This window comes from Triticum urartu, chromosome 6A (assembly GCF_056163025.1).
Source record: "Triticum urartu cultivar PI428250 chromosome 6A, HENAU_Tu73, whole genome shotgun sequence".
Lineage (NCBI taxonomy): Eukaryota > Viridiplantae > Streptophyta > Magnoliopsida > Poales > Poaceae > Triticum > Triticum urartu.
In genome coordinates, this window is record NC_141878.1 from 189333285 (window position 1) to 189405373 (window position 72089).

At 49.3% G+C, this 72089-nt stretch overlaps 2 protein-coding genes and 1 pseudogene across 2 annotated transcripts; 1 reads left to right on the top strand and 2 right to left on the bottom strand.

The window, feature by feature from the left end:
- Positions 1–19682: 19682 nt before the first annotated feature.
- Positions 19683–23447, top strand: LOC125517522 (putative cinnamyl alcohol dehydrogenase). Its single transcript, XM_048682724.2, has 4 exons — positions 19683–19893; positions 21076–21189; positions 21586–21813; positions 22541–23447. The coding sequence occupies exons 1-4, from the start codon at positions 19802–19804 to the stop codon at positions 23187–23189; spliced, it is 1083 nt and encodes a 360-aa protein (XP_048538681.1). The 5' UTR covers positions 19683–19801; the 3' UTR covers positions 23190–23447.
- Positions 23448–28261: 4814 nt separating this feature from the next.
- LOC147964695 (uncharacterized) lies at positions 28262–28708 on the bottom strand. Its single transcript, XM_087530113.1, has one exon. It carries the CDS (start codon positions 28706–28708, stop codon positions 28262–28264), a length of 447 nt encoding a protein of 148 aa, XP_087386239.1.
- Positions 28709–36125: 7417 nt separating this feature from the next.
- Positions 36126–52112, bottom strand: LOC147964696 (flotillin-like protein 2; annotated as a pseudogene).
- Positions 52113–72089: the final 19977 nt, after the last annotated feature.

Here is a 72089-nt window from a genome sequence, read left to right on the forward strand (position 1 = left end):
CTTTTCTTCGTTGTCGAGCACTTTGTTCCACCTGCTGTTGAGCATATTTTGTTTGGCCTTAAGCCTTTGCTTCTGCTTCTTCAGACTCCTCGCTGTGGCAATAAGCCTTCTGCAGAGGTTCTCTTGCTCCAAGTGCGTTTCCAGGATGATGTGTGCATCTTCGTCCGGACAGTTTTCCTCCCCAGAGGGGGTTTGATGAAGTTTATCCTCGGCATCGCCATGTTCGAACGTCGGATCTGTACTATGTTCGCCGTTTGCAACTTCATCGTGCTCTGCCGCCGGGGCAATATGGTCGTCGTTTCCTCTGGAGTCGACTGGAGTGTTATTTTCTCTTGCGTTGTTATCGCTGTTTTTGCCGAGGCGGGATCTGGAGCGGCGCCTACGCTGACGCTTTGTTTGCTTCTTGGAGGGTTCATCCTCCGCTGTCTCCTCTCGTTCCTCGTCATCGTTTTCTTTGGGTGTATCCACCATGTATATATCATGTGATGAAGTGGTTGTCCAGTGCCCTGTGGGCACTAGTTCCTGTCCTCTCCTGCATCGTCGTCCATGCCGTCGATGTTTGCGGAGTCGAAATCAAGCATGTCGGTTAAATCGTCGACAGAGGCTACTAAGTGGGTGGTGGGTGGGCAGCGAATTTCTTCGTCGTCCGCATCCCATTCTAGCCAGACATAGTTCGGCCAAGGATCTCCTGACAAGTAGAGAGACCTTAATGAATTTAGCACGTCACCGAAAGGTGAGTGCTGAAAGATATCCGCGGGAGGTGAACTCCATGATCGGCGCCCAATCTGATTTGATAGGCACGGACGCAAGCGACTCGGAGCCCGTGGCCGGAGATGAATCCAATGGTTCAGCAACACGGCTCTCGTAAGGGGTGGAGTCAGTATCCGGCTCCATCGCCACTGAGAGTGCGGCCTCCATGGCGGGGTCTATCCCTCAGTCCTCGGATGGCGCAATTTGCTCCGGATTGAAGGCCGGAGTAGTTGTAGGTGTGATCTCCCGAACATTGTCCGACGGTAGAGCTAAATCATGCTCATCATGATCGTGCGGCGCACCTGACATGGGCTCAAATCCGTCGAAGATCAAGTCTCCGCGGATGTCGGCAGTGTAGTTTAAGTTTCCAAACCTGACCTGATGTCCAGGGGCGTAGCTCTCGATCTTCTCCAGATGGCCAAGCGAATTGGCCCGCAGTGCGAAGCCGCCGAATATGAAGATCTGTCCGGGGAGGAAAACCTCACCCTGGACCGCATCGTTACCGATGATCGAAGGGGCCATCGAGCCTTATGGTGAAGGCACAGTGGAACTCTCAATGAAAGCACCAATGTCGGTGTCAAAACCGGCGGATCTCGGGTAGGGGGTCCCGAACTGTGCGTCTAAGGCGGATGGTAACAGGAGGCAGGGGACACGATGTTTACCCAGGTTCGGGCCCTCTCCATGGAGGTAATACCCTACGTCATGCTTGATTGATCTTGATGATATGAGTATTACAAGAGTTGATCTACCACGAGATCGTAGAGGCTAAACCCTAGAAGCTAGCCTATGTTATCATTATCTATTGTCCTATGTACTAAACCCTCCGGTTTATATAGACACCGGAGGGGGCTAGGGTTACACAGAGTTGGTCACAATGGAGGAGATCTACATATCCATATTGCCAAGCTTGCCTTCCACACCAAGCAAAGTCCCATCCGGACACGGGACGAAGTCTTTAATCTTGTATCTTCATAGTCCAACAGTCCAGCCAAAGGATTAGTCCGGCTGTCCGGAGACCCCCTAATCCAGGACACCTTCAAAGGGGCACCTCGCGAGGCCCGCGTGACGTGAGCCATGACGACCAAGGCCAAGTGGGTGCCAGCGGGGGCAGGGTGCCAGTTTCCTTTTTGGTGCTAAATGGGTAGGCTCAGGTGAGGAGTCCCGAAGCATCAGGCAAAGGTTTCCATATCAGTGCAACAAGACCAAGCCAGCAGGACGGCAGAACGGAGGTCACCGCGGAGCCTGCGGCGGCGTCACCACCGGAGCCTTTGGCAGTCGAAGACCACCTTTTGTCAGGATAACTTGTACTAGTTGTATCCCTTCGAAATTGGCCATTGTGGGATCCCTTCCTGCCTAAACATTTGGGAAGAGGACCAGGGCCTCTATAAATAGGACTAGCGACCACCGTAGTGAAGGATCGGCTCATCTTGGATCGGATCCACTCCACCAAGGCCATCTCACCAGCTCATCAAGCTCAAGAACACCTCTCCTCAGGAGGCTGTTCATCCACTGTACTAGTTCATCCTCAGCCCACGAGGCAATCCACAACACCACACTGGAGTAGGGTATTACACCCTAACGGTGGACCGAACCAGTATAAACTCTCGTGTCACTTGTTCCTTGGGTTCGGTGAGCTAGGCCTTGAGATCGTTGCGAGAGTGAGCTAGGGAGAGAGAGATCTTCAAGCGCACCCCAGTGTTCGAACCTCAAGGGTTTTCCGCAACTTGAAATCCGACATTTGGCGCACCAGGTAGGGGTGCGCTGAAGCCTTTCTTCCATTGTTCACGCTCCATTGCTCCACGGCATCCATGTCCGACGCTCGCGGAGCCCGTGCTGAGCGCCGGGCCTCCCTCGCCGCCCGCATCGCTCAGACGGCGCCCGTTGGTGGACCTCCCCGCCATTCTCCATCTCACGCTGCCAATGCCGCCACCGGCCCGGCAGCAAACGAGCAACAAGCTTCATTGTTGCACCCCACCGTGCAGCGGGACGGATGTACCGCCACCCCGTCGCTGACTCTGTCCGGCTCGTCGTCCCACACTCGTCGCATGCCCACGGACGCGCAGGCCGCGCTGCTCATGGCACGCGAACTCTTGCGTTACCGCTCGGTCGACGACCTTTATGACGACTGGCTGGACCGCATCGCCGAACTCGTCAGTGCTGCCGGGGGCTCTCCTGCATCATCCCTCTCGCTGCCTCGCCCACCTCCAGCTGTGGGCAACGTGGCTCACGGAGCACCTCTGCCGCCTCCGCATCAAGATGGCGCCCTCACACCAAGACACGCGGCTCACGGAGCGCCTCCGCGTCAAGACGGCGCCCTCGCACCATGACACGCGGTCCCGCGACGTGGCCTGCCACGCCGGGCGCCCGTGCACAAACAAGGAAGCTGCCAAGAAGTCCCGAGGCCACAAGAAAATGCTCATGTGCTCCTAGCACCATTGCGTCTAGACCACACGCCGCCTGCGGCGGTGGTGCATGGATATCAGGATCAGGCTCCGCCACCGCGACGGGCTCCGGTGACCACAGCAGGCTGACATTCCTTTACTCCTGAGCTGCGCACCATCGTCTGGCCAGGCAAGTTCAAGCCAGACCTGCCTCCGCGCTATGACGGCACCCCCGACCCCGCAGAGTTCTTGTAGCTCTACGAGCTAAGCATCGAGGCAGCCAACGGAGATGAGAAGGTCATGACGAACTGGTTTCCCATGGCCCTCAAGGACTTGCCCGTGGGATCGATCTCCTCTTGGGGCGATATGCGCGAGCATTTCATGGCACTTGCGACCCCCGCCGGCCACGGGCGACCTGCGGCGCATCAAGCAGCAACCAGGGGAAACCCTGCAGAAGTACATCCAGCGCTTCAACAGCGTCTGCCTCAAGATCCCCAAGGTGACGGATGAGGTCATCATCTCCGAGTTCTCCGATGGCGTCTGCGACGTCAAGATGAAGGAGGAGCTTGCTATCCACGAGGAGCTATGCTCGGCCCTGGAGATGTTCAATATGGCAACCAAGTGTGCAAGGGTTGAGGAAGGGCGCCTTTCCCTTCTCGAGCTCCCAGTTGCTGACCAGGAGGACAAGAAGGCAAAGATCAAGGACGTGAAGCACAAGGGGGCTGCCGTGCCCGCGGCGGAGCCAGAGATGAAGTGCAGCCGCGACCACCCCGAATCATCCAGGGCCAACCGCCCATTCTACGCCTTCCACAATGTTCACAGCCACAACACCAGCGACTGTCAGGAGCTCAGGGCCATCCGAGCGCAACGACCGAGGCTACGGCCGAGGAGGTGGACAAAGTGGAGGACGTTGGGACGATCGCGGCCCCCACTAGGAGTGGCGTGATCAGCATCGTGAGGACCACTGGTAGGACCAGCCTCGCGAGGGCCCCTGGAGGGAGCAGCCTCGTGAGGACCACCCTTAGGGCAATGCTGGCCTCCCTCCGCTGCCGCCACCACCAAGGAGAAACGACGACCATCATCAGGACGAGGGGGCTGGGGGCTTTCAGGAGCCACGTGCCATCACCTGCACCTTGGGTGGTGCTCAAGCCCCAGCCTCTCGGCGTGTCTTCAAGCAGTTTGCTCGCGAGATGAACGCGGCCCTTCCCAGGCTCGAGGCCACGCGCACGCTCAGATGGTCCAAATGCGCCATCACCTTTAGCTCGGCAGACCAGCTCAAGTGCGCGGTGACTGCCGGCGCCCTCCTGATGCTCTTCTCACCTGTCATCTGCAATGTTCAAGTCACCAAGACCCTCATCGACAGCGGCGCAGGGCTCAATGTCCTGTCCGTCGAGACATTCGACAGCCTTCAGGTGCCATACGATCAGCTATAGCCTACCAAGCCCTTCTCAGGAGTGACCTACGGCTCCACCACCCCAATAGGGCAGGTCCGCCTCCCTGTCACCTTCGGCTAGCGTGACAACTACCGCACCGAGCTCATCGACTTTGACGTCGCCCACATCCGCCTGCCGTACAACGCCATCCTTGGGTATCCAGCCTTGGCTAAGTTTATGGCAGTGACCCACCATGGCTATAGCGTCCTCAAGATGCCATGGAGTGGCGGCGTCATCTCGGTCACCTACGAGGAGAGAGATGCGGTGTGCTCCCTCGAGCGCGCTTACCAAGCTACAGCGGCCGAAGACCCCGACAATGAAGGCACCCTGTACCCTCCTGAGGCCAACCCCAAGAAGAAGATGCAGCTACTCCGACAAGGGCATCAGGAGGGCAGCGTCTCTAGCGGCACCACCTCAGGACCTGCGCCCGCAGATGGGGCGCCTCCTTCCCTCACATAGGAAGGCGCGCCCGGCGCCCTCCTCGAGCTGGGCTTGGGGGCTCTCTTCTAGAGGGCCCCAGACCTAGCCATCATCACGAGGGAGGCGCTCAGGCACCATGTGGAGGAAGGAGAGGCAAGGACCATACGTGGCGACTGTCGCCCACCACCATGCGCAGCTCCACACCCTGGCGAGGGCGACAGGCTGCGTGTCTGTGTCGACATTCCAGGGCTCAACAGGGCCGCATCTCAGGGGCATTTCTGGCCTTCGCGCGTTGGGCGGTGCGAGGGTCCCCCTCACAGCTACGTTTGCATGCCTCTCGACCTGCCGAACGTGGTTGGCACCTTCCAGCGCCACCCGTGGAGCATTCTGGCGGCTCCGGAGGCCAGGCATCACGCTGTCCTGGCAGAGATCGTGATAGTTCTTCAGGAGCCACCTGGGCCTGCGGAGCCTCCCGAGGCTCAGGACCCTGGCGGCTCGTGAGGAGAAGCTTCTCCTGTGCGCATCTTCAGCTGCCCCGACACCACTCCAGCACGGTATCAGGTGATTCTTTCTAGTTCATTCAGTGAGGGGCGCCCTTCGGGCAGCATTATCCCCAAGTCGCATGGGCATGTCCCTGCGGCGTGTATCCTTTTGCATCTTTAGCTTACTCTGTTGGGAGCGCCTCATGGGCTGCATCATCCCCAGGCCGCTCGGGTCCGTCCCAGTGGCATGTATCGTTCTTGCATCTATCTGAACCAGCTTACCCTCTTGCATGAATTTCCTTATGATTATCACCTGCCTGTCTAGTACTTCGATACCATGAACGTTGCAAGCCCACCCACGACCACCCCATGATTAAGGACTGGCACGGCGTCTGTGCTCGGGTCCATCCCTGCAGCGTCGCCAAACCCAAGAGGCTGAGCTCTGGCTCGCGGGCCCACTCCCGTGTACGTCACCTCCCATGGCCCTTGGTGCCTTGTTCTCACATGGGCTAATCATAGACGGACAAGCCAGGGCGCGCGACCCGGTGCCCCGCCACCACGGGAGCCGCGTGCTGGCCGTCTTTCTTTAGGATTTTCGCATGAGAAGACTAGGCACGGCGTCTATGCTCGGGTCCGTCCTTGCAGCGTCGATAAACCCAACGACTGAGCTCTGTCTAGCGGGCCGGCCCCGTTCACGCCACCTCCTGGGGTCATTGGTGTTTGGCCTTCTCATGTGATCGCCTCAGGAGATTCATCCGACATAGGTTGCCTAACCATCTCGTAGGGCCACCGCAGCCATCAAGAATCAAGATCAGGCGCAACCCGCCTTGAGGAAGGGCCTCGTGAGTCCCGCTCTGGCTCACGAGTGCCCAGATACACCTCGTCTAGCCCTGTCGTGCAAGCCATGTGTCAGGGCGGGGCTGTACACGCCTGGGGGCTCCACTCAGAGGGAGCCCTCACCCACGCACCAGTGGAAGCACCATGCTCTGTGCTGGCAGTCGACATGGTCGAGGAGCGGCTATGCAAGTGCGGAAGCGCTATGCTCCGCGCTAGTGATAAACAACTGAGGGCGTCCCCGTGGCCGCATCAACCTCAGGGAGCCACCCAGCTCAGTGTCCAACCTCACCGCAATGCTTTCCCCTCGGGAGAGTCGCGCGAGGGGGCTGGCCAACGGGGCTACGCTCAGGTCACGCCTAGCGTACGCCGCCCTACTAGGTCCCTTAGACCTGGTCATCGTGCGCCCCTCCCGAGCGGGACCTCGGTGAGGACATGTATGAAGGTATGTTTGCACGTCAAGGGGGGACTCCTGAGCATCGTGACTCAGGAGCCTAACTGGCCATGTAGCCCCTCACCCCTTGGTCCCGTCCTAGTGATCCGAACAGTCGAACGGCGGCTGAGGTATGCCGGGGTCGGGCTCTGATGACATAGAACACTAAGGCCTACTTTGGATCTCCTCTTCGCGGGCTGTTTGCGCGTCAAGGGGGACTCCTGAGCATCGCGACTCAGGAGCCTAATTGGCCACGTAGCCCCTCACCCCTTGGTCCCGTCCTGGTGATCCGGACGGTCCAACGGTGGCTGAGGTATGCGCGTGGTCGGGTCCTCGAAGTCGCGGAATCTTAACAAGATAGTGCTAAACATGTTGTTCCTTAAACACCAAACAAGAGTTTTAACGCCTCCATGAGGCACGTCGCATGTTGTAGGAAAGTTTGCATTGGAGTAAAAGTAGGAAGGAGCACCATCGTCTACGAGTGAGCCTCCTCTTCAGCCTTGGACACCGTCGTCCGGAAGCGCCCGCTCGTCGGCAGCGTCGCCGTCACCCATGCCGTCGGCCTTGGTCGAGGGATCGGCGCACCATCAGCTGGAGGCGCGGAGTCGGTGGCAAGGAACTTCTTCAGCAAGGCCTCCACCTGGCCCTTCACGGCCTTTGCAGCGGCTTTGTGGCGCCCCTCATCCACAGGCTCGAGCGGGACACCAAGGTCGGCGTTGGGGTCGCGAAGGTGAAGGTGGCTGAGGATGCGCGTTAGCGCCGATGAGGAAAGCGCACGCGCTTCCCCATCCACCATGGGGCTGATTCCGTCAACGACATCCTCGAGCGCCGTGAGGAGCTGAGGAAGTAGTTGGGCGGGGCCGTCGTCATCAGTCACCAAAGACTTCTCCAAACCCTTCTCGTAGAGCCCCTGCAGAGCCTTGCGGGACCTCTCCTCAAGAGACTTGAAGGCCTTGCGATCCTCGGCAAGCACCTTCGCCTTAATTTCCAGATGGGCCCTCTTTGCTTCCACCTCCTCCTCTAGCTTTTTCAGGCGGTCGCGCTCCGCGGCCTTCGCCTGCACCTGCTACTCCAGCTCAGCATCACGACCGGCGACCGCGTCCTCTCAGGCCTTCATCTTCTCCTCCTCCACTTTGCAATGCGAGCCTCGGCCACGCGCTCATTGCGCATGGTCTCCAGCTCGGCCTCCATCACCCGACAACGCTCCTTGGTGGCTTCGGCATCCTTCAACGCCGCCTCGCGGACGACCCGCTTGCCCTCCTCGGAAATCGCCATGGCCTGACCCTAGGCCGCCCTCATGGACGCGTCGGACCGTAGCCACCCCGAGATCAACTCCAGGCGTCCTGATGCCAAACGACGGTCGGCGCCTCGAAGGTCACCCCGAAGTTGGGTCATCACGACAAGAGCCTCCTCTAGAGCATCTGGTGAAGCAGTTGGATCGCGGACCGACTCTATGACGGGAGGAGGAGGAGGCAGAATCACCGCCTACGAGTCAGCGGCAGCAGAAGAAGGGGCCGGGGGCTCCTGAGCCTTTGGGACCTCGGCCGGCGAGTTGGGGGCGGACGCCTCCGGAGCTGGCTGGGCCGGTGAGGCCGTTTTCTCCTAAGGATGATCCTCTGCGCCTCGCGAGGACAACCGGGCCAAAGAGGCACGGACACCGTCGTTGCTTCTCCGCACCAGAGGGGGTGCGATCGCTCCCTCTCTCTTCTTCTTCACCGCCAGCGTCGGCCTGATGGCGCAAAAGAAGAGCATCAAGAAGCAGCGGCAGAAGTAGGAGCGAAATCAAGGTAAGGTACTTACTGGTCCACGGTGGCGTAATCCCTCGGCCTATTCAAAAGCACGGATCCCGGAGGCCTCGCAGCCCGGGGCACCGGCCCGCGAGTCCCAGGAGCGGACGAGGTCACGACAGCCGGCCCTGCAGCAGGACCAGTCGACGCCAGAACAGGGGCGCCACCTCTAGAGACCAGCGCTGGCCTGCTCTTTGTCGGGACCCCGTCCGACAGTTTCTTTGGGGGTGGGGTGCCCCTGGACCTCGTCGTGACTCCGGCAAGGGCCTGGGACTCCCTCACCAAATGGTCGCCGGCCTCATCATCGTGAGGGAGGGCTCAGAGGAGATCCACCGCAAGAGGAGAAGTCTCCCATTCCCCCTCCAGGGTCGCCTTCGAGTCAGGCCTCTCCTCCTCGTCAGAATCACCAGAAGACACCAGTACTGGGGTCACCTCCTCCGTGGCCTCAGAAGGCACTGGCGGCACGAGCCCACGCCCATCGAAGATAGGCATGGTGGCAGCTGCCTTCGCCCCATCTGGGCGGCGGTAGAGAGGAAGATGGGAGTCTGGCGGGTACCCCAAATCGTCCCCGACCAGGAGACGAATGGCCGCACCTAGCTCCTCCTTGGACAGCGCATCCGGGCGCAGACGGAGGTCGTCCCCCTCATCCCCGTGCTTCCACAGGGGGCGTAAGCGCGCCTGGAGCGGGGCCACGCGCTGTGCCAGGAACTCCTTCACGAGCATGGCCCCCATCAGCTTCTCTGCCCTCGGGTCATCAGGCTTCAGGTCAGCGGTCATCTTCTCCAGCACCAGCTTCGCCCGAGGGTCAGTAAGCTTTGCGCGAAGCCAACTATCGTGAGGCGAGGGCATCTCTGTCGGCAGCACCAACCTTAGGTGGACACACTTGGCATCCATCATGACCCACTTGCTCCTGAAGCCCTTGGCATTCTTCCCGGCCTTCGAGATCGTGTTGGTCCCGTTGGCCGCAATGAAGTTGGCGCACCCTGAGCAATGGCCCTCCTTGAGCCGGAGGTAGAAGAAGTGGCGAAGCAACGCCACGGATGGCATCACCCGCACAAATGCCTCGCAATAGAAGGCAAAGATCGACAGGAGGAGGACGGAGTTGGGATGGAGATGAAGGGCATGCAGCTTGTAGTGGCTGAGGACGACATAAAAGAAGTTGGAGAAAGGAGGGACCAGCCCCGCGACGACGCTGTTCATAAAGAAGGGATAGAAGGTACTGCCTGAGGGCTCCGCCTCGTCGGAGCCAGCCCAAAGCATGGTCTTTCCCCCCTTGTTGGTGGTGTCCGTCGTCATCAGGACCATGGCGGCGAGGTTCTTCTCCGAGATGCTAGGCGCGCTCAAGGCCGACTCGTACCAGGAAGGCGAGTTTACGGCCTTCACCTTGTCAGACGCCATTGACTGCAGGCTCGGAGAGGGGTTCGCGTGGATCTGGAGTCTCTCGGGGTGACAAATAGAAATGGGATCTGGAGCAAGGAGAAGGAAGGTAATGAAAGACCTACGGCGCGCGCCAGCCTTTTGTCAGCCAAGGACAGTTGCTAAGGCAGCATGGGGAAGCGGAGGCGCCCACAACCTATCAATCGCCATGCGTCAACCGAGGCCGCAGGCGGTTGGGGCCCGCGGCGCTCCACACTTGCCCTTTGGCTTCACCTCGAAGCCAAGTCCGAGCGCGCCTTAGGCCCGGGGGCTATTGTTGGCGTCCTGGGAACGGGGGTACCCAGACTTGCCTGCGTGCGGCTCAGGGCGTGGCTCCACCAACGGCCTGGTACGGCCCATCTTCATCAGCAACCACTCAAGACCCTCACGAGGGGCCAAGCCTCGCGAGGCGGATGACACCAAGACCTCCTCTGGGGCGGCCTCGCTAGGCTGGCTCCCGAGGAGCGGAGATATCTATGCAAGGGGCACCTCACGAGGTGCGCGTGACATGAGCCATGACGACCAAGGCTAGGCGAGCGCCAGTGGGCGCAGGGTGCCAGTTTCCTCTTTGGTGCTAAAGGGGCAGGCGCGGGCGAGGAGTCCCGAGGCATCAGGCAAAGGTTTCCATATCAGTGCAACAAGACCAAGACCAGTAGGACGTCAGGATGGAGGTCACGGCGGAGCCTGTGGCGGCATCACCACCAGAGCCTTTGGCAGGCGTGCTACATCTTGAGCATGCGATGGTTTTCCCTTGAAGAGGAAAGGGTGATGCAGCAAAGTAGCGTAAGTATTTCCCTTAGTTTTTGAGAACCAAGGTATCAATCCAGTAGGAGACTACATGCAAATCGCCTAGTACCTGCACAAACAATCAAGAACCTTGCAACCAACGCGATAAAGGGGTTGTAAATCCCTTCACGGCCACTTGCAAAAGTGAGATATGATAAAGATAATAAGATAAATATTTTTTGGTATTTTTGTTATATAGATTGAAAAGTAAAGATTGCAAAATAAATAGTAAACTAGAATTATAGACCGGAAACTTATATGAAGTAAAGTAGACCCGGGGCCATAGGTTTCACTAGTGGCTTCTCTCAAGATAGCATATATTACGGTGGGTGAACAAATTACTGCCGAGCAATTGATAGAAACCGCATAGTTATGCGAATATCTAGGCATGATCATGAACATAGGCATCACGTCTGTGTCAAGTAGACCAAAACGATTCTGCATCTACTACTATTACTCCACACATCGACCGCTATCCAGCATGCATCTAGAGTACTAAGTTCATAAGAATAGAGTAATGCATTAGGCAAGATGACATGATGTAGAGGGATAAACTCAAGCAATATGATATAAACCCCATGTTTTTATCCTCGATGGCAACAATACAATATGTGTCGGTTCCATTTATGTCACTGGGATCGAGCACCGCAAGATTGAACCCAAAGCTAAGCACTTCTCCCATTGCAAGAAAGATCAATCTAGTAGGCCAAATTAAACCGATAATTCGAAGAGACTTGCAAAGATATCAAATCATGCATATAAGAATACAGAGAAGAATCAAATATTGTTCATAGATAATCTTGATCAGAAACCCACAATTCACCAGATCTCGGCAAACACACCACAAAAAGTATTACATTGAATAGATCTCCAAGAACATCGAGGAGAACTTTGTATTGAGAACCAAAGAGAGAGAAGAAGCCATCTAGCTAATAACTATGGACCCAAAGGTCTGTGGTAAACTACTCACACATCATCGGAGAGGCTATGGTGTTGATGTAGAAGCCCTCCATGATCGAATCCCCCTCCGACAGATCGCCGAAAAATGCCCCAAGATGGGATCTCACGGGTACAGAAGGTTGCGGCGGTGGAAAAGTGGTTTTGTGGCTCTCCTGGATGTTTTCAGGGTATAAGAGTATATATAGGCGAAAGAAGTAGGTCGATGGAGCTACGAGGGGCCCATGAGGGTGGGGGGCACGCCTACCCCCTAGGCACGGCCTCCTGCCTCGTGGCCGCCTCATTGCGTCTCTGACTTCCACTCTAAGTCTCCTAGATTGCGTTTGTTCCAAGAAAGATCCTCGCAAATGTTTCGTTCCGTTTCGATTCCATTTGATATTCCTTTTCTGAGGAACACTGAAATAGGCAAAAAAATAGCAATTTGCACTAGGCCTTCGGTTAATAGGTTAGTCCCAAAAATAATATAAAAGAGTATATTAAAGCCCATTAAACATCCAAAATAGATAATATAATAGCATGGAACAATCAAAAATTATAGATAAGTTGGAGACGTATCAGCATCCCCTAGCTTAATTCTTGCTCGTCCTCGAGTAGGTAAATGATAAAAACAGAATTTTTGATGTGGAATGCTACCTAACATAATTTTAAATGTAATTCTCTTTATTGCAGCATGAATGTTTAGATCCAAAAGATTCTAGACAAAAGTTTAATATTGACATAAAATAATAATACTTCAAGCATGCTAACCAAGCAATTATGTCTTATCAAAGTAACAGAGCCAAAGAAAGTGTATCCCTACAAAATCATATAGTTTGGCCATGCTTCATTTTCGTCACACAAAATGCTCCCATCATGCACAACCCTGATGACAAGCCATGCAATTGTTTCATACTTAGCCTTTTCAAACTCTTTCAACTTTCACGCAATATATGAGCGCGAGCCATGGACATAGCACTATGGGTGGAATAGAATATGTTGATGGAGGTTGTGTGAGAAGACAGAAAAAGGAGAAAGTCTCACATTGACGCGGCTAGTCAACGGGCTATGGAGATGCCCATAAATTGATGTCAATGCAAGGAGTAGGGATTGCCATGCAACGGATGCACTAGAGCTATAAATATATGAAAGCTCAACAAAAGAAACTAAGTGGTTGTGCATCCAACTTGCTTGCTCACGAAGACCTAGGGTATTTTGACTAAGCCCATCGTTGGAATATACAAGCCAAGTTCTATAATGAAAATTTTCCACTAGTATATGAAAGTGACAAAATAAGAGACTCTCTATCATGAAGATCATGGTGCTACTTTGAAGCACAAGTGTGGAAAAAGGATAGTAACATTGCCCCTTCTCTCTTTTTCTCTCATTTTTTTATTTGGTCCTTTTTTCTCTTTTTTATGGCCTCTTTTTTTGGGCTTCTTTGGCCTCTTTTATGTTATTATTATTTTCGTCTGGAATCTCATCCCGACTTGTGGGGAAATCATAGTCTCCATCATCCTTTCCTCACATGGGACAATGCTCTAATAATGAAAATCATCACACTTTTATTTACTTACAACTCAAGAATTACAACTCGATACTTAGAACAAAATATGACTCTATGTGAATGCCTCCGGCGGTGTACTGAGATGTGCAATGAATCAAGAGTGACATGTATGAAAGAATTATGAAGGTGGCTTTGCCACAAATACGATGTCAACTTCATGATCATGCAAAGCAATATGACAATGATGGAGCGTGTCATAATAAACGGAACGGTGGAAAGTTGCATGGCAATATATCTCGAAATGGCTATGGAAATGCCATAATAGGTAGGTATGGTGGCTGTTTTGAGGAAGATATAAGGAGGCTTATGTGTGATAGAGTGTATCATATCACGAGGCTTGGATGCACCGGCGAAGTTTTCACCAACTCCTGAGGTGAGAAAGGGCAATGCACGGTACCGAAGAGGCTAGCAATGATGGAAGGGTGAGAGTGCGTATAATCCATGGAATCAACATTAGTCATAAAGAACTCACATACTTATTGCAAAAATCTACAAGTCATCAAAACCAAGAACTACGCGCATGCTCCTAGGGGGATAGATTGGTAGGAAAAGACCATCGCTCGTCCCCAACTGCCACTCATAAGGAAAGCAATCAAAGAACACCTCATGCTTCAAATTTGTCACACAACGTTTATCATACGTGCATGCTACGGGGCTTGCAAACTTCAACACAAGTATTTCTCAATTCCACAATTACTCAACTAGCACGACTCTAATATTACCATCTTTGTATCTCAAAACAACTATCAAGTATCAAACTTCTTATAGTATTTAATGCACTCTATATGAAAGTTTTTATTATACCCATCCTGGATGCCTATCATATTAAGACTAAATTTATAGCCAAAGCAAATTACCATGTTGTTCTAAAAGACTCTCAAAATAATATAAGTGAATCATGAGAGATTAATAATTTCTATAAAATGAAACCACCACTATGCTCTAAAAAGGTATAAGTGAAGCACCAGAGCAAAATTATCTAGCTCGGAAGATATAAGTGAAGCACATAGAGTATTCTTATAAATCCCGATTCATGTGTGTCTCTCCAAAAGGTGTGTACAACAAGGATGATTGTAGTAAACTAAAAGGCAAAGAATCAAATCATACAAGACACTCCAAGCAAAACACATATCATGTGGTGAATAGAAATATAGCCTCAAGTAAAGTTACCGATAGACGAAGACGAAAGAGGGGATGCCTTCCGGGGCATCCCCAAGCTTAGGCTTTTGGTTGTCCTTGAATTTTACCTTGGGGTGCCTTGGGCATCCCGAAGATTAGGCTCTTGCCACTCTTTATTCCAAAATCCATCAAATCTTTATCCAAAAACTTGAAAACTTCACAACACAAATCTTAAACAGAAAATCTCATGAGCTCCGTTGTGTAAGAAAATAAACCACCACTTTAAGGTACTGTAATGAACTCATTTTTTTATATTGGTGTTAAACCTACTGTATTCCAACTTCTCTATGGTTCATACCCCCCGATACTAGCCATAGATGCATCAAAATAAGCAAACAACGCCCGGAAAACAGAATCTGTCAAAAACAGAACAGTGTGCAGCAATCTGGAGGTTGAAATACTTCTGTAACTCCAAAACTTCTGAAAAATTAGGAAGACCTAAATAATTTGTATATTGATTTACTGCAGTTGGAATTGGTATTTTATTGCTCCCTGGCAAAAAATGAAAATTATTCTCGTGAGCGCATACTTTCTGTTTTTTAGCAAGATCAAACAACAATCACTCAAGAATATCCTAAAGGCTTTACTTGGCACAAACACTAATTAAAACATAAAAAACACAATCATAACAGAGTATAGATGATTTATTTATTACTAAACAGGAACAAAAATAAAATTAGGTTGCCTCCCAACAAGCGCTATCGTTTAACGCCCCTAGCTAGGCATCTAAATTTTTAATGATGCTCACATGAAAGGTAGCAGTTGAAACACGAAGGGAGCATCATGAAGCATATGAAAATCACATCTAAGTCTAACATACCTCCTATGCATAGGTATCTTATAGGCAAACAAATTATCATAGCAAGCAAAAACTAGTATATGCAAGGAAGCGGAAAGAAACAATAGCAATCTCAACATAACGACAGGTAATTTAGTAACATGAAAATTTCTACAATCATATTTTCCTCTCTCATAATAATTACATATGGGATCATAAGCAAATTCAACAAAATAGCTATCACATAAAATATTTTCAACACGATCCACATGCATGCAAAGTTGACACTCTTCCAAAATAGTGGGATTAACATTAACTAAAGTCATGACCTCTCCAAACCCACTTTTATCGAAAATTACATAAGATTGAACATTCTCCAAATACGTGGGATCTAAAGTTGACACTCTTCCAAACCCACTTTCAATATTGCAAACATTATTATCAATCTTATATTCATCATGGGGATTAAATAAATTTTCAAGATCATAAGAAGAATCACCCCAATCATGATCATTGCAACAAGTAGTGGACATAGCAAAACTAGCATCCCCAAGCTTAGGTTTTTGCATATTATTATCACAATTGACATTCATAGAATTTATAATAACATCATTGCAATCATGCTTTTTATTCAAAGATCTATTGTGATTCACTTTATAAAACACTTCATCACAATTTTCAGATTCACGGATTTCAAGCAAAACTCCATAAAGATAATCTAGTGCACTCAACTCACTAGCAATTGGTTCATCATAATTGGATATCTTAAAAAGATTAGCAAGAGGATGAGGATCCATAACAATAGATATTTAGCAAGCGAAGATGCAAGCTAATAGAAGGCACATGGTAACATGAGCAAACAGAAGGACGAACGGAAGAGGGTGAATAAAACGGAAAAGGTGAAGTGGGGGAGAGGAAAACGAGAGGCAAATGGCAAATAATGTAATACGAGGGAGAAGAGTTTATGATGGGTACTTGGTATGTCTTGACTTGAGCGTAGATCTCCCCGGCAACGGTGCCAGAAATCCTTCTTGCTACCTCTTGAGCATGCGTTGGTTTTCCCTTGAAGAGGAAAGGGTGATGCAGCAAAGTAGCATAAGTATTTTCCTCAGTTTTTGAGAACCAAGGTATCAATCCAGTAGGAGACTACACGCAAATCGCCTCGTACCTGCACAAACAATCAAGAACGTTGCAACCAACGTGATAAAGGGGTTGTCAATCCCTTCACGGTGACTTGCAAAAGTGAGATCTGATAAAAGATAGTACGATAAATATTTTTTGGTGTTTTTGTTGTATAGATTGAAAAGTAAAGATTGCAAAATAAATAGTAAACTAGAATTATGGACCGGAAACTTATATGATATAAAGTAGACCCAGGGGCCATAGGTTTCACTAGTGGCTTCTCTCAAGATAGCATATGTTACGGTGGGTGAACAAATTACTACCGAGCAATTGATAGAAAAGCGCATAGTTATGAGAATATCTAGGCATGATCATGAACATAGGCATCATGTCCGTGTCAAGTAGACTGAAACGATTCTACATCTACTACTATTACTCCACACATCGACCGCTATCCAGCATGCACCTAGAGTATTAAGTTCATAAAAACAGAGTAACGCATTAGGCAAGATGACATGATGTAGAGGGATAAACTCAAGCAATATGATATAAAACCCATCTTTTTATCCTCGATGGAAACAATACAATACGTGACGGTTCCCTTTCTGTCACTGGGATCGAGCACTGCAATATAGAACCCAAAGCTAAGCACTTCTCCCATTGCATGAAACATCAATCTAGTAGGCCAAACTAAACCGATAATTCGAAGAGACTTGCAAAGATATAAAATTATGCATATAAGAACTCAGAGAAGAATCAAATATTGTTCATAGATAATCTCGATCAGAAATCCACAATTCACCGGATCTCGGCAAACACACTGCAAAAAGTATTACATCGAATAGATCTCCAAGAACATCGAGGAGAACTTTGTATTGAGAACCAAAGAGAGAGAAGAAGCCATCTAGCTAATAACTATGGACCCGAAGGTCTGTGGTAAACTACTCACACATCATCGCAGAGGCTATGGTGTTGATGTAGAAGCCCTCGGTGATCGAATCCCCCTCCGGCAGGTCGTCGAAAAAGGCCCCAAGATGGGATCTCACGGGTACAGAAATTTGCGGCGGTGGAAAAGTGGTTTCGTGGCTCTCCTGGATGTTTTCAGTGTATAAGAGTATATATAGGCGAAAGAAGTAGGTCGGTGGAGCTACGAAGGGCCCACGAGGGTGGGGGCGCGCCCTCCTACCTCATGGCCGCCTCGTTGCGTTTTTGACTTCCACTCCAAGTCTCCTGGATTGCGTTTGTTCCAAGAAAGATTCTCGCGAAGGTTTCGTTCCGTTTGGATTCCGTTTGATATTCCTTTTCTGCGAAACACTGAAATAGGCAAAAAAACAGCAATTTGCACCGGGCTTTCGGTTAATAGATTAGTCCCAAAAATAATATAAAAGAGTATATTAAAGCCCATTAAACATCCAAAACAGATAATATAATAGCATGAAACAATCAAAAATTATAGATACACTAGAGAAGTATCAAGGCGAAGACCATATTTTATCAGGATAACTTGTACTAGTTGTCTCCCTTCGAAATCGGCCCTTGTGGGATCCCTTCCCGCCTAAACATTTAGGGAGAGGACCAGGGCCTCTATAAATAGGACTACCCACCACCGTAGTGAAGGATCGGCTCATCTTGGATCGGATCCACTCCACCAAGGCCATCTCACCAGCTCATCGAGCTCAAGAACACCTCTTCTCAGGAGGCTGTTCATCCACTGTACTAGTTCATCCTCAGCCCATGAGGCAATCCACCACATCACACTGGAGTAGGGTATTACACCACAACGGTGGCTCGAACCAGTATAAATTCTCGTGTTACTTGTTTCTTGGGTTCGCGAGTTAGGCCTTGAGATTGTTGCGAGAGCGAGCTAGGGAGAGAGAAATCTTCGTGCGCACCGAGTGTTCGAACCTTATAGTTTTGCCGGAACCCGCAATCCGACAAACACTTATTTGGTAAGCACCTATTTGCTTATCAAAGAAAACATAATTTTATTTCATAAATTAATAAAAGGTAGGGCAGTTAAGGCGGTTTTCAGGTAAAACTGAGGGGGCGGTTCATATATAGAAGGATTTTTCTTTTCAAAACAGAGATAGGAAAAGAGGAATGATACTTACGGCTGGACGAATGTGGAGGTGAACGACAGAACGTCATGTTCGTTTCAAAGTAGGAGAGATAGCTCGTAATTTTACCTGCCTATTTTAATATTTCGATGTAAATAGGTGTTTACTAAATATAAATACCTGCCCGTGATTTACTTACCTAAATAAAATCTAATTTTTTTGGTAAGCATTTATTGGCTTATCACAGAAAATATAATTTTATCTCTTTTTTGAAGCTAAATATAATTTTATCTTGTAAATCACTGAAGGATAGGTCAGTTAAGGCACTGGTTTTTCATGTAAAATCGATGAAAAATATCAGATATAAATGGGACTTAAAAACAGATAGAGAAAGACAAACATATATTTTTAAAACATAATACAGACACATACACTTATATATACGTCCATACATTCATCTTTATAAACACACGACACTTTCGAGAGACTAAGCCGACATATCATCTTGAGATTAACAAAGTCACCATAAACGCATCGTAATCGACGGAACGTCTCCTCCGACTTAACGCGCATCAGCGAAAATCCTGAAATAAATCTAGGAATATTGCGAGCATCAGGATTTGAAACTTGATGGGTTGAGGATACCACCGTCTTCTTAACCGTCCAACCATCAATTGGTTCACGATGGGCATAGTTAAGGGATCAGGCTTGCCTGCTTCCTTCCCGTGCTCCCATCCGTGCTCCCACCTCATCCAATGGCCGTTTTTTTTCTTTTTTTTCCAATCTAATCATCTCCCCCCCTGATTTTAAGGGGGTGGGACCGGGCCTTATTTTGTTCCAATCAAATCAAGCATGGATGGGCATACGGGAGGGGAGCAGGCAAGTCTCGTCCATAGTTAAGGTTGGACGAATGAGGTGACGGACAACAAATAAATGACGTTCTTTAGGAAAGTATCTTTAGGAAAGATGAAAACCCACACAAATATACTACAGTGTTTAATAAATATTGGCACATAAGATCTTGCTTATTTCATACTAGTATTGCACATTTATTTGTTTCTGGAATCCTGAGAATCTTCTTTAATATTAAAGAAAAAAATGGTCCTGTGAGTCAAACAAGCACGGAATTAAGCTCTGTGCTGCGTCAACTATGAGGTGGCATCTGTAAACTATCGAACGGCAGGCATTTAAATGAAAGAAGCAAAAAACGAAAAGAGAGAGGCAGAAGTATAGCCACAGAAGATCGTTCCGCAGTGTCCTTCCTGGCAAGTGGCAACCCACCCCACCAACTCTCGCCATCGGCGGCCCTATATAGCTCCGCAACCCTTCCATCCCTCCCGTACCACTATCGAGTATCCAGGCGAAGGAAGCAAGTGCAAGTCACTCTTTCCCTTCCCAAATCCACCCACCCGCGTCTCCTCCCGTTGCCGCACGAGCAAGAGAATGGGCAGCGTCGACGCCTCCGAGACGACGGTCACCGGGTGGGCCGCCAGGGACGCCACCGGCCACCTCTCCCCCTACACATACACTCTCAGGTACGTGCGATCGTCCGCCCGAATCGACCCTCTGGATCTACCGTTCCTCCCCGCATCCTCTGCTCTCGGTGTTCTCTCCGGCGGAATCTGTTCCTCCTCTTCTTCCATGTTGTGCGGCATGCATGTAATTGCATCGGCCGTATGCCGATATGCGATGAGGTTCTGAAGAGCGGCGGTGGGATTTCAGTTCCCTGCCCGAGAACCCGATGCGTAGAGCTCTGAAAGATCGATCTCGACAGTGCCTCCTGCTCGGCCCACCCGGTGGATGGGCCGAAACCGCATGATGAACGCGCTGCGCTTTTTTGCCGTTACGCTTTATGCACCACTTCGGTTCGGAGGGCCCGCGTCTGATAGCCGATGCTTTTTACCCGCGTGTTTGTTGTGTGTACGGTGCATGTTCTTGTTCTCCTCCGTAGGATTGCCGTCTGTGTGTGTTGCAAGTTGTTCGGTCGCGCGTGTAAATGCATAGAGTACGGGTCAGCTAAATTTAGCGAAGCAAATGAAACATGTACGGTTATTTTTAAAGAGCTGGTGTGTTTTGCCTCGTACTAGATCTTAGTCACGTTTTGAAGTTTCTTGCTTGACATATCCTTATTTCCATATTACTAGATGTTAAGCTAAAATTGTGCAGTTTTTAGGTGACAGTGATTTACGAAGATATTGGTAACCAAAAAAACATTTTATTCCTGTTTTGGTGATTCACAATCACTTGAAATTATGGGTTTCCACAGTTTGGGCTCCGCTCATCCGTCTGAATTTGACACCTGTAAAATAGATGCTCCAATGTTTTGCAACAAGTACAGTTACAATGACAGCACCAATATACGCCAATATTTCACAGCGTTTATGGCTCAGGGTTCGTCTATCTGCATGCGTATACGCGCACGTGCCTGCTCTGTATTTGCACTTGCACAAGTAGACACCACTAGATACAAGTAGTAGTCTTATTTTCGCAAAAAAAAAGAGTAGTAGTACTTGTTGAAATTAACTAGTCAGTTTCGGGAGTGACGAATGCTCTGAATGGCACTGGCGGCAGAATAGTCAGCCAATTTCTCGTGTCCTCTTGTGCCGAGGAATCTTGTGTTTTGCCATGGAATAACTGAGTAAGCATCTTCTTCAAGACAGGAATCAAGAGCTAATAATTTTTTACCTTTGTGTTTTGCCATGCTGTGGCAACAACAGGAAAACAGGCCCTGAAGATGTGGTGTTGAAGGTTAAGTACTGCGGCATCTGCCACACTGACATCCACCAGGTCAAGAACGACCTCGGTGCTTCCAAGTACCCCATGGTCCCAGGGTAAGCAACCACAACTACGTTAAATAGACAGACGGTCATGCTAATGTAGATTTATTGATTAATCCAAAAGTATAATTGAAGATAAAACCTGTAATTTTGCAACACAAAGTACGTCTTAGATGAGTGACAACAGAACCATTAAGGTGGGGCGCACACTAGGAATTTGGTGTGTGCTGCCGTCAGACTTCCAGAAGCAACGGAGCACTGAGATAGAGCGTGCGTCACTTTTAGCATTATTTTTTGCCTGTCATAGTAGGTAGAGACGTAGACACTGAATAAGCGCCATCAGTTCGGAGAAAAAAAATTGCGTAAAAAGGACTCCATCAACTATCATCATCACCTTCTAGTCCGGATTGATAATGTCTTCTTAGTGGCTGACAAAATGATACTATGCAGGCATGAGGTGGTTGGCGAGGTGGTGGAGGTCGGGCCGGAGGTGAGCAAGTTCCGCGCCGGCGACGTGGTCGGAGTGGGCGTGATCGTGGGGTGCTGCCGCGACTGCCGGCCGTGCAAGGCCAACGTCGAGCAGTACTGCAACAAGAAGATCTGGTCGTACAACGACGTCTACACCGACGGCAAGCCGACGCAGGGCGGCTTCGCCTCCGCCATGGTCGTCGATCAGAAGTGAGTTCTGTTTTACTACTACTACTACTAGTACTATTCTTGCTAGCAAAGCCATTGCACCCATCAGTGTCATCTGTTAGATCTACCGAAAAGGACATATGGTGGTAGGACTTTTTCGATGTGGTTGGATCAAATCACTGTCGAGAAATGGTTGTAGTGGAAAAGAAGGATGCGAGGCTGCTATCTGAAACTTAAAAAGGTGTGGCGCGTGCGGAGAGAATCAGATAAGGGTTGGTGTGCATGCTGTGCTTGGGCTACTTTTCCTTGTGGGATTGTGAGCAGCCAGCGGCAGTGCGATGAGAAAAGGACGTACTAGTATGTTTTCGTTTCTTTGAAGCAGACTAGCGTGCTCATGATTCGTCAGTCATCACCTGCTGGGAGAATCGCTTGGCTACTTCTACGTTCTACCCATGCAGTTTGATCCATAGCGACGTTGCTTTGACACCGATGGTAATGACACCTTAGGGAGTTGGTATACGTAGCATTCTAAGAGTATCTACCGTGTCAAAGTCTGATCGGTTCAGCTCAGTGTCGTCCGTCCAAGTTGGTAGCATTCTAAGAGTATCTACCGTGTCAAAGTCTGATCGGTTCAGCTCAGTGTCGTCCGTCCAAGTTGGTGGCCAACACTTACGTCGGCGTGATGTAACGATATTGGCATTGGAATCAGTCAAGTGAACGCATATATTTATGAAAATTATTAAGTTGTGTTGCATTTGGTCGTGTGCAGGTTCGTGGTGAAGATCCCGGCCGGGCTGGCGCCGGAGCAGGCGGCGCCGCTGCTGTGCGCGGGCGTGACGGTGTACAGCCCGCTGAAGCACTTCGGGCTCATGACCCCCGGCCTCCGCGGCGGCATCCTGGGCCTGGGCGGCGTGGGCCACATGGGCGTGAAGGTGGCCAAGTCCATGGGCCACCACGTGACGGTGATCAGCTCGTCCAACAAGAAGCGGGCCGAGGCCATGGACGACCTGGGCGCCGACGCGTACCTCGTCAGCTCCGACGCCGACCAGATGGCCGCCGCCGCCGACTCGCTGGACTACATCATCGACACGGTGCCCGCGAAGCACCCGCTGGAGCCCTACCTGGCGCTGCTCAAGATGGACGGCAAGCTGGTGCTGATGGGCGTGATCGCGGAGCCGCTCAGCTTCGTGTCCCCCATGGTGATGCTGGGGAGGAAGACCATCACGGGGAGCTTCATCGGGAGCATGGACGAGACGGAGGAGGTGCTCCAGTTCTGCGTCGACAAGGGGCTCACCTCGCAGATCGAGGTCGTCAAGATGGACTACGTCAACCAGGCGTTCGAGAGGCTCGAGCGCAACGACGTCCGCTACCGCTTCGTCGTCGACGTCGGCGGGAGCAACATCGAGGACGCCGCCTGATCGATGACGGCCGGGAAAAAGAGAGAGCTAGACCGAGCGGCGAGTGCAATGACAGTATCATGTGTGCCCGTGCCATTTGCCTGTACTTGATGCAGTACATGTTCGTGACCTGTTTCCGTTTTCTATCAGAGTTGCGCGCGTTCGTTTCCGTGGAGATGCATGTTTTGCTGTGAATCCGGCCTTAAGGACTATGATATGTGTATGGAGTTATCTCTATTTTTAATGTCTGAATTGGTTGAATAGTACGGTTTATTTTTATCCCATCACTTTCAACCGCTTTATTTCGTTGGTTTTTTTGTCCCTCACCTCACCTCATCGGTTTAGTTTTGTGTGACCTTCTCACACAACGAAAAAATCTAAACGGATTAGAACTTTTCATGTTTCGCGTCACCGGTTCAGTAATTACTTTATATGAAAGAATCAATCACAATCAATCTTTAAAGATCAAATCTAAATTAATTAGACTTACCTTAAATCGCTCAATCACATTAATTAGAAAACAAATGATTGATTTTAAGAAAACTAGTCGAATGCCCGTGCGTTGCTACGGGCTTTTGAAATATTTTCCTTGAGTTATGTGAACATCATTGAACTTACTCATCGGAATACCAGTTGGAAATAAATGTTGCCATAAACATTTATCGTAATTCCAGCCGGTTTGCTTTATTTTGAGTGCGTCCTTGTTGTGGATATCATCACTTACACATCCTTTTGTTGTATAAAAAGAGTGAATTTTTGTCCCCTTCCAATGACGTCGCCCCAAAAACTCTCTGAATGGGTTTCTTTTTGAACCCCGACATAATCCATCTCCATCTCTCTCATATTCTACAAAATTAAATATATATAGAAATATACCTTTTGAGTATTATATCATGTGCAACATACATACAAAGAAGAACAATTATTTGCATGCACCTCTTTTGGTTGTGTAAAACTCGTTGAATTCTTAGCCCCCTTCATCATCGTTACATCAGGGTCTTTGCCAGTCGACGTCTCCGAAGCACAATTAAATCCATCAATTTTTATGACCTATAAAGGTATTCTAATATAAACAAAGATTAGAATAATTTTTTTATGATGGTGGTATGGAAAATATATCTACTATGTTACATTTCTCCACGAGCAAAGAACGGATTTCCCCTTTATATAATGATAGTCGGTCATATGTAATTTCTTGGATATTTTTAAGTAATTTATTGAAAAAATATTTTATGCTATTCTGAATATATAAAGTGTAAAGGTATAAATAAAGCTTTATTTTTATGATATTCCCATTATACCCCTCCTATACGACTTGATGTCCTCTCCCGCACAACCGCACTCTGATGTGATCCCATGTGTTCTCGCTACTGATCCTGTTAATAAGGACACCGAAGGAAGAAAAGAGAGGTATATTGTGCCTGCACTGCGTCAACAATTTGTGACGATAAAGCCGTCAAACTGTACAACACCGAAGTGGCGACAGAAAAATAATATTCATATACGGGGAGGCTGGATAACAGGAGGAGTGCAGCCCTTGAACCAGTCTAAGATTGGTTTTGATCGGTTTGGCTACATGGTCAAGAAGCATGCAGAACATAAGGAAAGCTGGGATTACAAGACTCCATGTGTGGATGGCAACCAACGTGTTGATTTCAATAAAGAAAGGACCTGGCACGTATGCATCTTTGTTTGGAAAGAAAAGGCCTGCGTGCCTAAATTACCACGCTACTTAGTTGGTTGTTAATTAGATTAGAATAATAGTCGGTTAGGATATTTAGAGAAGTACTAGTAAGGTACGATTGGTTTAGGCCGGCCAGGCCAGCGCACTATTTGTTCTTCTGTGCCGTAGCGTTAGAGGGAGGTTTTTTTGGGAGGTTGTTTTGGTTCTGGAACAGAGGAAAAGCAAGTCGGGGTATCTCCTCGTAGCGTGTTTTTGTCAAGGAGCTTTAATTATTGCTTTGTGTTTTTGGCGAGGGATTAGAGACGTCGTCTCTAGTTTGCTGCTGATCCATGGAGGATCGTCCACGTACTTCCTTTTTCGGGTGTGCGTGTTGTTTTGGTGGTGATTGCATCTACAAGATCGCGAGTGCCACACTGTTTCAGGTGACACCGTACCGTGAAAGATTGAGCAAATTAATTGTACCATCGATTTTTTGTCGACGGTCGCATCAAGTGGTATTCAGAGCAAGGTTGATCACGGTACATTTTTTTCCTCGGCTATTTGATTCATTTGTTTGAAAGATGGTGAACTCGCAGCATGAGAAATCTGATCATGAGAAGGACGATGAACTTTCGGAGGATCTAAATATAAGTGATGATTTACGTATCCATCTGATGTCGATCAAGGGAGCGAACAAGAAGCTTGGGACAAGGGTTGAGGAGTTGTATGCAAATATTGTTGGCGTCGAGGAAAGGTTGAACGAGCGTTTGACTGCCAGCGATCGACAACGCACTGATAGTCTACAGGCGGTGACTGCAAGTCTTAATTGGCTCACCGCAGCAGTTCAGCGCCTTCAGGCGAGAGATGTGGCATCCCGACAGTCCCGCTCACCACGACGACGTCGTGACTGCGACAATGACAATGATGGTGATTTTTCTGAGAATTCCGATGCCCGTGGAGGCTTACCTCACCGACCACAGCATGATGCTGTGGCTCACCGCCATGCTGGACAGCGCCGTGACTATGGCGACAATGGTGCCCACGAGGATGATGGTTTGGGTCGAATCAAGATAACCATACCTGAATTCTCTGGACGTTGTGCTGATCCGGAGAAATATTTGGAGTGGGAGATGCGCGTAAATCAGATTTTTGACGGTCAAAACTACTCCAAAGAGAAGAAGGTTCGTGTTGCATCTATGGAATTTACAAAGTATGCTCTTGTATGGTGGGATAATAAGAACTGTACTCATGAGCGACCAGCGCCATGGGCTGACATGAAGCGAATCATGAGGGAATGTTTTGTGCCTGCTTACTACACTCGCCAGCTTCATAGTAGACTGCATCGTCTAGTGCAAGTTATGAAATCAGTTGATGAGTACTACAAGGAGATGCAAGTTTTGATGATCTGTACAGCTGTGCGTGAGTCTGCGGAGGCGACCATGATACGTTTCTTTGAGGGGTTAGAAGAAAAGATTCGTGATCGTGTTGATTTAATGCAATATAATGATATTCATGAGTTACTTCATCAAGCGGAGCGTGCTGAACGTTGGGTATTGGAGAAGCAAGCTTCAGAGAATCGTCCAACTTACAACAGTGGGCGACGTGGTTCTTCTCATATTGATGGTGGTTTTAGTGCTAAACCGACTCCTTCTTATAAGCCGGGAAGCATTGAACATAGCAAAGTGGCGGCTGCACCAAAGGAGGTTTCTCAGGTTTCATCTAGTGCGACGTCATCGCATCACCGTAATATTATTTGCCACAAGTGTGGAGGACGTGGACACATGAAGCATGAATGTTCCAATCAACGAAGGGTTCTACTTGTTGATGCGGAATATATTTCAGAATCTGAAGATGAGACGCCTAAGTTAGAGGATGAAATCGAAAGAGGTCGTGGTGATACCATACGATGTTATCCTCAAGATGATCCTGATATGGAGAGTTTGCTAGCACATAAGGTCCAGCGAGATGACAAGGTCATTCTTGAACCAGGACAGCGACAGAGTATTTTTCAAACTGCGTGTACCATCAAGGGAGAAGTGTGCAAACTGATAATTGATGGCGGCAGTGCTAGCAACATGATTAGCAAGGATGTGGTGGAGTCTCTTTCTTTGCCAACGTGGGAGCACCCAAAACCATACTATATGAAGTGGATCAATGATGTGGGCAAAGTGAAGGTTACTCACAAGGTGAAGGTCCCTTTTTCTGTTGATGGTTATGTTAATAAAGTGGAATGCGACGTTATGCCACTACATGTTTGTCATCTTATTTTGGGGCGCCCATGGCAGCATGATTTTATGCATAAAGGTGTGTTCTACGCTATTCTTCCCAAAGATGCAAAAGATATCAATTGTACTATAGAAGTGTTCAAGAAAAAATCTGCAAGGTATAGACTGAAACCGAGGATGGTTTCTGTTCAAGGGAGGGAGGATGATGTGATCCCATGTGTTCTCGCTACTGATCCTGTTAATAAGAACATCGAAGGAAGAAAAGAGAGGTATACTGTGCCTGCACTGCGTCAACAATTTGTGACGATAAGGCCGTCAAACTGTACAGCACCGAAGTGGCGACAGAAAAATAATATTCATATACGGGGAGGCTGGATAACAGACCGAAAAAGGCTTTCGCTCCGCTTTATATTATAAAGCCAACCGCACAATAAACATCCAACACAGACCAACACACCACAAACACACACACACACACGGAGGTCCACAGAAGCCACAATAGTACACCAAAGGGTCATAGCTGAGGGCACAACACAACAAGCCCTAAAACCAAAAGATGCACGCCACAATCCACATAGATGCCAGGCGGACTAATCAGGCTCAGGGGGAGGAGGCGGCAGCGGGGGAGCCAAGCGGAGCGCCATCGAGCGAAGATCGGAGAGGAGGGCGGTGATGACGTCCCGGTCCTGGGGGCGGCTAAGCGGCCGCCAAAGCTGCAGGTAGCCACACAGTTTAAAGATTGCGTCAGTCGCACGACGAAGGGGCACCTTCTAAATAACAAGCTTATTACGGATGTTCCAAAGCGTCCAAGCAAGAACCCCTACGCACAGCCATCTAATATGGCGGTAGCGGGCAGGGCAGGCGTTAAGCTCAGCAAGCAGGTCGGGGAAGTTGGTATTACACCACTGTCCACCAACCGTTTCGCGGAAGCAGGCCCAAAGGAACAGGGCAAAGTGGCACGAGAAAAAGATGTGGTTAGCATCCTCAACGGTGCCAAAGATGGGGCACATTCCATCACCCGGGCCATTCCGCTTGAGGACCTCAACACCAGAGGGGAGCCGGCCACGGATCCATTGCCATAGGAAGATCCTGATCTTCAGCGGGAGACGGATACCCCAGATCAAGCTAAATGGTTCCGGGGCCGACGAGGGTGCAATGGCACCGTATAAGGACTTCATGGAGAAACGCCCAGAAGGCTCGAGGTGCTAGGACAGGACGTCCCAGTCCTCCGCCACCTCCATCGGCAGCAGAGCATTGTCCTGGAGGAGGGAGTCCCAGGCGGCCACCTCAGGGGGACCAAACGGGCGCCGGAAGGCGAGACACCCTAAGTCAATAAGGGCCGTCTCGACCGAGACTCGAGGGTCAACCGCAATGGCAAATAGCTCAGGGAAACGCACCGCCAGGGGGGCGTCCCCTAGCCAACGGTCGAACCAAAACAGGGTCGAGGCTTTGGAGCCAACAGATATAGAGGTGCCAATGCGTAGTACGGGCAGGAGTTGGATCACAGACTGCCATAACTGGGAACCGCTCGTACGTTGGCAAAAGGCGAGAGGCTGGCCACGAAGGTATTTATTGCGGATGATGGTGAGCCAGAGGCCTCCCTCCCCGTTGGCAATACGCCACAGCCAGCGAGTCAGGAGGGCAATGTCCATGCGTCGGGAAGAGAGGATCCCAAGGCCCCCTGGTCTTTGGGCTTGCAAATGTCGGACCAGCCCACCATGTGGTACTTCTGTTTGCCATCCTCGCCAGCCCAGAAGAACCTCGATTGGTATTTGTCCATCTCCTGGTGGAGGGTCTCATGAAGGCAGTAGAAGCTCAAGAGGAACCAGAGGAGGCTCGCCAGCGAGGAATTGATAAGGATCACCCTGGCGGCCTTCGACAGCTAGTGGCCCCTCCAGGGTTCAACCCTGTGCGGCATCCTAGTCACCGTCGGTCGAAGATCCGCGAGTCTGGAGTCACTAATGGGCACCCCCAAGTAAGTGGTGGGGAAGGTGCCCAGGCGGCAGTTAAGCCGGTCAGCAATGGACAAGGCTTCGTCCGGGTTGTAGCCAAGGACCATCACTTCGCTCTTGTCGAAGTTAATGGTGAGTCCGGACATTTGTTGGAAGCATAGAAGAAGGAACTTTAGGTTGGCGATGTCGGAGGTGGAGCCTTCAACCATGATAATGGTGTCGTCCGCATACTGGAGGAGGGAGACCCCTCCCGCACCAACAAGGTGAGGAACCACGCCCCGAATATGGCCGCAGGCCTTGGCCTTATCCAGGATGACAGCAAGGGCATCGACCACTATGTTAAAGAGAAATGGGGAGAACGGGTCTCCTTGGCGCACCCCGCATAAGGTGGGGAAGTAGGGCCCGATCTCACCGTTGATGTTGACCGCCGTCCAGCCGCAGGTGACGAGTTGCATAACCCGTGTCACCCAGCGGTCGACGAAGCCTTTCCGAAGAAAAACTTCCCGAAGGAAGGGCCAGTGAACCATGTCGTAGGCCTTGTGGAAGTCGAGCTTAAGGAACACCGCGCGGAGGTGTTTCGCTCGAACTTCGTGGAGGACTTCGTGGAAGACTAACACCCCATCCAAAATATATCGGCCTTGTATGAAGGCAGACTGGTTGGGGTGGGTAATAGAATCTGCAAGCAGGGTCACCCTATTGGCGTACCCCTTGGCCAGGATCCTGAAGATCACGTTGATCACGGTGATGGGACGAAACTGGCGGATGTCCGAGGCCCCAGGGACTTTGGGGATGAGGGTAATGATCCCATAGTTCAGGCGCCCCAGGTCCATGGTCCCAGAGAAGAACTCATCGAAGAGGGCCATGATCTCCGACTTAATGGTCTGCCAGAATGTTTTAAAGAACAAAACCGGCAGTCCATCCGGGCCCGGGGCCGAGGAGGGGTTCATTCCTTTGATCGCCGTAAGGACTTCCTCCTCCGAGATAGGTGCCACTAGAGCGCCATTGGCCTCGGCGGAGACAAGCTGGTCTCCCGACCAGGTATCGGGGGCCAGTGTAGCCCCACCCCGAGGGGTGGGGGTAAAAAGGGCTTTATAAAAGCCATCTACGTGCGCGCGGATGTCCAATGGACGAACAAACTGAGTGTCGTCCGCCCACAAGGAATGAATGGAGTTGCGGTGCCGCCGGCTGTTGGCAATCGCCTGGAAGTAGGCCGTGTTGGCGTCGCCCTGAAGTACCCAACGTTGGGTGCCGCGCAACCGCCAGTAGGCCTCCTCGTCAGAGTAGATGGCCGAGAGCTGGTCCTCGAGATCGTATCGCAACATCCACTCATCTGGGGAGATCCCGGACATGTCTGCCCGGGCGTCCAGGGCCTGGATATCGCTTAAGATGGCCTTCTTGCGCTCACGAATATCCCGGCCAAGATTCGCACCCCAGCCCTTCATAAACTGGCGGGCTAGCTTGGCACAAAACTGCCAGGAGTCGACCGCGGACATGGAGCGGTGGGGGGAGACGCGCGCGGCGGCCCACTTGGCCGCAACCGCCTCGCAGAACCCGGCTTGGTTGAGCCAGAATGCCTCGAACCGAAACCGGGGGGGGGATGGGGGGCGTTCATCCGCCGTGGAGAGGAGGAGGGGGACATGGTCAGATCCGATCCTGGTAATAGCCTGAACTGAGGCCAGGGGGCATCGAAGCTCCCAGTCCGGGGAAACTAAGACGCGGTCCAGGACAGACTGCGTCGGGTTCGCCTGGCGGTTAGTCCAGGTGAACCGGGGCCCCGTGCGCTCTAGCTCACGGAGGCCAAGCTCCGCGATGCAATCGTTAAACAACTGCATCCGGGGGCGATTAACCCAGTCGTTATTCTTCTCATCCGGGGAGCGGATGAGGTTAAAGTCCCCTCCCACCACAACGGGAAGAGAGGACGCAGAGACCTTCTGCTGCAGCTCGGCGAGGAATGTCGGGGAGCGGCTGTGATCCGCCGGTCCGTAGACGATGATGACCTCCCATTTGAAGTTGAGCGCACGCTCGAAGATCTCCATACTAACGAAGAACTCGCTCCGATCCATACCTCCCACCTCAAAGGTGGCATCCTTAACACCTAACAGGATGCCACCTAAGTGGCCATTGTTCCCACTAGAAGGGAGCCAATGCCACGCGAACAGGTGGGAGCTAAGCCCGTCAAGCTCGGGGAGGCAAAAGTCCGTGCGCATGGTTTCCTGAATGGCTATGATGTCAATGTGCTCGTCCCGGATGTACTCAACAAGCTGGCGGCGACGGCCGTCATGGCCGAAGCCGCGAATGTTCCAGAAAAGGGCGCGCATTTAAACCGCCATGGAGGGGCTGCTTGACCCCAGGACGGTGGAAGAACTGCGGGCTCGAAGAGCGGCAGTGCGGGAGTGAGTGCGGCCCTGAATCTCCTCGGCCGGCAACTCCGAAGGCTGGAGTGCCGGGGTGCGGAGGAGGCATGCCCGTGTCTCGGCAAGTTTCCCATCGAGAATCTCACGGGCCTGAATAGCCGCAATCAGCTCCAAAGGGGGGCCAACGTCCCCCCTGAAAACTATGGCCGAGTCACGGTCCACCTTGGCAAGGCGGCCAAGTGGAACGGCTTCGAGAGTAGAGAAAGAGCAACTGGAAGAACTAGAAGGGATATCGGTCGCACCTGTCTCGAGGTTCCGGGCCGCAGCCCGGATCTCAGCCCGCTCGGAGATGGATGGCGCCGGGAGGCCGGCCGGGCGGTCCGTGTCGAGCCGGGCGCTGCGGCGGGAGGCCGTCACCGGGGTCGACGAGGCCCGAGCCCGGCGGACGTAGGACACCGAACGAGGCGGGTGAGGGGCGACGGGGGTGACCACCTCCCCGGAGGTCACCAGCAGTAGGCGAGTCGGGGAAGCAGACGCCGGGGGGATCAGATAGGCACCAGACACCGCCTGAGGGGAGGGCGGGTCCAGGGCCGGTGGATCCAGGACCGGCGCGTCGACCATTGGGGCCGGGGAGGTGGCCGGGGGGAGGCGGGTGGTGGCTGCGCATCCGCCCCAGATGGGTCCAACAGGGGGGACCCGAGGGGGGGAGGCACCGACGATGGCGAGGCCGGAGGCAGCAGAAGTGCCGAGGTCGGAGATGGGGGGTCCGTGGCCACCACAGGAAGAGCACACGGCAAGCGCGGCGAAGATGCTGGGAGGACGAGGAGGCTGACGCTGGAGATGTCGCTGAACTCGGCCGAGGAGGAGGGAGAGGGGGCAGGCGGCGTGGAGGTGGCGGCCTCGGAGGGAAGGGCCAACCCACGCGACCGGCCCGCACCCGAGTCTCCCCGCCCCAGGGGAGGAGAGGGGTCCCAAGAGGGGGAGCGGCTGCGGCCGGAGTGCTCGTCGTCGTCCTCCGGGTCCTCGTGGCGGGAGGGGCGCGGCCGGCGGTAGTGGGAATCGTCGCGGGAGTCCGCGCCGCCCCCACCGAAGTGATCTGCAGCGAAGTGGCGAGGACGGCCGACGTGGTTGTGGGGCTCGGGGTAGATCTTGAGGTCGAATCCCTGGTTGTTGAAGAACACTCGAACTGTGGCACGGAGGGTGGAGGAGTCCAGACACTTGACCTTGACGCGGACCTCCTCCTCCTTGCGGAGAGAGAGCTCGTCCACCACCACCACCTTGCCCAGGAGCTTAGACATGCTCTGGATCACCTTCTCAGAGCGGGCGATGTCGGGGAGGCCCGCTATGAGAATCCAAGCGGTGTCCAGCACGGCAACCGCCTTGGGATCCAACAGGGGCTCAGAGATGTTGACGACAAGCTTGTTGAGGGCGAGGGTGATGTCGTCGCTACGTGTGTAGAGGCCCAGGCTGAGAGCGTCGGGGAAGACCACGGTGAAGGAGCTGTCCGAGGTCGGGGTCACCTACCAGTCCCAAACATGACGACAGAGGTGGTTAAGCTCCGCCTCGATCATCTCAGGCGAGGCAACCCTGGCCCCCATGATGGACACGACAGCAAGGAGCGAAGGGGACGGAGGGGGGACGTCTTCCACCTCGATGTGGAAGAATCCGAGGCCCTCGATGCCGTGGCCATACATCATGAGCTCCCCAGTCATCGGACAGTCGGGGCAGAGGACCGCGGGATGGCCCGATTCCTTGCAAAGGTAGCACATCGGCGGGTTGGGGAAGTCAACCTGGAAGTGGCCAGCCTCACCACAGTTGAAGCACGGAGGAAGGTCACGGGGGGCCTCAGAGATGAGCGCGCCCAAAGACGCGGGTGCGAGAACCGCGTTAGCGGGGGTGCGGGCAGCACCCCACTTCTTCTTCTTCTTGGCGCCTTGGTGGCCACGGGCCCCGCTGCCCGGAGGATGGCTCGGCTGGGACCGAGGAGGCTGGTATCGGTGGGTGGCCGCAGGGTCAGAGGGCTCAGCGCGAGGAGGGGGCGACGCGGGCTGCTCATGGCGACGAGCGGGCGAAGGTGAGCGGGGCCGGTCCCGACGGCTGTCCCGGGGGGGGGGGGGGGAGGGGGGGAGAGCCGGCGGTCGGTCCGCGCCGGGGAGCGGCCCGTGGTGTGTCCGGGCGAGAGACGGTCGTGGCGGGGCGGCGAGCGACGGGTGTTGCGGGGCGGCGAGCGATGGGACTCGGGGCATCGCGGGGAGGCGACCGGCGGGTCTCTCGGGAGGGGGACCGGCGAGGATCCCGTGGCAGGGACCGGTGCGAGTCGGGCGTAGGAGCCCGACGCCCGTCGGAGCCGTCGCAACTGGCCAGCTGACGGCGGAGGTCGGCCTCGCGCCGCTGGCCCTCCGGCGAGGCGCGGCCCGGCGGGCGAGGGTCCTCCAGGGGGCGTTTGGGGCGTCCCGAACCGTCCCCCCAGGAGCGCGTCATGGGGCCGGACGGCGGCATCGCAGGGGGGGAGGGGGAAACCGGCGGCGGCGGGAAAGGGGGACGGAGGGCGCTAGGTCTGGTATCGGGGGGGAGGCGAGGCCGCAAAGGGAAACCCTTCGGGAGGCAAATGCCTCCCTGGGCCGGGGGGAGCTGGGCCGAGGACGCTGGGCCGCCACGTGAAGGTAGGGCCGGCCCGTAGATCGCAGGCCTCGTGCTCGGGCCGGCCACGCTAGGAGGGGGGAAGGGAGCAGGCCCAGCTGACGGCCAGGGCCCGACAAGGCGAGGCCCAGCCCAGGTGCCAACCCCTCACCCTCAGCTAGGGTTCCAGCCGCCGCCCCCGGCGACGAGGACGCGGCGGACGGCCGGGCCGGTGGGCGAGGGGCCGCGAGGCGGCAGGGGGACGGAGTGCGGCAGACCCGGGAGGAGCCGAAGAAGGCGATGAAGGGTCGGAACGAAGCGCGTTGGGAAAGCAGCGGCACGCCGGCGGTCAAGGGCGACGGCGGGGCGACCGACCAACGCGGGGCAGGCCAGGTGGGGACCTTCCAGGAGGCCAGGGCAGGTCCTCGGTCCGCCCGACCAGCCACGCCCCAACCGGAGGGGCGCTGGCGGCGGCGGCCTTCCCCAATCCCAGCCCCAAAGGCCGCACCTTTCCCCGCGGTCAACGGCGAGGCGCGCGGCAACCGGCGGGGAGGGGGGGGTGGGGGCACGCACGTCCGGGCAGCCGAACTCCCACCCCCGGGAGTAAGGCCGCCGACGGAGCGTGGCGGCGTTGGGCGAGCCGGAGCGGGCGGGGGAACGCGGTCATGGCGCTCGACCGGCCGGCCCGCGGCGCGGTCGGCGTCCTCCGCCGAGTCCGCCCAAACCACCCGCCCGGGAGGTTCAGGGGACGGGAGGGGAGGGGCCGACGGGGAGGAGGGAGCAGCGGGGGAGGCGGAGGCCACAGCGGAAGGGGCCGGCGGCGGCAAGGGGGGCTCGGCCGGGGAGGCGGCCAGTGGGGCGGCGGAGGGGCCCGAGTCGCCAGAGCCCGCGCCTTCCATCATAGCCCTCTCGCACCCTAATTCCTTGCACCATGGAAATGCTGGATAACAGAAGGAGTGCAGCCCTTGAACCAGTCTAAGATTGGTTTTGATCGGTTTGGCTACATGGTCAAGAAGCATGCAGAACGTAAAGGAAAGCTGGGATTACAAGACTCCATGTGTGGATGGCAACCAACGTGTTGATTTCAATAAGGAAAAGGCCTGACACGTATGCATCTTTGTTTGGAAAGAAAAGGCCTGCGTGCCTAAATTACCATGCTACTTAGCCGGTTGTTAATTAGATTAGAATATTAGTCGGTTAAGATATTTAGAGAAGTATTAGTCATGTACGATTGGTTTAGTCCGGCCAGGCCAGTGCACTATTTATTCTTCCGTGTCGTAGTGTTAGAGGGAGGTTTTTTTGGGAGGTTGTTTTGGTTCTGTAACAGAGGAAAAGCAAGTCGGGGTATCTCCTCGTAGCGTGTTTTTGTCAAGGAGCTTTAATTATTGCTTTGTGTTTTTGGCGAGGGATAAGAGACGTCGTCTCTAGTTTGCTGCTGATCCGTGGAGGATCGTCCACGTACTTCCTCTCTCGGGTGTGCGTGTTGTTTTGGTGGTGATTGCATCTACAAGATCGCGAGCGCCACACTGTTTCAGGTGACACCGTACCATGAAAGATTGGGCAAATTAATTGTACCATCGATTTTCTGTCGACAGTCGCATCACACTCTATCCACTCCCTCTCCGCACCACTCACTCTCTTGTTCCCCTTCCTCTCTAGATCCATAGACTTCATCGGCGTCACTCACTCTCCTCTCTCCGCCCTCGCCCCCACTACCAACAGAATCGGCGACCTCATCTCGCACCCCTCAACCCTTTCATCCCTCCCCCCTTCTCACCAAAATTAGTGCAGGGGGGGTCGAGAGACCAGACGCTTGCCTGATCCGCCCACAAACCGGCGAACAACATCACGCCATGGTCACCAACGCCGTCATGAAATGACAGGCTTCTTCCACCTCGATAGACTTGCTTGCGCACCAAGATATGAGAGGGGGCCTTCTACTTCTCCCTCGCTCATCACCCCTTTGGCCAAACCATGGATCAACCTTCCTCTACTCTGACCCATGCCATGGACCGAGCTCACTTCCCTGCTCAAGGTCATCTCTTCACCCTTTCCTCGTGTGGCATGTTGCACCGCTAACCCTCACCTTATCTCCCTCCCTTTCCTCCCACATCGAGACATGCATGTGTTTCTGCTCGGCCGCTTCACCTCACCGCTGCCTTCATCTCCTTATACAATGTCATATCCGCCGCCTTCTGCCAGCTGTAGAAGAGCGTGTTCGATTCTTGAACCTACAAAATATAAAATGCTGAGGTCAATAAGTATGAATTTCTCTTGTCCCTAGTACTATATTTTTATACATGCTTATTGCATAACCAACCTGTGTGTCATAGTGTACTGTGGACTTGCTGAGCTGCTCGACCTTGAGCTTGTCAGTTTGGCAGAGCACGTTCTTCGTCTTAACCTTCATCTGCAGCTCGGCATCATGGATGGCGACAGCCTTGGCGGCCTCAACCTCGGCGACCTTGGCCTGCCAGTCCCAGCCTTCCCCTTCATGGCGAGGTCGGTCATTGAGGCGGCATTGTCAGCCTTCCTAGTGTTCTCAAACACCCGCACCTCCGCCTTGACCTTGGCCTTCTCCTTGAGCGCCTCGCCCTGCTGCCGCACAGAGAGCACCTTGTTCTCGGCGTCCACCTTGGCGGCGTTCTGGCATGTGAGGCCATCCCGCTCCACGAACGTCCACCTTGGCGCTGCTCGCTGCCTCCTGTTGTGTCTTCTCGCTGAGGTAGGAGAAGTACTCATTCCCCGACACGTCCACCAGCTACTTCACGGTGGCATTGTAGATGAAGAGGCCGAATTGGTCCAGCTCCTTCTGCACGCTGCTGAACACCTCCTGCTTGAACTTTTTGGTGCAAGTGAAGAGCTCGTCCATGGTTAGCTGTGCCACCAGCATTTGGGTCTCACCCTCGATCAACCCTTTAGCCCTTCATCATGTCGTGCCCGTGGATCCTACCATACGAGTGCAACAACGTGATCAATTTCACGTGGAGTAGGAGCTTCGCTTCGACGGTGGGCAGGGCTGGACGTACCGCTCGTGGCTCAATCGGTGTTTGACACGCTCGATCATGGCTTGTTAGAGAAAATGGACGATCTGGTCTGCTAAAATCGGCCTGGAAAATTGTCGGTCCGATCCGGTCTGGTCTTCAAGCGGTCTGACCAAGAGGACTGAGAAAAAATGTCACTGCCACCGCCATTCGTTCTCAGCGTGCCAACCGGCAGCCCCCGGGTAAACTACCATGTCCCCAAGCTTCCCCTCTCCTTCTTTTCTCCCCTCCCCATGCACCATAGCCTCTCGCCGCCGTTGTCGTGCATGCACCACTGACGATCTCGAGTTCTCAACTTGGCGCTGGCAGCGTTCTAGCTGCAGGTTTTGCTGCCATGGCAGCGACTGTTTTAGCACATCACACATCCAGGCCATCAACTGGGGAAAATGGTCGATTGGGTGTGAACTTCGGATCATGCGAGAATCGCTAAGCCATGATTTCCGCGTGAGATTTAATAGCCTCCGCCTATAATCACGCACCATGATCCTACGCTGCCGTTTTCTTTGTTGAAGCATATGTTCAGGTCCACCTGCCGCCACGTGATTCTCTCTCTCCCATTGCTCTCTCCGTAACAACCTTTCCTTATCATCTGCGTCTTTATCGCGAGTAAAGGATTAGCAAGGTCAGCTCAGGAGTTAGTTGGGTTATTGGCCGCACCTGCCTGTGTATATCTTGTATAAATGTATACATCTATAACTGAATATGACTGCTTTCAGTCGTGTTGGTGTGTTCACTTTCTGCATTTCTATTCAGTCGAACAGGAAATAGGAAGTACAAGAGAAACATGGCTTGATCCGAAAATTACATCACCATTTGACAACAAACTGAACTTCATGTTTTTTTCATGGTTAATCCGCTAATTACGGCAAGGCCCGAACAAAAAAAAACATGGGCTCATGATTTTTTTTTGCTACGGAAGGTTCATGGCTAACAGCCGCGCACTTGCCGCAGCACATCACCAACCTCATCGCTGGCGCTCCCTGTAACACCCCGGATATAACTTTTCCAATTGGTACTCCAACTCTTGCCGTTTCCGGCGTTAAGTTATATTTATTTCCTCGGGTTCGGGTTTTTGTCTCCATGTGTTGTTATCGTTGTCATGCATCTCATATCATGTCATCATGTGCATTGCATTTGCATACGTGTTCGTCTCATGCATTCGAGCTTTTTCCCCGTTGTCCGTTTTGCATTACGGCGCTTCATTCTCCTCCGGTGGTCATTTCTACCTTTCTTTCGTGTGTGGGGATTAAACATTTCCGGATTGGACGGAGACTTGCCAAGCGGCCTTGGTTTACTACCGGTAGACCGCCTGTCAAGTTTCGTATCATTTGGACTTCGTTTGATACTCCAACGGTTAACCGAGGGACCGAAAAGGCCTCGTGTGTGTTGCAGCCCAACACCCCTCCAATTTGGCCCAAAACCCACCTAACTCTGCTCCATCATCTAGAGTGTTCGATCACGATCGCGTGGCCGAAAACCGCACCTCATTTGGACTCTCCTAGCTCCTCCAATGTCTATATATAGACCCCTTCCCCGAAATCCAGATCCCCCTCGTCAAACCCTAGATCCACCCCTCGCGCGCGCCGGACATTGTCCGCCGGCGCCGGACACGCCGCCGCCAGCCACCCACGCGCTGCCACATGGCACAGCCACCGCCTCCACCGCCGCAGCCCGCCAGGCCCAGGGACGTCCCCCGCGGCCCGAGCCGCCGCGCCGCCTCCTCCCACGCTGCGCCGCCACCTTCCTCTCCTCCGAGCCGCAGCCGCCGGCGCGAGCCGCTGCCGCCGCCTCCGCGCACCGCCGCCGCCACCGCGCCGCGCCGCCACCACCAGCCGCCGCCACCGCGCCTCCGGCCGCCTGCGCAACGCCGCCCCGCCGTGGCTCCCCGTCCGACTCCGGCCGCCGACGCCCCGTCTCCGGCGAGGTCCTCGCCGGCCATCCTCGGGCCGCGTGCCGCGATCCAGATCCGGATCCGGTGAACAGTGAACCCTAACTCGGAGGTTGAATTTTTCTCTAAGTCCCGAAAATCTCAGTCCAAGTGCTCATGTTCGTAGCTCCGTAACTTTGCATCCGTAGCTCCTATTCATGCATATAGCATATCAAAATGTTCATCTCAGAGAGTACATCATTTCATTCCATTGCATCATTTTCATTTGAGTTCACCTTGATGCCCGAAATGCTGTTAGAAGAGGGCTACTTCAGATAATTGACAGATCCGCTACTCCGTTTAGCACTTTTGTCATTTTTGCCATGAGTAATGTGTGCATGATATGCCCTGATGCTCTACATGTGTTTTGTTAAGGGTTTTGTCATCTTTCCAGAGGTGCAACCCATGTATTTTTGTGATGTGTATGGTGACTTGTGCAAGCTTGCAAAGTGGTGCACTTGCTAATTCTGTTTTCAGGGACTTAGTAATTTCACTAAGTCCTGGAGCTGTTTATCTCATGATGCCATATGTTCTTGTTGTTTCCTAGTGATCCGTGCCTCTTTTGAGGATGATAAGTAAGGGAGTTTTGTTAATATTGTAGTGCTCTATCCATCCATGTATTTGTTTGCAATTATGGAGCACCCTAGCTTGAGTCAATAGAGCTCTACTTTTGCTACTTTGTAAATCTGGGCAGATTGTCAACTTGTTTGCAATTTTGCCGGTGATGTTGTAGTTGATCCGTGCATGCTATGCTATTTTTCTTGCCATGTCTAGCTTGAATTTTGTGCCTTATCTATGGGTGTATGCTTGTCTTGCCATGACTTGCACCGTAGTGAGTGCATCGAGCTCGTAAACATGCCTACTTGAGTTATATTTCAGCATGTGTCAGTTTTCACTAAGTCTGAAAACTGATTATGTTTTTGCTATGTTCACATGCTTGCAATTGTATTTTCTGATCCCTTTTGGCTCAAGGTCACTAAGGGACTTTTGTTAAGATCTTTGAGTAAATCCGTGCCATGCTTTACTTTGCCATGTTCAGATCCTGTAGCATGTAGTTTTGTTGCTCCGAAGAGAGCTACCTGGTCTGAAATTCCAGACAAGTGTTAATTTCACAAAGTCTGAGAACTGTTTGTCATATGCATTTTTGCCATGCTTGTTTGAACCTGTTAATGGATGAATTGGCCGTATCTCAGTGCTAGACTTTTGTTAAGCATCTTGTATGCATCCCTGCCATGTATTTTGTTGTCTTGTTTGGGTGCTGTAGCATATTCATCTCATTGCATTTAGATGCCTACTTGCTGTAAATCGCAGACCGGTGTCATATTCGAATCGCTTGCCATTTCCAAACCGTAACTCCGATTCCGGCGTTCTTTATATCGTTTTCAAGCGATTTCATCCCATATTTCCAGTGGAACACTTGGAATTCCAAGTTGAGGCCAGGTTCATCCATTTCCTGTCATATCTTGCATTTTGCATCCCGTATCGCATCCCGCATAGCATATCATCTTTGCATCGTGTTGTTTGAGTTTGCACGTGGTTGATTGTATCCTTGTTGCTTGTTTGTCTTGTTTGGGTAGAGCCGGGAGACGAGTTCGCTAACGAGGAGCCCGTTGAGTTTGCTTTCGAGGATCCAGTCAACTCTGACAACTGTGCAGGCAAGATGATCATACCCTCGAAATCACTACTATCTTTGCTATGCTAGTTTGCTCGCTCTTTTGCTATGCCAATGCTACGATGCCTACCACTTGCTTGCAAGCCTCCCAAATTGCCATGTCAAACCTCTAACCCACCTTATCCTAGCAAACCGTTGATTGGCTACGTTACCGCTTTGCTCAGCCCCTCTTATAGCGTTGCTAGTTGCAGGTGAAGATTGGAGGCCGTTCCTTGTTGGAACATTTATTTACTTGTTGGGATATCATTATATTATCTTGTTATCTTAATGCATCTATACACTTGGTAAAGGGTGGAAGGCTCGGCCTCTCGCCTAGTGTTTTGTTCCACTCTTGCCGCCCTAGTTTCCGTCATATCGGTGTTATGTTCCCGGATTTTTTGCGTTCCTTACACGGTTGGGTTATAATGGGAACCCCTTGATATTTCGCCTTGATTAAAGCTTTTCCAGCAATGCCCAACATTGGTCTTACCATTTGCCACCTAGCCTCTTTTTCCCTTGGGTTTCCGGAGCCCGAGGGTCATCTTATTTTAAACCCCCCCGGGCCAGTGCTCCTCTGAGTGTTGGTCCAAACTAGAGTCCTGTGCAGCGCCCCCTCAGGGAAACTCGAGGTTTGGTTTTAGTTGTATGGAGAGCTCATCTGAGTGTGCCCTGAGAACGAGATATGTGCAGCTCCTATCGGGATTTGTCGGCACATTCGGGCGGTGTTGCTGGTCTTGTTTTAACCTGTCGAAGTGTCTTGAATTACCGAGGTACCGAGTCTGATCGGAACGTCTTGGGAGGAGGTCTATTCCTTCGTTGACCGTGAGAGCTTGTCATGGGCTAAGTTGGGACTCCCCTGCAGGGATTGAACTTTCGAAAGCCGTGGCCGCGGTTATGGGCAGATGGGAATTTGTTAATGTCCGGTTGTAGATAACTTGAACCTTAATTAAATTAAAATGAATCAACTGAGTGTGATACCGTGATGGCCTCTTCTCGGCAGAGTCCGTGAAGTGTACACGGTGTTGGAGTAATGTTTGCGCAGGTTGCTCTCTAGTTTCTCGCTCGCGCTTTGCCTCCTCTTCTCGCTCTCTTTTGCGAATAAGTTAGCCACCATACTTGCTAGTCGCTTGCTGCAGCTCCATTTATATTTACCTTTCCATTCCTATAAGCTTAAATAGTCTTGATCGCGAGGGTGCGAGATTGCTGAGTCCCTGTGGCTCACAGATTACTATTACACCAGATGCAGGGCCTGATGATTCCGCTCCAGGAGACGCGTATGGGCTCAAGTGGGAGTTCGACAAAGACTCTCAATGTTACTATGTTTCCTTTCCCGATGATCAGTAGTGGTGCCTAGTTGGGGGTGATTGGGACCATGTCGCGTGTTGGGTTCTATTTTATTTTGGCGCTGTAGTCGGGCCATGAGTGTTTGGATGATGTAATGTTATTTATGTACTTGATTGACATGGCGAGTGTAAGCCAACTATGTATTCTCCCCTTTATTACTCTTATTACATGGGATGTTGTGAAGATTGCCTAACTTGCGACATATGCCTTCAATGGGATTATGCCTCTAAGTCGTGCCTCGACACGTGGGAGATATAGTCGCATCGAGGGTGTTACAAGTTGGTAATCAGAGCCTTCCCCGACCTTAGGAGCCCCATTGCTTGATCATTTTTAGTGGCCGAGTTGTGTCTAGAAAAATGTTTTGAGTCTTTAGGAATTATATATCGGAGAGTTTAGGAATTCTTTTTACTTCCCAGTCTCCTCATCGCTCTGGTAAGGCATCCTGACGTAGAGTTTTGACTCTTCTCTTCTCAAATTTCACTAAATTTTTTTAGGATCACGCGGGTATCTTGGAATCGTTCTGATGGTTTTATGATGAGAACATTGTCTTGGTGCCTCCTGTCAGGGGTTTAGTGGAAGTGTCCCGGGGAGTTGAGCTCTGAGGTGTTGTCATCATAATTTTATCATTGCAGTTCTGGAATACCTGAGTCTAGTACGCCGACATCGAAAATCTCTTTTATGCAGTTCGTTGGTGAGATAACCTCGACGCCACCCAGTACTGGGGCGGGAGTTCGGGAGTATCGCCATAACTTGTATAACGGATGCATTTCGAAGGTTGAGGTAGATGGTTTCCGAAGGTTTCTTGGTTATGTGTTGAAGGATGGATACAGCTGGATGTAGGATTTGCTAGATTTGGGTGAGATATTATGCTTCCCCTGTACCCCCAACACCTGATTGCATAACCGGAAAGGTTCGGGAGTTTCATAGGTGGGAATTCTAGTAGTTCTAGTTCTTCTTCCACGGATATTGGTTTGAGATTGGGATTTCTTACCGATTATTCGTTCTTGATCCTTACCTTGTTGATTTATTTCTCTACCTTAATTCTACGTGGCTTCTCAATTTATGGATATGTGACCATTTCAAGAGGAATGCATTCGTTCATTTTGTTTGGATGTGAAGACTATATGTTGCAATTTTCATTCCGTTGGATTCAGCTTCAATACTTGTCTATCAATGTGCTAATGGTAGTCAACCTCTTCAGGATGGCTCCTCCAACGCGCACAACTGCGAATCCTGATCCGCCACCACCTCCACCTCCTCCAGAGGCATGGCAAGTTGTGATGGCCGCAACCAATGCAAACACACAGTTGATCATGCAAATTCTTCAAGAGCGCAATCAAGGCAACCAAGGGAATCAAGGCAGCAATCAGAATCACTTTGCTACACTCAACCAGTTCCTTGCTAACAGGCCAAAGACTTTCAGCAATTGTGTTGAGGCAACCGATGCTGACGATTGGCTTGTGGATCTGTGCAAGCATTTCGAGTGCAGTAACGTCAGGCCTGAGGACTTTGTTAAGTTCGCTTCTTTCCAAATCAAATATCAAGCTACAGAATGGTTCCAGCAGTACAAGGATTCCCGAGGTGGACGTGTTATCACTTGGGATGATTTTCGTCGAGATTTCCGAGCTCATCATATTCCCCAGAGCGTGGTTGAAAGCAAGCGTGAGGAATTCCGCAATCTGAAGCAAGGCTCTTTATCTGTCCATGACTACAATAAGTTGTTCCAGAAGCTCGCCCGCTTTGCCAAGCAGGACGTGCCTGATGAGAAGAGCATGATATATCAGTTCAGGGGTGGTCTCAGAGAAGAAATTCAGTTAGCTCTTGTTCTCTTTGAGCCCTTGAGGTACGTTGAGTTCTACAACATGGCACTGAAGCAAGAGGCTGCTCAGTTGAGGTGTGATGCTTCCAAGAAGCGAGTCAGAGATGTTACTCTTTTTCCTCTACTCAAGTGGCCAAGCAGCAGAAGTTTTGGCTTCCTCCTCCTCCATTCCTTCAGCCATTTCAGCAGAAGAGCAAAGGTGGCAGTGGTTCTTCCCACCCACCCAACCATGGCTTTCAGAACAAGACTTCGTCTCAAGCTTCAAGATCGAGTGCTCCATATCACCGTCCGCTTTCAGAGGTCACGTGCAACAAGTGCCAACAGAAGGGTCACTATGCCAACAAGTGTTTCAACCAGAGGTGTCTTCCTCCTCCTCCTGTCAGATCGGCAAGTACAGCTGTGGTCAACTTGATGAATGCAGCTCAGGCAGAGGACTCGTCAGATGTGATCATGGGTAACCTTCCTATTAACGATGTTCCTGCAAAAGTTCTTTTTGACACTGGTGCATCGCATTGCTTCATTTCCAAACCTTTTGCATCAAAGTATGGGTGCGATTATCAGTATTTGCAAAATTCCTTGCAAATTGTGTCACCGGGCAAGCAAATGACAGCTAATTTCTGTGTTCCGGATCTTACAATCACTTTGGGTGACTATAAGTTTCTCTCTTCTCCGGTGGTTCTTGGTAACTCGGATATTGATCTTATTCTCGGTATGGATTGGCTTTCTAAGCACAAGGCACATCTTGATTGTGCAGCCAGGCAGATTCAGTTGACTCATACGTCTGAGGATGTAATTGTCTTTGCCGCTCGTGATAATACCATCCGTCTGTTTTCTCTCAATGAGAAGGGTCAATTGGACACTATCTCGCAAATTCCAGTCATTTGCGAATATCAAGACGTCTTTCCAGAAGAGCTTCCAGGAATGCCTCCGCACCGACCAGTTGAATTCGTTATTGATCTTGAGCCTGGTACGGAACCTGTGTGCAAACGTCCTTACAAGCTCGGACCTGAAGAGTTGAAGGAGCTGAAGAAGCAACTCGATATTCAAGAGAAAATGGGTCTCATCCGGCCTAGTTCTTCTCCGTGGGGTTGTGGTGTTCTTTTTGTGAAGAAGAAGGATGGAACGGACCGACTTTGTGTTGATTACCGAACAGTGAACAAGAAGACCATCAAGAACAAATACCCACTTCCCAACATCAATGAGCTGTTCGAACAACTCAAAGGTGCCCAAGTATTCTCCAAGCTTGATCTCCGTATGGGTTATCATCAGATTCGAATCCGTGAGCAAGATATTCCCAAGACGGCTTTCAGGACAAGCTTTGGTTCTTATGAATACACTGTCATGTCTTTTGGCCTCGTCAACGCTCCTCCGACGTTCTCTCGCATGATGAACTTCATCTTCAATGCCTACACCAATGACTTCGTTTTGGTCTATCTCGACGACATTCTGGTTTTCTCGAAGAACAAGGAAGATCATGCCAAGCACTTACGTTTGGTTCTTGATAAGCTCAGGGAACATCAGTTCTACGCCAAGTTCTCCAAGTGTGAATTTTGGCTCGATGAGGTTCTTTATCTTGGTCATATCATCTCTGCCAAGGGCATTGCCGTGAATCCTGAGAAGGTGTCTGCAATTGTGAATTGGGAACCTCCTCAGAACGTGAAGCAACTCCGTAGCTTCCTCGGTCTCGCAAGCTATTGCCGAAGATTCGTTGAAAACTTTTCTAAGATCGCGAAGCCTCTCTCTAATCTTCTCCAGAAGCACGTCAAGTACGTTTGGTCTCCGGAGTGTGACATTGCTTTCAACACTTTGAAAGAGAAATTGATCACCGCTCCAGTTCTGACTCCGCCTGATGAATCCAAGCCGTATGAGGTCTTTTGTGATGCCTCTCTCCAAGGTCTTGGTGCAGTATTGATGCAAGAGAAGAAAGTTGTTGCTTATACATCTCGCCAGTTGAAGCCTAATGAGAAGAACTACCCCACTCATGATCTCGAGTTGGCGGCAGTTGTGCATGCTCTTTTGACTTGGAGACATCTTCTATTGGGAAGAAAAGTGGACATTTTCATTGATCACAAGAGCCTCAAGTACATCTTCACTCAGCCTAATCTCAACCTCAGGAAAACTCGATGGGTCGAAATGATTCAAGAGTATAATCCGAGTATCGAGTATACTCCAGGCAAGGCCAATGTGATTGCTGACGCATTGAGCAGGAAAGCTTACTGCAACAGTCTGATTCTCAAGCCTTATCAACCCAAGCTTTGTGAAGCTTTCCGCAAACTTAATCTGCAAATTTTTCCTCAAGGTTTCCTCGCCAACCTTCTAGTCTCTCCTACCCTGGAAGACCAAATTCGCCAAGCCCAGCTTCTTGATGCTATGGTGAAAAAGGTGAAGATTGGGATTGCCAAGAGTCAGTCCAAGTACAGGTGCTACCGCCTTGATGACAAGGATACTCTCTTGTTCGAGGATCGTATTGTGGTACCCAAAGGTGACCTTCATAAAGTGATCATGAACGAGGCTCACAATTCTCTCCTCTCCATCCACCCTGGGAGCATGAAGATGTATCAGGACCTCAAGCAAGCTTATTGGTGGACTCGAATGAAGCGTGAGATCGCTCAATTCGTGAATGAATGTGATGTCTGCAGAAGAGTGAAGGCAGAACACCAAAGGCCAGCGGGTCTCCTCCAACCTCTTGCCATTCCAGAATGGAAGTTTGACCACATTGAGATGGGCTTCGTTACTGGGTTTCCAAAGTCCAAGCGTGGCAATGATGCTATATTCGTTGTCATCGACAAACTTACTAAAGTGGCTCACTTTCTGCCTATCAAAGAGTCAATCACTGCAGCTCAATTGGCGGAACTCTATACCTCTCGTATTGTCTCTCTGCACGGCATTCCACAAGTGATCTCTTCAGACCGTGGCAACATCTTTACCTCGAAGTTTTGGGATTCTTTTCAGAAGGCCATGGGCACCAACATCCGCTTCAGCACAGCTTTCCATCCTCAAACTAGCGGTCAAGTCGAGCGTGTCAACCAGATTCTTGAAGATATGCTCAGGGCTTGTGTGATCTCCTTCGGCATGAAGTGGGAGGATTGTCTTCCTTAAGCTGAATTCTCCTACAACAATAGTTTTTAAGCAAGTTCGGGCAAGGCCCCATTTGAAATTCTGTATGGCAGGAAGTGCCGTACCCCTCTCAACTGGTCTGAAACCGGTAAACGTCAGCTTTTGGGTAATGACTTAATCACAGAGGCAGAGGAAATGTGCAAAGTCATTCATGATAACCTCAAAGCAGCCCAATCCCGACAGAAGAGCTAGTATGATAGTAAGCACCGTGATTTAGCTTTCGAGATCGGAGATCATGTTTACCTCCGCGTCTCTCCTATGAAAGGTACTCGTCGCTTCGGTATCAAAGGGAAGCTTGCCCCTAGATACGTGGGACCTTTCAAGATTGTCAGTAAGAGAGGCGACCTCGCCTATCAACTCGAGCTTCCTTCAAACTTTGCAAATGTTCATGACGTGTTCCATGTCTCTCATCTCCGAAAGTGCTTCAAGACTCCTCACCGCACCGTCAACTTCGAGGACATTGAGCTCCAAGAAGATCTCTCTTATCGTGAGCACCCAGTTGCTATTCTTGAAGAGACTGAATGCAAGACTCGCAACAAGTCAATCAAATTTCTCAAAGTCAAGTGGTCACACCATTCCGACCGTGAAGCTACCTGGGAACGCGAGGATCACCTCCATTCTGAGTACCCGGCGTTCTTTCAGTCCTAGATCTCGGGACGAGATCCTTTCATAGTGGTGGAGTGTTGTAACACCCCGGATATAACTTTCCCAATTGGTACTCCAACTCTTGCCGTTTCCGGCGTGAAGTTATATTTATTTCCTCGGGTTCGGGTTTTTGTCTCCGTGTGTTGTTATCATTGTCATGCATCTCATATCATGTCATCATGTGCATTGCATTTGCATACGTGTTCGTCTCATGCATTCGAGATTTTTCCCCGTTGTCCATTTTGCATTCCGGCGCTTCATTCTCCTCCGGTGGTCATTTCTACCTTTCTTTCATGTGTGGGGATTAAACATTTCCGGATTGGACCGAGACTTGCCAAGCGGCCTTGGTTTACTACCGGTAGACCGCCTGTCAAGTTTCGTATCATTTGGACTTCGTTTGATACTCCAACGGTTAACCGAGGGACCGAAAAGGCCTCGTGTGTGCTGCAGCCTAACACCCCTCTAATTTGGCCCAAAACCCACCTAACTCTGCTCCATCATCTAGAGCGTTCGATCACGATCGCGTGGCCGAAAACCGCACCTCATTTGGACTCTCCTAGCTCCTCCAATGTCTATATATAGACCCCTTCCCCGAAATTCGGATCCCCCTCGTCAAACCCTAGATCCACCCCTCGCGCGCGCCGGACATTGTCCGCCGGCGCCGGACACGCCGCCGCCAGCCACCCACGCGCTGCCACGTGGCGCAGCCACTGCCTCCACCGCCGCGGCCCGCCAGGCCCAGGGACGGCCCCCGCGGCCCGAGCCGCCGCGCCGCCTCCTCCCACGCTGCGCCGCCACCTCCCTCTCCTCCGAGCCGCAGCCGCCAGCGCGAGCCGCCGCTGCCGCCTCCGCGAGCCGCCTCCGCGCGCCGCCGCCGCCGCCTCCGCGCCGCCACCACCAGCCGCTGCCACCGCGCCTCCGGCCGCCTCCGCAACGCCGCCCCGCCGTGGCTCCCCGTCCGACTCCGGCCGCCGACACCCCGTCTCCGGCGAGGTCCTCCCCGGCCATCCTCGGGCTGCGTGCCGCGATCCAGATCCGGATCCGGTGAACAGTGAACCCTAACTCGGAGGTTGAATTTTTCTCTAAGTCCCGGAAATCTCAGTCCAAGTGCTCATGTTCGTAGCTCCATAACTTTGCATCCGTAGCTCCATTTCATGCATATAGCATATCAAAATGTTCATCTCAGAGAGTACATCATTTCTTTCCATTGCATCATTTTCATTTGAGTTCATCTTGATGCCCGAAATGCTCTTAGAAGAGGGCTACTTGAGATAATTCACAGATCTGCTACTCCGTTTAGCACTTTTGTCATTTTTGCCATGAGTAATGTGTGCATGATATGCCCTGATGCTCTACATGTGTTTTGTTAAGGGTTTTGTCATCTTTCCAGAGGTTCAACCCATGTATTTTTGTGATGTGTGTGGTGACTTGTGCAAGCTTGCAAAGTGGTGCACTTGCTAATTCTGTTTTCAGGGACTTAGTAATTTCACTAAGTCCTGGAGCTGTTTATCTCATGATGCCATATGTTCTTGTTGTTTCCTAGTGATCCGTGCCTCTTTTGAGGATGATCAGTAAGGGAGTTTTGTTAATATTGTAATGCTCTATCCATCCATGTCTTTGTTTGAAATTATGGAGCACCCTAGCTTGAGTCAATAGATCTCTACTTTTGCTACTTTGTGAATCTGGGCAGATTGTCAACTTGTTTGCAATTTTGCCGGTGATGTTGTAGTTGATCCGTGCATGCTATGCTATTGTTCTTGCCATGTCTAGCTTGCATTTTGTGCCTTCTCTATGGGTGTATGCTTGTCTTGCCATGACTTGCACCGTTGTGAGTGCATCGAGCTCGTAAACATGCCTAATTGAGTTATATTTCAGCATGTGTCAGTTTTCACTAAGTCTGAAAACTAATTATGTTTTTGCTATGTTCACATGCTTGCAATTGTATTTTCTGATCCCTTTTGGCTCAAGGTCACTAAGGGACTTTTGTTAAGCTCTTTGAGTAGCTCCATGCCATGCTTTACTTTGCCATGTTCAGATCCTGTAGCATGTAGTTTTGTTGCTCCGAAGAGAGCTACCTGGTCTGAAATTCCAGACAAGTGTTAATTTCACTAAGTCTGAGAACTGTTTGTCATATGCATTTTTTCCATGCTTGTTTGAACCTGTTAATAGATGAATTGGCCGTATCTCAGTGCTAGACTTTTTTTAAGCATCTTGTATGCATCCCTGCCATGTATTTTGTTGTCTTGTTTGGGTGCTGTAGCATGTTCATCTCATTGCATTTAGATGCCTACTTGCTGTAAATCGCAGACCGGTGTCATATTCGAATCGCTTGCCATTTCCAAACCGTAACTCCGATTCCGGTGTTCTTTATATCTTTTTCAAGTGATTTCATCCCATATTTCCAGTGGCACACTTGGAATTCCAAGTTGAGGCCAGGTTCATGCATTTCCTGTCATATCTTGCATTTTGCATCCCGCATCGCATCCCGCATAGCATATCATCTTTGCATCGTGTTGTTTGAGTTTGCACGTGGTTGATTGTATCCTTGTTGCTTGTTTGTCTTGTTTGGGTAGTGCCGGGAGACGAGTTCGCTAACGAGGAGCCCGTTGAGTTTGCTTTCGAGGATCCAGTCAACTCTGACAACTGTGCAGGCAAGATGATCATACCCTCGAAATCACTACTATCTTTGCTATGCTAGTTTGCTCACTCTTTTGCTATGCCAATGCTACGATGCCTACCACTTGCTTGCAAGCCTCCCAAATTGCCATGTCAAACCTCTAACCCACCTTATCCTAGCAAACCGTTGATTGGCTATGTTACCGCTTTGCTTAGCCCCTCTTATAGCGTTGCTAGTTGCAGGTGAAGATTGGAGGCCGTTCCTTGTTGGAACATTTATTTACTTGTTGGGATATCATTATATTATCTTGTTATCTTAATGCATCTATACACTTGGTAAAGGGTGGAAGGCTCGGCCTCTCGCCTAGTGTTTTGTTCCACTCTTGCCGCCCTAGTTTCCGTCATATCGGTGTTATGTTCCCGGATTTTTTGCGTTCCTTACGCGGTTGGGTTATAATGGGAACCCCTTGATATTTCACCTTGATTAAAGCTTTTCCAGCAATGCCCAACATTGGTCTTACCATTTGCCACCTAGCCTCTTTTTCCCTTGGGTTTCCGGAGCCCGAGGGTCATCTTATTTTAAACCCCCCGGGCCAGTGCTCCTTTGAGTGTTGGTCCAAACTAGAGTCCTGTGCAGCGCCCCCTCAGGGAAACTCGAGGTTTGGTTTTAGTTGTATGGAGAGCTCATCTGAGTGTGCCCTGAGAACGAGATATGTGCAGCTCCTATCGGGATTTGTCGGCACATTCGGGCGGTGTTGCTGGTCTTGTTTTAACCTGTCGAAGTGTCTTGAATTACCGAGGTACCGAGTCTGATCGGAACGTCTTGGGAGGAGGTCTATTCCTTTGTTGACCGTGAGAGCTTGTCATGGGCTAAGTTGGGACTCCCCTGCAGGGATTGAACTTTCGAAAGCCGTGCCCACGGTTATGGGCATATGGGAATTTGTTAATGTCCGGTTGTAGATAACTTGAACCTTAATTAAATTAAAATGAATCAACTGAGTGTGATATCGTGATGGCCTCTTCTTGGCGGAGTCCATGAAGTGTACACGGTGTTGTAGTAATGTTTGCGCAGGTTGCTCTCTAGTTTCTCGCTCGCGCTTTGCCTCCTCTTCTCGCTCTCTTTTGCGAATAAGTTAGCCACCATACTTGCTAGTCGCTTGCTGCAGCTCCACTTATATTTACCTTGCCATTCCTATAAGCTTAAATAGTCTTGATCGCGAGGGTGCGAGATTGCTGAGTCCCTGTGGCTCACAGATTACTATTACACCAGATGCAGGGCCTGATGATTCCGCTCCAGGAGACGCGTATGGGCTCAAGTGGGAGTTCGACGAAGACTCTCAACGTTACTATGTTTCCTTTCCCGATGATCAGTAGTGGTGCCCAGTTGGGGGTGATTGGGACCGTGTCGCATGTTGGGTTCTCTTTTATTTTGGCGCCGTAGTCGGGCCATGAGTGTTTGGATGATGTAATGTTATTTATGTACTTGATTGACGTGGCGAGTGTAAGCCAACTATGTATTCTCCCCTTTATTACTCTTATTACATGGGATGTTGTGAAGATTGCCTAACTTGCGACATATGCCTTCAATGCGATTATGCCTCTAAGTCGTGCCTCGACACGTGGGAGATATAGTTGCATCGAGGGTGTTACACTCCCGCATGTCCACCACCTCGCCACAGCACCCGCACACGCAACCCACCTCGCCGCTGCCCAGCACGTTGACGCCGGTGGTGGTTGGCCGGTCCAAATGGTGGCTCAATGAGGGACCGAACCAACCCGGACCATGTCACCTTGGTAGCGTCGCCGAGTTCCATGGTGGTCACCCGGGAACCGATGGTGAAGACGGCGGGCAGGACGAAGGGCAGCTTCTTGGAGCTCTACCAATACCCACGCCTTCTTCACCAGCGTTAAATCCTCGATGCCTCAACCGGTGATGGCCAGGTACTACGACGCGTACGCGGCCATGAAGCTCGCCGTTCACTGTTTTTCCGGATGTACCGTTAGGTTTTCTTTCCTTCTTACCTACATAGGACATAGGACTGTTGACCGATCAAAGGAAATAAATAGAACCTATCAGTACATATAGCAAAAATGCCCGTGCGATGCAACAGACCTATCAAACTTGTTTTTACGTGATCTCAGTTTATGTAATCAATTAATTACGTGATCTCTGTTGTATGTTCTTTCTCTATTCCAAAATTCCACTCACCCGAGTAAGAAGTATTTCACTGTCTTATGCAAGTAGTTCAGTGCATACATATGCTACTCGTTCGTAATTGCAACCTGAACAGAGTAAAAAAAATCGGTTCGGTGCATGGATGGATTGATGGGAACACACTGTCTAATGAAAAGGATAAGAATCACATTGGCATGCATAGTTGATTTGAAATTTTAAAAATATAACATCTACATCTGCGCATCATGAGGAACAATTCCAGAGAAAAAAATTGATCCAGTCAAGTGTATCTTTGGATATTTCATTATCCACTTAGGCCACATGGTGCACATCATCCTGATGCATGGGTGTGCCTCGCCCCTTACATTGCAAATGTTATTATTGCAGGAAGAGCACACATTCATAAGCTAACGGTTTCACAATGCGTCCTTGCTGATAGTAATTGAACCAAATGAAATGATGGACAAGCAGATTGATTAAGGAATTCTAGGTAATACTTCATGCCGTAAGCATTGGCTCAAAAAGTTAATTTGTGAGTAACAAAAAAAGGCCTAGAAGAATAGTTCTACCTAAATAAAGTTTACTGCTGCACATGAGGGGATCCACACGAAGCAGGGGGTGGAGCAGGCCGGTAACCAGGGGAAGGAGCAGAGTGGGAGAAGATTTACACCACCGTCTCCACTGGATATGGTGTCTCCCCCGCATCTGTGGAGGCGTCGCGGCTCCGCCTTGGATGGTGCTCGTGGCTATGGTGAAGAGGAGGGGCGACGCATGGGCGAAGAGGCAGGCGGTGCTCGTGGCCAAAAACATGGGTCGTTCGAGCTGCGGGACGGAGGAGGGGATCGCCGAGAGGCGGCGAGATCGGTGGGCGGCGGCGGCGTCCAGGTAGGGAAGTCGAGGTAGGGCGCTCTGTTTTTTAGGGGAATTTCTTGTGAAAATAACGTGCGACGACAACGTAGCGAGCGGATCCCCTTAAAAAAGACGTAGCAAGCGGATTCCCTTAAAACTGGTAGGAATGGATACGATTGATGACGTTGATAAATAGTGGTGAATGTTGGCCTAATTTACTATCATCATGCATGGAAATGAATCATCAAGAAAAAGAATACTTCCTATTACTATGCTCATAGGAAGCTTCCTAATCTCTGCTACCAAACAGTTTCTGCCCAAACAAGGAAGGAAAGTTATGGACGTGATTCAGAAGGAAACAAACGTTATGAAGATTAATTAATTTAGATTTGATTTTTAGAGATTGATTGTGATTGATTCTTTTACATAAAGACATTACTAAATAATTGGCGTCAGTATGGAAAGTTCTGATCCGTTTAGTTTTTTTCTTTGTGTGAGAGGATGGCGTGAAAATAAACCGATGAAGTGTGGTGGAGGGGACGAAAAAAATCTACGAAAAAACCAGCGAAGGTGGGAGGAGGTACCAGAAAAAACCATGGGAGGTGGACGAAAAAAACCCTGGAAGCGAGACTATCAACTGCTCCATTAAAAATAGAGATTAATGTGTCGCCGCTCTCTGGATCAAACCCCTTCGCCTCGCTCCGTCCCACGTATCTCTATTCAAGTAGGAAAATAGGAAACTTTTTATCACCTTTCTTTTCTATTTGTTCTCTACCAAATCAATGATAGAGCCTCCCCTAAAGAAAACAAACGCCCCACCCCTTTTCTAACTCCCGAGCGAGGGTATCCTGCTCGCGCGCCCGCCGCTGCCGCCATCCTTGCGCTAGCCGAGACCTCCCTCCCCTATGGAGACCAATGTGCAGTTGTGCGTTGGGACCGACACTATCGTCGCCAAGACGGAGATCAAGAAGCTCCAGTCCAGCATCCAGGCGCAGGTGGGCCCCAAGATTGCAGGGTGCCGCGTGATCAAGGTGGAGGCACACCAGATCCCGGAGCACCCGTGCCCGTGCCGCGTGGCCCTGGTCAGTGACGCGGCGGGGTACGTGACCCGGTGCTCCGGCGAGGGCATCTACTTCACGGCCAAGTCCGGGCAGCTTTGTGTGTAGGCGATGGGTGCTGGCCAAGGAACGGCGGCTGAAGAGTGCGGTGACGGAGGCCGGGATCAGGCACGGGTACTTGCGGCGGTGGGACAATGAGTTCGTGCTGACGTTCAGAATCTTGGACCTGCTCCAGCGCTTGTTCTCTGGCGAAAACACGAGACGCGAGGCGCTGGTGGTCAGCTGGGGCGGATGTTCGACTGCCACCTACACAAGCGGATGGCGCCCGACGAGCCGTGGGCCGAACTCCAGCTAGTGTGGCGCACCACAGGAAGCATGGTTCGATACAACATCCTCGGCAAGGAGGTCCAGCGGCTCCAGCAGCTCGAGTATTTCCTTTGGAAAAAACCTTGATATGTTTCACATTAGCGCCAAGTTATTGTTGGCAGCACAGTAAACCTACATCCGATTAATGACATCCCTTATTTGGTTATTGTTGTTGGAAAAAAATTCTTATTTTGTTAGGATGATCATGCTTACAGTTAGGTGGTGGCAAAGATTTTTTAGTTCAGATTATAAGCTATCAAATTGTGTCCCTGTTATAACTACTAATCCATGTGCTGAATGGAGGCATCTTTTTACCATTCACATATTATACTGTCGTACGTACACCTCACTCTGTTTGTGAATTTTTACCACGCCTCACATAGGTTACAATCTTAACTCCATTTCGTTAACAATTTTCTAAAGTTCTCATCATTGTTAGGATATTCATTTTGTGTGCCTCATTTAGCACGCAGAGTGCATATTGCTCTCCATGTTCAGTACTCTGACCCGAACAACGATGTGATTTCAGGGACACACATGCAATTTCTCAATAGAGGTTTGATTTGTTTTTTCTTTATTTCTGTTTCATAACTCAGTTTTGGTATGCTCTTTGAACCTGACAATAGTTTTCTTATGGAGATGGTACTTGAGAATAGATTAGTACAGTGAATCCTTGGCTACAGGCCAAGGTGTTCTGGCAGTGCAACTACGTGTTGCCCGTCGGCTCCGGCGGCAACAGGTCATGTTTGGCATCACTAGGACCTTCGTTAGCCTATCCCCGTGGGCAGTCCGTGGTAAGATGCGGCGAGGGTGCGTGTGGCGGAGCAATTGAGTAATTTGATCTTCAGTTCAAAGTCAATAAGAAGAGGTATGAGAATAACTTGTTGTACAACTTCGATAATTAGAAAAAAGGTTAATTTACGGTTGGTTGCAGATTGTACTTATGATGATGTGTGCTACTTCATTTGTATTAAATAGACCTCCCATCCCATTTTTTAGACATGGAGCTATTTTTAGTTTATTTTTTCGAAGGAGGGTAAACCTACTTGCAAGGAAAATTTGCTTGTTATGTTTTCGAGTCAAATGATAGAACAATTATTGCTAACTTTTTTATACACATTTTGTGTAGCTAAGTTGTTGATCGAGCGATGTTGATGGTCATGCTGGAACATGTTTAATTTTTAGGAATGCATCCATGGTCAAGTTTCCATAGACTTGCTAAAGTTAAAGGAAGATTTCCAAACGATGGTGAACTTCAAATAATGTTGTTTTTTGGCCTTTGAACTTATCAAGTTTTGGTGTATGTTTTTCTGCTATTTTGCTTGACCTTAACATAAAATATCTTTCAATAGGGAAAAGGTAACTCCTAATTGTTGTAGTTTCTCACTTGTCACGAAGGTGGTCTATGTTTTTTTGTTGTTATTGTGCTAGGCGTTATGGAAGGTGATGTTGATGAAGGAAATATGCCCTAGAGGCAATAATAAAGTTATTATTTATTTCCTTATATCATGATAAATGTTTATTATTCATGCTAGAATTGTATTAACCGGAAACATAATACATGTGTGAATACATAGACAAACAGAGTGTCACTAGTATGCCTCTACTTGACTAGCTCGTTGATCGAAGATGGTTATGTTTCCTAACCATAGACATGAGTTGTCATTTGATTAATGGGATCACATCATTAGGAGAATGATGTGATTGACTTGACCCATTCCGTTAGCTTAGCACTTGATCGTTTAGTATGTTGCTATTGCTTTCTTCATGACTTATACATGTTCCTATGACTATGAGATTATGCAACTCCCGTTTATCGGAGGAACACTTTGTGTGCAACCAAACGTCACAACGTAACTGGGTGATTATAAAGGTGCTCTACAGGTGTCTCCAAAGGTACTTGTTGGGTTGGCGTATTTCGAGATTAGGATTTTTCACTCCGATTGTCGGAGAGGTATCTCTTGGCCCTCTCGGTAATGCACATCACTTAAGCCTTGCAAGCATTGCAACTAAATGAGTTAGTTGCGGAATGATGTATTACGGAACGAGTAAAGAGACCTGCCGGTAACGAGATTGAACTAGGTATTGAGATATCGATTATCGAATCTCGGGCAAGTAACATACCGGTGACAAAGGGAACAACGTATGTTGTTATGCGGTCTGACTGATAAAGATCTTCGTAGAATATGTGGGAGCCAATATGAGCATCCAGGTTCCGCTATTGGTTATTGAACGAAGACATGTCTCGGTCATGTCTACATAGTTCTCGAACCCGTAGGGTCCGCACGCTTAACATTTCGATGCCGGTTATATTATGAGTTTATGAGGTTTGATGTACCGAAGGTTGTTCGGAGTCCCAGATGTGATCACGGACATGACGAGGAGTCTCGAAATGGTCGAGACATGAAGATTGATATATTGGACGACTATATTCGGACACCGGAATGGTTCTGGGGGTGATCGGATATATACCGAAGTACCGGGGGGTTACCGGAACCCCCCCGGGGGTTATTGGGCCTCATGGCCCCAAAGTAGTGGAAGAGGAGAGGCAGCAGGAGGTGGCGCGCAGCCCCCCTTGCCCCAATCCGAATTGGAAAAGGGAAGGGGCGGCGGCCCCCCTTCTCCTTCCTTCTCTCCACCTCCTCCTTCCCCCTTCTCCTAGTTGGAATAGGAAAGGGGGGGAAAACTTACTTGGAGTAGGATTGCACCCCCTTGGGCGCGCCTCCTCCTCTTGGCCGGCCCCTCCTCCTCCACTCCTTTATATACGTGGCCAGGAGGCACCCCATAGACACAACAATTGATCTCTTGATCTCTTAGCCGTGTGCGGTGCCCCCTTCCACCATAATCCACCTCGATCATATCGTAGCGGTGCTTAGGCGAAGCCCTACGATGGTAGAACATCATCATCGTCACCATGCCGTCGTGCTGACGGAACTCTCCCGTGAAGCTCTACTGGATTGGAGTTCGCGGGACGTCATCGAGCTGAACGTGTGCTGAACTCAGAGGTGCCGTGCGTTCGGTACTCGGATCGGTCGGATCGTGAAGACGTACGACTACATCAATCGCGTTGTGCTAACGCTTCCGCTTTCGGTCTACGAGGGTACATAGACAACACTCTCCCCTCTTGTTGCTATGCATCACCATGATCTTGCGTGTGCGTAGGAATTTTTTTGAAATTACTACGTTCCCCAACAGTGGCATCCGAGCCAGGTTTTATGCGTTGATGTTATATGCACGAGTAGAACACAAGTGAGTTGTGGGTGATATAAGTCATATTGCTTACCAGCATGTCATACTTTGGTTCGGCGGTATTGTTGGATGAAGCAGCCCGGACCGACATTACGCGTACGCTTACGCGAGACTGGTTCTACCGACATGCTTTGCACACAGGTGGCTGGCGGGTGTCAGTTTCTCCAACTTTAGTTGAACCAAGTGTGGCTACGCCCGATCCTTGCGAAGGTTAAAACAGCATCAACTTGACAAACTATCGTTGTGGTTTTGATGCGTAGGTAAGAACGGTTCTTGCTAAGCCCGTAGCAGCCACGTAAAACTTGCAACAACAAAGTAGAGGACGTCTAACTTGTTTTTGCAGGGCATGTTGTGATGTGATATGGTCAAGACATGATGCTAAATTTTATTGTATGAGATGATCATGTTTTGTAACCGAGCTATCGGCAACTGGCAGGAGCCATATGGTTGTCGCTTTATTGTATGCAATGCAATCGCGCTGTAATGCTTTACTTTATCACTAAACGGTAGCGATAGTCGTGGAAGCAGAAGCTTGGCGAGACGACAACGATGCTACGATGGAGATCAAGGTGTCGCACCGGTGAGGATGGTGATCACAACGGTGCTTCGAAGATGGAGATCACAAGCACAAGATGATGATGGCCATATCATATCACTTATATTGATTGCATGTGATGTTTATCTTTTATGCATCTTATCTTGCTTTGATTGACGGTAGCATTATAAGATGATCTCTCACTAAATATCAAGAAGTGTTCTCCCTGAGTATGCACCGTTGCGAAAGTTCTTCGTGCTGAGACACCACGTGATGATCGGGTGTGATAGGCTCTACGTTCAAATACAACGGGTGCAAAACAGTTGCACACGCGGAATACTCAGGTTATACTTGACGAGCCAAGCATATACAGATATGGCCTCGGAACACGGAGACCGAAAGGTCGAGCGTGAATCATATAGTAGATATGATCAACATAGTGATGTTCACCAATGAAACTACTCCATCTCACGTGATGATCGGACATGGTTTAGTTGATTTGGATCACGTAATCACTTAGAGGATTAGAGGGATGTCTATCTAAGTGGGAGTTCTTTAAGTAAATTAACTGAACTTAAATTTATCATGAAACTTAGTACTTGATAAGTATCTTTCTTCTTTATGCTTGTTTGTAGATAGATGGCTCGTGCTGTTGTTCCGTTGAATTTTAATGTGTTCCTTGAGAAAGCAAAGTTGAAAGATGATGGTAGCAATTACACGGACTAGGTCCATAACTTGAGGATTATCCTCATTGCTGCACAGAAGAATTACGTCCTGGAAGCACCGCTGGGTGCCAGGCTGTTGGGGAACGTAGTAATTTCAAAAAAATTCTTGCGCACACGCAAGATCATGGTGATGCATAGCAACGAGAGGAGAGTGTGATCTACGTACCCTTTGTAGATCGACAACGGAAGCGTTTGGTTGATGTAGTCGTACGTCTTCACGGCCCGACCGATCAAGCACCGAAACTACGGCACCTCCGAGTTTTAGCACACGTTCAGCTCGATGACGATCCCCGGACTCCGATCCAGCAAAGTGTCAGGGAAGAGTTCCGTCAGCACGACGGCGTGGTGACGATCTTGATGTACTACTGCAGCAGGGCTTCGCCTAAACTCCGCTACAATATTATCGAGGACTATGGTGGAAGGGGGCACCACACACGGCTAAGAATATGATCACGTGGATCAACTTGTGTGTCTCTGGGGTGCCCCTGCCTCCGTATATAAAGGACTAAAGGGGGGGTGCGGCCGGCCTAGGAGAGGCGCGCCAGGAGAGTCCTACTCCCTCTGGGAGTAGGATCCCCCCCCCAATCCTAGTTGGAATAGGATTCGCGGAGGGGGGAATAGAGAGAGAGGGGCCGCCCCCCTCTCCTTGTCCTATTCGGACAAAGGGAGGGGAGGGGCGCGCGGCCCATGAAGGGCTGCCTCTTCTCTTTTCCACTAAGGCCCATCATGGCCCATATAGCTCCCGGGGGGGTTCCGGTAACCTCCCGGTACTCCGGTAAAAATCCCGATTTCACCCGGAACACTTCCGATATCCAAACATAGGCTTCCAATATATCAATCTTTATGTCTCGACCATTTCGATACTCCTTGTCATGTCCGTGATCACATCCGGGACTCCCAACAAACTTCGGTACATCAAAATGCATAAACTCATAATATAACTGTCATCGTAACCTTAAGCGTGCGGACCCTACGGGTTCGAGAACAATGTAGACATGACCAAGACATGTCTCCGGTCAATAACCAATAGCGGAATCTGGATGCTCATATTGGCTCCTACATATTCTACGAAGATCTTTATCGGTCAGACCGCATAACAACATACGTTGTTCCCTTTGTCATCGGTATGTTACTTGCCCGAGATTCGATCGTCGGTATTCCAAATACCTAGTTCAATCTCGTCACCTGCAAGTCTCTTTACTCGTTCTGTAATACATCATCCCGCAACTAACTCATTAGTTGCAATGCTTGCAAGGCTTAAGTGATGTGCATTACCGAGAGGGCCCAGAGATACCTCTCCGACAATCGGAGTGACAAATCCTAATCTCGAAATACGCCAACCCAACATTTACCTTTGGAGACACCTATAGAGCTCCTTTATAATCACCCAGTTACGTCGTGACGTTTGGTAGCACACAAAGTGTTCCTCCGGCAAACGGGAGTTGCATAATCTCATAGTCATAGGAACATGTATAAGTCATGAAGAAAGCAATAGCAACATACTAAACGATCGGGTGCTAAGCTGATGGAATGGTTCATGTCAATCACATCATTCTCCTAATGATGTGATCCCATTAATCAAATGACAACACATGTCTATGGTTAGGAAACATAACCATCTTCGATTAACGAGCTAGTCAAGTAGAGGCACACTAGCGACGTTTAGTTTGTCTATGTATTCACACAAGTATTATGTTTCCGGATAATACAATTCTAGCATGAATAATAAACTTTTATCATGATATAAGAAAATAAATAATAACTTTATTATTGCCTCTAGGGCATATTTCCTTCAGTCTCCCACTTGCACTAGAGTCAATAGTCTAGATTACACAGTAATGATTCTAACACCCATGGAGCTTTGGTGTTGATCATGTTTTGCTCGTGGAAGAGGCTTGGTCAACGGGTCTGCTACATTCAGATCCGTATGTATCTTGCAAATCTCTATGTCTCCCACCTGGACTAGATCCCGGATGGAATTGAAGCGTCTCTTGATGTGCTTGGTTCTCTTGTGAAATCTAGATTCCTTTGCCAAGGCAATTGCACTAGTATTGTCACAAAAGATTTTCATTGGACCCGATGCACTAGGTATGACACCTAGATCGGATATGAACTCCTTCATCCAGACTCCTTCATTTGCTGCTTCCGAAGCAGCTATGCACTCTGCTTCACATGTAGATCCCGCCACAACGCTTTGTTTAGAACTGCACCAACTGACAGCTCCACCGTTTAATGTAAACACGTATCCGGTTTGCGATTTAGAACCATCCGGATCAGTGTCAAAGCTTGCACCAACGTAACCATTTACGATGAGCTCTTTGTCACCTCCATATATGAGAAACATATCCTTAGTCCTTTTCAGGTATTTCAGGATGTTCTTGACCGCTTTCCAGTGATCCACTCCTGGATTACTTTGGTACCTCCATGCTAGACTTATAGCAAGACATACATCAGGTCTGGTACACAGCATTGCATACATGATACAGCCTATGGCTGAAGCATAGGGAACATCTTTCATTTTCTCTCTATCTTCTGCAGTGGTCGAGCATTGAGTCTTACTCAATTTCACACCTTGTAACACAGTCAAGAATCCTTTCTTTGCTTGATCCATTTTGAACTTCTTCAAAACTTTGTCAAGGTATGTGCTTTGTGAAAGTCCAATTAAGCGTCTTGATCTATCTCTATAGATCTTAATGCCCAATATGTAAGCAGCTTCACCGAGGTCTTTCATTGAAAAACTCTTATTGAAGTATCCCTTTATGCTATCCAGAAATTCTATATCATTTCCGATTAGTAATATGCCATCTACATATAATATGAGAAATGCTACAGAGCTCCCACTCACTTTCTTGTAAATACAGGCTTCTCCAAAAGTCTGTATAAAACCAAATGCTTTGATCACACTATCAAAATGTTTATTCCAACTCCGAGAGGCTTGCACCAGTCCATAAATGGATCGCTGGAGCTTGCACACTTTGTTAGCTCCCTTTGGATCGAAAAAACCTTCTGGTTGCATCATATACAACTCTTCTGCCAGAAATCCATTCAGGAATGCAATTTTGACATCCATCTGCCAAATTTCATAATCATAAAATGCGGCAATTGCTAACATGATTCGGACAGACTTAAGCATCGCTATGGGTGAGAAGGTCTCATCGTAGTCAATCCCTTGAACTTGCCGAAAACCTTTTGCGACAAGTTGAGCTTTGTAGACAGTAATATTACCGTCAGCGTCAGTCTTCTTCTTGAAGATCCATTTATTCTCAATTGCTTGCCGATCATCGGGCAAGTCAACCAAAGTCCATACTTTGTTCTCATACATGGATCCCATCTCAGATTTCATGGCTTCAAGCCACATTGCGGAATCTGGGCTCACCATCGCTTCTTCATAGTTCGTAGGTTCATCATGATCTAGTAGCATGACTTCCAGAACAGGATTACCGTACCACTCTGGCGTGGATCTTACTCTGGTTGATCTACGAGGTTCAGTAGTATCTTGTTCTGAAGTTTCATGATCATCATCATTAGCTTCCTCACTAACTGGTGTAGGTGTCGAAGAAACAGTTTTCTGTGATGTACTACTTTCCAATGAGGGAGCAGGTACAGTTACCTCGTCAAGTTCTACTTTCCTCCCACTCACTTCTTTCGAGAGAAACTCCTTCTCCAGAAAGTTTCCGAATTTAGCAACAAAAGTATTGCCTTCGGATCTGTGATAGAAGGTGTATCCAATAGTCTCCTTTGGATATCCTATGAAGACACATTTCTCTGATTTGGGTTCGAGCTTATCAGGTTGAAGCTTCTTCACATAAGCATCGCAGCCCCAAACTTTCAGAAATGACAACTTTGGTTTCTTGCCAAACCACAGTTCATAAGGCATCGTCTCAACGGATTTTGATGGTGCCCTATTTAACGTGAATGCGGCCGTCTCTAGAGCGTATCCCAAAAACGATAGCGGTAAATTAGTAAGAGACATCATAGATCGCACCATATCTAGTAAAGTACGATTACGACGTTCGGACACACCATTACGCTGTGGTGTTCCGGGTGGCGTGAGTTGCGAAACTATTCCACAATTTTTCAAATGTACACCAAACTCGTAACTCAAATATTCTCCTCCACGATCAGATCGTAGAAACTTTATTTTCTTGTTACGATGATTATCAACTTCACTCTGAAATTCTTTGAACTTTTCAAACGTTTCAGACTTATGTTTCATTAAGTAGATATACCAATATCTGCTTAAGTCATCTGTGAAGGTGAGAAAATAACGATATCCGCCACGAGCCTCAATATTCATCGGACCACATACATCTGTATGTATGATTTCCAACAAATCTGTTGCTCTCTCCATAGTACCGGAGAACGGTGTTTTAGTCATCTTGCCCATGAGGCACGGTTCGCAAGTACCAAGTGATTCATAATCAAGTGGTTCCAAAAGTCCATCAGTATGGAGTTTCTTCATGCGCTTTACACCTATATGACCTAAACGGCAGTGCCACAAATAAGTTGCACTATCATTATCAACTCTGCATCTTTTGGCTTCAACACTATGAATATGTGTGTTACTACTATCGAGATTTAATAAAAATAGACCACTCTTTAAGGGTGCATGACCATAAAAGATATTACTCATATAAATAGAACAACCATTATTCTCAGATTTAAATGAATAACCGTCTCGCATCAAACAAGATCCAAATATAATGTTCATGCTTAACGCTGGCACCAAATAACAATTATTTAGGTCTAATATTAATCCCGAAGGTAGATGTAGAGGTAGCGTGCCGACTGCGATCACATCGACTTTGGAACCGTTTCCCACGCGCATTGTCACCTCGTCCTTAGCCAATCTTCGCTTAATCCGTAGTCCCTGTTTCGAGTTGCAAATATTAGCAACAGAACCAGTATCAAATACCCAGGTGCTACTGCGAGCATTAGTAAGGTACACATCAATAACATGTATATCACATATACCTTTGTTCACCTTGCCATCCTTCTTATCCGCCAAATACTTGGGGCAGTTCCGCTTCCAGTGACCAGTCTGCTTGCAGTAGAAGCACTCAGTTTCAGGCTTAGGTCCAGGTTTGGGTTTCTTCTCTTGAGTAGCAACTTGCTTGCCGTTCTTTTTGAAGTTCCCCTTCTTCTTCCTTTTGCCCTTTTTCTTGAAACTAGTGGTCTTGTTGACCATCAACACTTGATGCTACTTCTTGATTTCTACCTCCGCAGCTTTTAGCATTGCGAAGAGCTCGGGAATAGTCTTGTTCATCCCTTGCATATTATAGTTCATCACGAAGCTCTAGTAGCTTGGTGGCAGTGATTGGAGAATTCTGTCAATGACGCAATCATCTGGAAGATTAACTCCCAATTGAATCAAGTGATTATTATACCCAGACATTTTGAGTATATGCTCACTGACAGAACTATTCTCCTCCATCTTGCAGCTATAGAACTTATTGGAGACTTCATATCTCTCAATCCGGGCATTTGCTTGAAATATTAACTTCAACTCCTGGAACATCTCATATGCTCCATGACATTCAAAACGTCGTTGAAGTCCCGATTCTAAGCCGTAAAGCATGGCACACTGAACTATCGAGCAGTCATCAGCTTTGCTCTGCCATACGTTCATAACATCCGGCGTTGCTCCTGCAGCAGGCCTGGCACCCAGCGGTGCTTCCAGGATGTAATTCTTCTGTGCAGCAATGAGGATAATCCTCAAGTTACGGACCCAGTCCGTGTAATTGCTACCATCATCTTTCAACTTTGCTTTCTCAAGGAACGCATTAAAATTCAACGGAACAACAACACGAGCCATCTATCTACAAACAAGCATAAACAAGCAAGATACTAATCAGGTACTAAGTTTCATGATAAATTTAAGTTCAGTTAATTTACTTAAAGAACTCCCACTTAGATAGACATCCCTCTAATCCTCTAAGTGATTACGTGATCCAAATAAACTAAACCATGTCCGATAATCACATGAGATGGAGTAGTTTCATTGGTGAACATCATTATGTTGATCATATATACTATATGATTCACGCTCGACCTTTCGGTCTCCGTGTTCCGAGGCCATATCTGTATATGCTTGGCTCGTCAAGTATAACCTGAGTATTCCGCGTGTGCAACTGTTTTGCACCCGTTGTATTTGAACGTAGAGCCTATCACACCCGATCATCACGTGGTGTCTCAGCACGAAGAACTTTCGCAACGGTGCATACTCAGGGAGAACACTTCTTGATAATTTAGTGAGAGATCATCTTATAATGCTACCGTCAATCAAAGCAAGATAAGATGCATAAAAGATAAACATCACATGCAATCAATATAAGTGATATGATATGGCCATCATCATCTTGTGCTTGTGATCTCCATCTCCGAAGCACCATCGTGATCACCATCGTCACCGGCGCGACACCTTGATCTCCATCGTAGCATCGTTGTCGTCTCGCCAAGCTTGTGCTTCCACGACTATCGCTACCGTTTAGTGATAAAGTAAAGCATTACAGCGCGATTGCATTGCATACAATAAAGCGACAACAATATGGCTCCTGCCAGTTGCCGATAACTCGGTTACAAAACATGATCATCTCATACAATAAAATTCAGCATCATGTCTTGACCATATCACATCACAACATGCCCTGCAAAAACAAGTTAGACGTCCTCTACTTTGTTGTTGCAAGTTTTACGTGGCTGCTACGGGCTTAAGCAAGAACCAATCTTACCTACGCATCAAAACCACAACGATAGTTTGTCAAGTTGGTGCTGTTTTAACCTTCGCAAGGACTGGGCGTAGCCACACTCGATTCAACTAAAGTTGGAGAAACTGTCACCCGCAAGCCACCTATGTGCAAAGCACGTCGAGAGAACCGGTCTCGCGTAAGAGTACGCGTAATGTCGGTCCGGGCCGCTTCGTCTAACAATACCGCCGAACCAAAGTATGACATGCTGGTAAGCAGTATGACTTATATCGCCCACAACTCACTTGTGTTCTACTCGTGCATATAACATCAACATATAAAACCTAGGCTCGGATGCCACTGTTGGGGAACGTAGTAATTTCAAAAAAATTCCTACGCACATGCAAGATCATGGTGATGCATAGCAACGAGAGGAGAGTGTTATCTACGTACCCTTTATAGATCGACAACGGAAGCGTTTGGTTGATGTAGTCGTACGTCTTCACGGCCCGACCGATCAAGCACCGAAACTACGGCACCTCCGAGTTTTAGCACACGTTCAGCTCGATGACGATCCCCGGACTCCGATCCAGCAAAGTGTCGGGGAAGAGTTCCGTCAGCACGACGGCGTGGTGATGATCTTGATGTACTACTGCAGCAGGGCTTCGCCTAAACTCCGCTACAATATTATCGAGGACTATGGTGGAAGGGGGCAACGCACACGGCTAAGAATATGATCACGTGGATCAACTTGTGTGTCTCTGGGGTGCCCCTGCCTCCGTATATAAAGGACTAAAGGGGGGGTGCGGCCGGCCTAGGAGAGGCGCGCCAGGAGAGTCCTACTCCCTCTGGGAGTAGGATTCCCCCCCCCCAATCCTAGTTGGAATAGGATTCGCGGAGGGGGGAATAGAGAGAGAGGGGCCGGCCCCCTCTCCTTGTCCTATTCGGACCAAGGGAGGGGATGGGCACGCGGCCCATGAAGGGCTGCCTCTTCTCTTTTCCACTAAGGCCCATCATGGCCCATATAGCTCCCGGGGGGTTCCGGTAACCTCCTGGTACTCCGGTAAAATCCCGATTTCACCCGGAACACTTCCGATATCCAAACATAGGCTTCCAATATATCCATCTTTATGTCTCGACCATTTCGAGACTCCTCGTCATGTCCGTGATCACATCCGGGACTCCGAACAAACTTCAGTACATCAAAATGCATAAATTCATAATATAACTGTCATCGTAACCTTAAGCGTGCGGACCCTACGGGTTCGAGAACAATGTAGACATGACCGAGACATGTCTCCGGTCAATAACCAATAGCGGAACCTGGATGCTCATATTGGCTCCTACATATTCTACGAAGATCTTTATCGGTCAGACCGCATAACAACATATGTTGTTCCCTTTGTCATCGGTATGTTACTTGCCCAAGATTCGATCATCGGTATTCCAAATACCTAGTTCAATATCGTTACCTGCAAGTCTCTTTACTCGTTCTGTAATACATCATCCCGCAACTAACTCATTAGTTGCAATGCTTGCAAGGCTTAAGTGATGTGCATTACCGAGAGGGCCCAGAGATACCTCTCCGACAATCGGAGTGACAAATCCTAATCTCGAAATACGCCAACCCAACATTTACCTTTGGAGACACCTGTAGAGCTCCTTTATAATCACCCAGTTACGTTGTGACGTTTGGTAGCACACAAAGTGTTCCTCCGGCAAACGGGAGTTGCATAATCTCATAGTCATAGGAACATGTAAAAGTCATGAAGAAAGCAATAACAACATACTAAACGATCGGGTGCTAAGCTAATGGAATGGGTCATGTCAATCAGATCATTCACTTAATGATGTGATCCCGTTAATCAAATAACAACTCATTGTTCATGGTTAGGAAACATAACCATCTTTGATTAATGATCTAGTCAAGTAGAGCATACTAGTGACACTTTGTTTGTCTATGTATTCACACATGTATTATGTTTCCGGTTAATACAATTCTAGCATGAATAATAAACATTTATCATGATATAAGGAAATAAATAATAACTTTATTATTGCCTCTAGGGCATATTTCCTTCACAGGCCTGCTGCTGGAGCAACGCCGGATGTTATGAACGTCTGGCAGAGCAAAGCTGATGACTACTCAATAGTTCAGTGTGCCATGCTTTACGGCTTAGAATCGGGACTTCAACGACGTTTTGAACGTCATGGAGCATATGAGATGTTCCAGGAGTTGAAGTTAATATTTCAAGCAAATGCCCGGATTGAGAGATATGAAGTCTCCAATAAGTTCTATAGCTACAAGATGGAGGAGAACAGTTCTGTCAATGAGCATATACTCAAAATGTCTGGGTATAATAATCACTTGATTCAATTGGGAGTTAATCTTCCAGATGATTGCGTCATTGACAGAATTCTCCAATCACTACCACCAAGGTACAAGAGCTTTGTGATGAACTATAATATGCAAGGGATGAACAAGACTATTCCCGAGCTCTTCGCAATGCTAAAAGCTGCGGAGGTAGAAATTAAGAAGGAGCATCAAGTGTTGATGGTCAACAAGACCACTAGTTTCACGAAAAAGGGCAAAGGGAAGAAGAAGGGGAACTTCAAGAAGAACAGCAAGCAAGTTGCTGCTTAGGAGAAGAAACCCAAGTCTGGACCTAAGCCTGAAACTGAGTGCTTCTACTGCAAGCAGACTGGTCACTGGAAGCGGAACTGCCCCACGTATTTGGCGGATAAGAAGGATGGCAAGGTGAACAAAGGTATATGTGATATACATGTTATTGATGTGATATACATGTAATCTCATATGCTCCATGACGTTCAAAACGTCGTTGAAGTCCCGATTCTAAGCCGTAAAGCATGGCACACTGAACTATTGAGTAGTCATCAGCTTTGCTTTGCCAGATGTTCATAACATCCGGCGTTGCTCCAGCAGCAGGCCTATGAAGGAAATATGCCCTAGAGGCAATAACAAAATTATTATTTATTTCCTTATATCATGATAAATGTTTATTATTCATGCTAGAATTGTATTAACCGGAAACATAATACATGTGTGAATACATAGACAAACAAAGTGTCACTAGTATGCCTCTACTTGACTAGCTCGTTAATCAAAGATGGTTATGTTTCCTAACCATGAACAATGAGTTGTTATTTGATTAACGGGATCACATCATTAAGTGAATGATCTGATTGACATGACCCATTCCATTAGCTTAGCACCCGATCGTTTAGTATGTTGCTATTGCTTTCTTCATGACTTATACATGTTCCTATGACTATGAGATTATGCAACTCCCGTTTGCCGGAGGAACACTTTGTGTGCTACCAAACGTCACAACGTAACTGGGTGATTATAAAGGATCTCTACAGGTGTCTCCAAAGGTAAATGTTGGGTTGGCGTATTTCAAGATTAGGATTTGTCACTCCGATTGTCGGAGAGGTATCTCTGGGCCCTCTCGGTAATGCACATCACTTAATCCTTGCAAGCATTGCAACTAATGAGTTAGTTGCAGGATGATGTATTACAGAACGAGTAAAGAGACTTGCCGGTAACAAGATTGAACTAGGTATTGGAATGCCGACGATCGAATCTCGGGCAAGTAACATGCCGATGACAAAGGGAACAAAGTATGTTGTTATGCGGTCTGACCGATAAAGATCTTCGTAGAATATGTAGGAGCCAATATGAGCATCCAGGTTCCGCTATTGGTTATTGATCGGAGACGTGTCTCGGTCATGTCTACATTGTTCTCGAACCCGTAGGGTCCGCACGCTTAAGGTTACGATGACAGTTTTATTATGAGTTTATGCATTTTGATGTACCGAAGTTTGTTCGGAGTCCCGGATGTGATTACGGACATGACGAGGAGTCTCGAAATGGTCGATACATAAAGATTGATATATTGGAAGCCTATGTTTGCATATCGGAAGTGTTCTGGGTGAAATCGGGATTTTATCGGAGTACCGGGAGGTTACCGGAACCCCCCGGGAGCTATATGGGCCATAGTGGGCCTTAGTGGAAAAGAGAAGGGGCAGCCCAAAGTGGGCCGCGCGCCCCTCCCCTCCCTTGGTCCGAATAGGACAAGGAGAGGGGGCCGGCCACCCTCTCTCTTTTCCCCCTCCGCGAATCCTATTCCAACTAGGATTGGGGGGGGGGGGGGGAATCCTACTCCCAGAGGGAGTAGGACTCTCCTAGCGCGCCTCTCCTAGGCTGGCCGCATCCCCCCCTTTAGTCCTTTATATACGGAGGCAGGGGCACCCCAGAAACACACAAGTTGATCCACGTGATCATATTCTTAGCCATGTGCGGTGCCCCCTTCCACCATAGTCCTCGATAATATTGTAGCGGTGCTTAGGCGAAGCCCTGCGACGGTAGTACATCAAGATCGTCACCACGCCGTCGTGCTGACAGAACTCTTCCCCGACACTTTGCTGGATCGGAGTCCGGGGATCGTCATCGAGCTGAACGTGTGCTAGAACTCGGAGGTGTCGTAGTTTCGGTGCTTGATCGATCGGGCCGTGAAGACGTACGACTACATCGACCAAACGCTTCCGTTGTCGATCTACAAGGGTACGTAGATCACACTCTCCCCCTCTCGTTGCTATGCATCACCATGATCTTGCGTGTCCGTAGGAAAATTTTGAAATTACTACGTTCCCCAACACTATGTCCATCTACAACGGGTGCAAGCCAGTTTTTGCACACGCAGAATACTCAGGTTAAACTTGACGAGCCTAGCATAAGCAGATATGGCCTCGGAACACTGAGACCGAAAGGTCGAGCGTGAATCATATAGTAGATATGATCAACATATTGATGTTCACCATTGAAAGCTACTCCATTTCACGTGATGATCGGTTATGGTTTAGTTGATTTGGATCACGTGATCACTTAGAAGATTAGAGGGATGCCTTTCTAAGTGGGAGTTCTTAAGTAATATGATTAATTGAACTTAAATTTATCATGAACGTAGTACCTGATAGTATTTTGCTTGTCTATGTTTGATTGTAGATAGATGGCCCGTGCTGTTGTTCCGTTGAATTTTAATGCGTTCCTTGAGAAAGCAAAGTGGAAAGATGATGGTAGCAATTACACGGACTGGGTCCGTAACTTGAGGATTATCCTCATTGCTGCACAGAAGAATTACGTCCAGGAAGCACCACTAGGTGCCAGGCCTGCTGGAGGAGCAACACCAGATGTTATGAACATCTGGCAAAGCAAAGCTGATGACTACTCAATAGTTCAGTGTGCCATGCTTTACGGCTTAGAACCGGGACTTCAACGACGTTTTGAACGTCATGGAGCATATGAGATGTTCCAGGAGTTGAAGTTAATATTTCAAGCAAATGCCCGAATTGAGAGATATGAAGTCTCCAATAAGTTCTATAGCTGCAAGATGGAGGAGAATAGTTCTGTCAGTGGACATATACTCAAAATGTTTGGGATCATAATCACTTGACTCAACTGGGAGTTAATCTTTCTGTTGATAGTGTCATTGACAGAGTTCTTCAATCACTGCCACCAAGCTACAAGAGCTTCGTGATGAACTATAACATGCAAGGGATGGATAAGACGATTCCCGAGCTCTTCGCAATGCTAAAGGCTGCGGAGGTAGAAATCAAGAAGGAGCATCAAGTGTTGATGGTCAATAAGACCGCTAGTTTCAAGAAAAAGGGCAAAGGGGAGAAGAAGGGGAACTTCAAGAAGAACAGCAAGCAAGTTGCTGCTTAGGAGAAGAAACCCAAGTCTGGACCTAAGCCTGAAACTGAGTGCTTCTACTGCAAGCAGACTGGTCACTAGAAGCGGAACTGCCCCAAGTATTTGGCGGATAAGAAGGATGGGAAGGTGAACAAAGGTATATGTGATATACATGTTATTGATGTGTACCTTACTAGAGCTCGCAGTAGCACCTGGGTATTTGATACTGGTTCTGTTGCTAATATTTGCAACTCGAAACAGGGACTATGGATTAAGCGAACACTGGCCAAGGACGAGGTGACGATGCGCGTGGGAAATGGTTCCAAAGTCGATGTGATCGCGGTCGGCACGCTGCCTCTACATCAACCTTCGGGATTAGTTTTAGACCTAAATAATAATTATTTGGTGCCAGCGTTGAGCATGAACATTATATCTGGATCTTGTTTGATGCGAGACGGTTATTCATTTAAATCAAAGAATAATGGTTGTTCTATTTATATGAGTAATATCTTTTATGGTCATGCACCCTTGAAGAGTGGTCTATTTTTGATGAATCTCGATAGTAGTGATACACATATTGATAATGTT

Coding starts and splice junctions, on each gene's coding strand:
- LOC125517522 (XM_048682724.2), top strand. CDS start 19,802: ATGGGCAGCGTCGACGCCTCCGAGACGACGGTCACCGGGTGGGCCGCC. Junction 21,190..21,585: donor AAGTACCCCATGGTCCCAGG/GTAAGCAACCAC, acceptor GATACTATGCAG/GCATGAGGTGGTTGGCGAGG. Junction 21,814..22,540: donor GCCATGGTCGTCGATCAGAA/GTGAGTTCTGTT, acceptor GGTCGTGTGCAG/GTTCGTGGTGAAGATCCCGG.
- LOC147964695 (XM_087530113.1), bottom strand. CDS start 28,708: ATGGACATTGCCCTCCTGACTCGCTGGCTGTGGCGTATTGCCAACGGG.